The sequence below is a fragment of the Brassica napus genome, chromosome C1 (genome assembly GCF_020379485.1).
Source record: "Brassica napus cultivar Da-Ae chromosome C1, Da-Ae, whole genome shotgun sequence".
NCBI classification, from domain to species: domain Eukaryota; kingdom Viridiplantae; phylum Streptophyta; class Magnoliopsida; order Brassicales; family Brassicaceae; genus Brassica; species Brassica napus.
Genome location: NC_063444.1, coordinates 36,069,078 through 36,141,166, shown reverse-complemented (window position 1 = coordinate 36,141,166; position 72,089 = coordinate 36,069,078). Strand labels below are relative to the sequence as shown.

Below are 72,089 nucleotides of genomic sequence, written 5' to 3'. Positions count from 1 at the left end.
ACAATTGTCCCACATCGGGGAATACAAGAGTCAAAGAGCAGTATAAATATGGCATTGTGTCATATGGGTGTAAACGGCTCAGGTAGAGAGAGGATTCCCCACGCGTGCGCCGCCGCCGCCGTCCGGCCGGCTCGGCTCGGCTCGGCGTGGGCGTGGGCGTGGGCTTGGGTGGAGGGCCTCCGGCCCGATAAGAATATTCTTTTTGGACCAAGTTAAGCTTAACGTTTTGCCATTTAATTCTCGAAAAAACGACATGCATTTTATTTCAAATAACACGTAGTTCGTTTAAAAACAACATGCTGTATCTCTTCTTGACGATAAGTTTAAACGAGAAAAGATCTTGCGGAAAAAGTTTCGTAACGCCTCGCCTCCGAAATCCTCGCGAGATTTCTGCCAACGTGCGCACGTGCGGCATCAGTTACTGAAAGTGGCTCGTCTTCTCTTCTTTATAAACTCGTCTCCTCCTTCATTTCTCTTTAAGTTTTTACGCAACAAAAAATCACCAAATCCCTCAACGTAAGTCTAGAGAGTGTTTCGTAGATTTATAGTTCGATAGGGCGATTCACGAGTGAAGCGTGATCGTCTGCCATAGTTGTATCCTGGGACTCGATATTCGTACAGTACCATCTCACTAACGGAGCGAATATTTAGAGTTAAGGAAAGAGATTATATCTCGACTCCATGTTCATTTGCGAATACGATTTCTTATCGTTTTTGTATTCGCTCTTTACGATCGTTTATTTCCTTAACATATCGCTTTTATTATTTCGTTTATTCAGTCTGGTTATCCGGCTTCTACAGTTATATCTTTCTTTGTCTAAATATTTTATTACCAACTTGAACCACTACTAGAAAATCTGTATATAGCCACAAATTAGCTACGAAAAAATTATGACTAAAATTTGTAAGCAAGAGATAACAACAAAGTACCAAAAACTAAAATTTGTAGCTGTTTACAGAATTTTGTGGTTAAAAAGACACAAAATTCACTTTGTGGCTCCTTGAAACAAAAAGAACCCCGATTAGCCACAATTTTGTTTGTAGAAATCAATATCTACTATTAACTACGATAACAGTCGTGGAAATATGTAAATACAAAATGATTTGTGGCTATTTGTAGAAAACTGAAACCTATTGGCCACAAATATCGTTTGTGACCAAGTCGTAGAAGTACGGCAACAAATAACGACGTTGATTCAGTTTCCACAAGTTTATAATCAACCAATTTTTTTGTGGTGATTTGAGGCTAAATATTAAATAGCAATGAAAATAAGTCGATGACCACAAAAAATTTCATGGCTAAAAGTTTTTGTAGTGAACAATAATATGATACATTGACGATTATTAAAATGACAACATAACTCTAGAAACAAGAACCCACACAAGAGATAACAAAGTTCCATAACAAACGGAGATACGAAAATAAATCCGAAATTACAGAAACAAACTAACTGAAAACCTACAACACAGGGTTAATAAGATAAACTTATAGAGCGATGGCGACGACGACTTTTTTCTAGGGTTACGATGGATCTTCGAGGATGGGATCCAGGGGATCAAAGGGTCACAAGGGATAATCAGAGGGCAGATCTTCATCATTATGAAGGTTCCTGGAGAGGATCGAAACAAACTGGGGTCTCCACCAGGAGAGATCGTGTGGATCTCGGAGGGAATCTCCGGATAAATGGAAATATATGGAGGGCAAGATCCTTAGAATTGGTAAAAGCTTCGGGCTCCTTACGCTTAAGGAAATCATCGTCAAACATCATCCAAAGGCGAGATCTTTGTGGTACGGTTGTCGTTCTCATTAAAACGAAATCGCAAGATCTGGGTGTTTTGTTTCTTAAGGGTTGTCAAAAGGATACTCCTCAATCTTTTATTACTAGGAGATGGAAAGTATGGTTTGTGAATCTGCAAGTCTATTGGATAATTTGGCTGGTTAGAATCGTTGAGTGGATTCAAAATATTTGGTTGCTGACTTCTCGTATCAATCATAGAAGATTTTCTTTAATGGGAATCAAGCTAGGGTGTAGGGTCTTCGATTTACAGCACAGCTCAGTTCTCATTTCAATTATCGTTAAAGGTTTTTGTGGCTTTTTCTTTTCTTTGGTTTCAATGACTCAGAGTCAACTTATTGGGAGTGCGAGGAGTGTGGAGGGAAACCCCAAAAGACTGAAGATTTCGGGGCCACACTTTGACAACACGGGGCTCATTCAAGGCTATGCAAAGACTTTGATTGGTCGATGCATGAATCCTGATGAGCAGGATGTGAAGGCATTGGTGGTGACGCTCCCGAAAATTTGGAAATTGATTGGGACAGATTTGGGCTTGGGCAAGTTTCAGTTTGATTTTGAGGAAGAAGAAGATATTGACGAGGTCCTAAGGATGCAGCTGTTTCATCTCGACTACTGGATGCTATCATTGGTTCGCTGGCAATCGAGGAAAGAACGACCTTACCCTCCGGAAATCATTCTTTGGGTAAAGGTTCTGGGTTTTCCTCTAGAATTTTGGGCTGTCCCGACTTTCGAGAGAATCGGTGAGGCTCTTGGGGAGTGGTTTGAAGTGGATCTTGATCATGGGAGAATCAAAGTGAAGGTAGACGGCTACAAGGCATTATGTTTTGAAACTTCAGTTGATTTCAGGGGAGGAGAATTCCTTGATGGGGAAGAGGCTTTGTTTTTTCTACGATACAAGAAGCGTAGATTCAATACGTCATTATGTCGTATCTCTGTAAGTTTTTATCTCAAGTTTATTAATTGGAATAAAGATGGTTTAGTTGGTTTTTACATCTGTTGTGTGGTGGTTCTACTGCGAAGAAATTTCATGTGGACATCTGGTGGAATTTTAATATTGGTCTTAAACAAGGTTGGATTATGTGCGTTAATGAGATTATTTTTTTATTCTAGTGAGGCCTTCTATGGGGATACTGTGGTGTTGGTACGGGGTTTGAGGACATACTTTAACAATACGGGTGTTACTGGTTCACTGGTTGTAAGTTTTCCAGGTTTTTTATTATAGGCCATGGAAAATTGTAGCAGCCTCAGGAATTATAATAAGGGACTATGGAAATATGGGAAAAAAGAATTAAATTATATTGGACATGTCTGTGGGTTTATGGCCTCATGGATTCGACAAAGACGTTTCTCTTACAATCATTATATATGAAAATATTAAGCTGGAATTGCAGAGGACTTGGGAGTCATTAGACCATAAGTTATCTTCGAGAAACATGGCATAAATATAAACCAGAGTTTTTATTTTTATCCGAGACAAAACAGGATTTCGAATTCGTACAAAGGTTTCAGGACCATTTTGGATATGATAGTTTGGTTACGGTGGATCCAAATGGGAGGAGTGGTGGATTAGCTCTTTTTTATAATAATGAATTTCAAGTTAAAATTCTATATTCCAGCAAGATGATGATTGATATTGAGGCAATGGTTAAAGGGAAGAAAGTTTTCCTTACTTTTGTTTATGGGGAACCAGTACAAAAGCAGAGAACATGTATGGGAGAGATTAACTCGATTTGGATTAGCACGATCAGAACCTTGGTTTATTATTGGAGATTTAAACGAGATCACTGGGAATCATGAAAAGGATGGGGGCTCTCTACGATGTACAATGTCATTTATTCCCTTCAATAATATGATTCGGAATAGTGGCTTACTAGAATTCCCTGCTCGTGGTAATACACTATCGTGGCAAGGACGAAGGGGTAAAGGAAAAGGAACAGTGACGGTCAGATGTCGCTTGGATCGGGCTTTGGCAAATGAGGAATGGCATACACTTTTTCCATGTTCTTATACAGAGTATCTAAGAATGGTGGGCTCTGATCACCGGCCAGTGATTGCTTTCTTAGAGGATAATATTACAAAGAAAAAAAGAGGGCAATTTAGGTTTGATAAAAGATGGATTGGTCAAGAGGGACTCATGGATTCGATTGTAGCTGGCTGGACGGAGAATCAGGAAGGACATTTAGGAGATCTTGTTACAAAAATTACTAATTGTCGTCATGAAATATCTTCATGGCGTAAAGATAATCAACCATATGGGAAGGATAAAATCCAAGAACTCCAACAAGCACTGGAGGAAGTACAAATGGACAACAATAGATCACAAGATGAGATTATTGAGGTTTCTAGGAAATTGCAGGAGGCTTATAAGGATGAGGAGGAATATTGGCATCAGAAAAGTAGGAATATGTGGCATTCATCTGGAGATCTGAATACTAAATTTTATCATGCGTTGACAAAGCAACGTAGGGTTCGTAATAATATAGTGGGACTCCATGATGAAACATGTAATTGGATAACGGATGAGAAAGGAGTTGAGAAAGTGGCAGTTGATTATTTTGAGGGTTTGTTCACGACCACGGATCCAACGGAATTTGATAGTTTTTTGGACGGGATAGTACCATCTATTTCTCCCCAAATGAATCAGATATTACTGCGAGTGGCAACGGAGGAAGAGGTACGACAAGCTCTATTCATGATGCACCCGGAAAAAGCGTCAGGACCAGATGGGATGACAGCTCTTTTTTTCCAGCATTCCTGGCATATACTTAAGAGGGATGTGGTTGAGATGGTGAACAATTTCCTTCTTACGGGAAATATGGATACACGGTTAAATGTTACTAATATATGTATGATTCCGAAAGTAGAGAGACCCACAAAGATGACGGAATTACGGCCAATAAGTCTTTGTAATGTTGGGTATAAGATTATTTCGAAGGTTTTGTGTCAAAGATTGAAAATTTGTTTACCAAGGCTAATTTCGGAGACACAATCGGCTTTTGTGGCGGGAAGGTTAATATCAGATAATATCCTTATAGCACAGGAAATGTTTCATGGACTGAGGACTAATAAGTCCTGCCAGAATAAATTTATGGCGATCAAAACGGATATGAGTAAGGCATATGATAGGATCGAGTGGAACTTTATTGTGGCTCTTCTTCACAAAATGAGTTTTGATCCTCGTTGGATTGACTTGATACTGGAATGTATTTCTTCGGTTCAATATAGGGTACTTATCAATGGTCAGCCACAAGGTCTTATTATCCCTCAAAGGGGCCTGCGGCAAGGGGATCCTCTGTCTCCGTATTTATTTATTATGTGCACTGAGGCATTAATCGCGAATATTAAGAAGGCGGAGAGAATGAAAAATCTTACTGGTTTAAAGGTGGCAAGAGCGTGTCCAGCAATTTCTCATTTGTTATTTGCAGATGATAGTCTTTTCTTTTGTAAGGCAAATAAGGAAGAATGTCAAACCATTCTTAGGGTTTTAAAGGAATATGAGAATGTCTCGGGACAACAAATTAATTTCCAGAAATCTTCAATTCAATTTGGACATAAGATTGAGGAAGTTAATCGTCAAGAGTTGAGGGATGTTCTGGGAATACATAACATAGGCGGTATGGGATCCTACTTAGGTTTACCAGAAAGCCTTGGTGGATCAAAGGTACAAGTTTTTGGCTTTGTACAGGAACGGTTGAATAATAGGGTTAATGGATGGACTTTTAGATTTTTTACAAAAGGAGGAAAAGAGGTAATTATAAAATCGGTGGTTACGGCCCTGCCAAACCATGTCATGTCTGTTTATCGGTTACCGAAGGCTACAGTTAAAAATTTAACGAGCGCAGTAGCTCAGTTTTGGTGGAGTCCAGGAGGGAGTTCAAAAGGTATGCATTGGAAATCATGGGATAAATTGTGTGAAACCAAAGATAATGGTGGTTTGGGTTTTAAGGATCTCATGGATTTTAATACAGCAATGATTGGTAAGCAACTATGGAGGCTAATTGAGAAACCAAATACTCTTTTCTCAAGAGTTTTCAAAGGACGGTATTATAGGAATGCTTCGCCCCTAGAACCGATCCGATCTTACTCCCCGTCATATGGCTGGAGGAGTATTACTTTCGCTAGATCTCTGGTTTGTAAAGGACTAATTAAAAGGGTAGGAACAGGATCATCTATCTCTGTATGGAATGATCCTTGGATCCCAGCCACTCGCCCGTGACCAGCAAACAAAAATTCTCACAACATTTATCCGGACCTCACAGTGGATTCCCTCATCAATCAGGAATCTCGTTCATGGAATGTACAGGCAATCAGGGATCTAGTGGATCCGAAGGACGCAAGAATTATTGAAAATATTTCTTTAAGTAGGAACCAGATTGAGGATAGGAATGGATGGCATTTTACTAATAATGGAAAATATTTTGTCCAATCAGGTTATCAGGTTGAACGAGTTTACCCTGATAGGGTAAAACCTCCTGATTTTTATGGCCCCACAGTGGATATACTTAAAGCCTTCTGCTGGAAAGTGCAGTGCCCACCGAAGATAAAACATTTCTTGTGGCAACTGGTCTCATGATGTATATCGGTAATGAAAAATTTAAAGGCAAGAGGGATAAGAGGAGATATATGTTGTGCTCGTTGTGGAGATCCGGAAGAATCAATAAATCACATATTTTTTGAATGTCCCCCTGCACGTCAAGTGTGGGCACTATCCAAGATTCCGTCATCGCCCAATATATTTCCTATCATCTCTTTATTTGCTAATATGGATCATCTTTTTTGGAGGGTGCAACCGAAAATGGATGGCCATCAGTTTGCATGGATTCTATGGTATATATGGAAAGCCCGAAATAACAAAGTTTTTAGTAATTTGGATATTGATCCGCGTGACACTTTAAAATTAGCTGAAGTGGAATCATCACTCTGGGCAGAAGCACAGGTAGGAAATGAACCAACAAGGGGGCTCTCGGTACAAACCATTCCTCTCTTAGAGACACCAGGTCGATGGTGTTTTATTGATGGCTCATGGAAGGATAAGGATTTAATGTCAGGGCAAGGCTGGTATAGTACTTTACCGGGGTTTGATGGTCTTCTGGGGGCAAGGAATGTAAGGGCATGCCTCTCTCCCCTTCATTCGGAGGTAGAGGCTTGATTTGGGCAATGGAATGCATGAAGAATTTAAGACAGTTACAGGTTACGTTTGCAACGGATTGTTCTCAATTGTTGAAGATGGTTTCGGAACCAGAAGAATGACCAGCATTTGAAAGCTACTTGGAAGATATCAAGCTCCTCAAAGGAAGCTTCCTCAACTCAGACATCGTCCATGTACCTCGAACGGCGAATATTCGGGCGGATAGCTTAGCACGTAGTGCAAGAAAGCAACTGTCCTTTGTCGTTCACATGGATGCGGAGTTACCAATATGGTTTACAGAGTCAACATGAGTCTGTAAATTTCTTGCTGTCAAAAAAAAAAAAAAAAACTAACTGAAAACCTTGAAGAATAAATGAAATTCGAGAGAATACTAGCATAGTCGTAACAGAATACCAAGCGTGGACATAATAATAATAATAATAATAATGGATTAAAGTGCATGGAAGGCTGGTGTTCTTTAAAAAAGTTCATGGAAGGCCGATGGCTCTTCTTTTACGTCCGCTGATGGCTTTTCTCACTGGACGTGTAATACAATGTGCATCGCATGCGAAAAATGTTATGTATAAAAATAAATTTTATTATCCAGTATATCAGGAAACCAATGGACTAAACTAAGAAACGCCGCCATATAAAAGATTTTTTGTCTATTGGCGAAATATAAATAGTCCAACTGACAAGCGTCGAAAGATATGATTATGTAAATGGTTCATTTCATAATTTAGTACCGAAACTAGATCAGGCATTTTATCCAAACCTGAAAATTTAAACCGAAACAAACTCAAAACATTTTTACCAAAACCAAATTGAAATTTTACGGATATATATATATGGAGACTCGAAATTTACTACATGAAAGACCAATATCAAATAAGTATCATGAATCCTAATAAATCCTGACCCAAACAAATTTCTTGGACCAGATTCGGTTAGAAACAATTTCTTCTTTTTTTTTTGGTTAAAAATGATCTAAATCCGTCATGAAAATCTAAATACCCAAGACTATGATTCAATTTCTCTTTTCTAAACTTTATTTATGATTTAATTGTAATAAATGTTAGTTTTTGATCTTCTTTTAAAAGTAGTATAAACTTTAAATATCAAATTTGGAATAGAAATGTTTAATTTCAATTATTCCTAATTTATTTTTGATTATTTTGCAAAAATTAAGATGAATACAATGGCATAGAGTAAATTTTGACCGATATCAAATAAATAAAATGAACCGAATGGCACTCGATTTTGCATTCATAGGTATAAAAAATTTGGAACCAAACCAATCTACGAAGTAGAATCGATCTAAAACTGAACAAAAGATCTTCTACGGTTATTTCGCTGTATGATCATGATCACTGGCTCCTCCCACCTGCAAGATCAGAAAACCAGTTAGATCTTCAAGTTTACCTAACTACTGTCAATCTCAGCGATGAGCAAGACCAATACGAGTGGGAAGTGGCAGGCAAAACTAGTTCCCGTTATAGTACTGGTGAGGTCTACACTTACTTGAAAGGCCCCGCTCCTCTAGTTCCTTGGACGCAGCTGGTCTGGTTTTCTTATGGGATCCCACGGCATAGCTTCTTAACGTGGCTAGTCATGCTTAACCGTTGCCCTACACGCGACTGACTACTTCAGTGGGGACTTGATATTGATCCCAAATGTCTACTCTGCAACTCCAGTAATGAATCAAGGAATCACTTGTTCTTTGATTGCTCCTACAGTGGATTGGTTTGGAGACTGATATCAGATAGGTGTCAGCTGCAGTTCACTTCTTCTTGGGAGGACGTAATCCAGCAACTACATGGTTCTCCGCGCAATAAGGATCTTCGCCGCTTAACTCTGCTAGCGGTTCAGGGAACAATCTACTGGCTTTGGCATGAAAGGAACACAAGACTTCATCAACAAACCTTCAGAACTGCAGAAGCAATCTTCTCCACCATCGACAAACAGCTGTGGAACCGTGTCCAGAGCTTTCGCCACACAAACCCTCGAGCCTCTACCGCGATGATGCAACTTTGGTTTCTCAGATCATAGTTTCCATCGTCGGTTCCCTTACCCACCGTAACTCTCTCGGTATCCACTGGGCCCCTTTCATTGAAGTGGACCGGAAAAGTTCCATTGATATGTGTTTTAATTTAACTCCACTGGGCCTTGCCCTTTTAAACTATGGCCTTTAGGCATGTAAAACATTTTATTTCTCATGTCTTTAATATATAGTAGAACCTCTATAAATTAATACTCGATAAATTAATAATCTCAATAAATTAATAAATTTTGCTAGTCCCAATTTGGACCGGTTCAAAATTTAATATAAATCGATAAAATAATAAGATAATATTTTTTTAGGAAATTCTATGTAAATATATAGTCCCATTAAAATTATAAATTAATAATTTATATGTATACATATTTTATATAAGTAAGAACCTATTATTATATTGTTTGTTTTATATTCACAATGAAGTTATCTTTATATTTCCTTAACACTTAATATATTTTAATGAGATTTAGTAATATTATATGTAAAATATATATTATATACATCAAATAATATAATAAAATAATATAAATTTCAAATTTAAAAAATAACAATTAATGTTTATACACTAAAATCAAATATATTTTTTTTAACTTAGAATAAATATATTTTAAAATAAGAAATCTAAATAAGAAAACTTTTGTAAATTAATATCTCTATAAGTTAATACAATTTCAAAGTCCAAACATTATTAATTTATAGAGGTTCTACTGTAAATGCCTTTTGACAAAAAAAAAAAACTGAACAAAAGTTTCATGGGTGTCTAAATGGATTTAAAATTCCTTTACCTGAAATTTTTAATTTCAATTATTCTTAATTTAACATGAATGATATAAAACAGTATAAATAACAATTGATTGAAAACATGGATAGCAATGTAGAAATATATTTCTTTTTTATTTACACATTTATCCATTTATCCATTACATTTACAATAAATTAAGTACTTCCTTTTTGTATTTCTCTTTATTTACATATTATATCCCTGCATTTAAAATAAATTTAAATTAATTAATTACAATTCCAAAGTTTATCAAACCAAATCGATATTCATATATTGACCATTATTAATATTGTACGAATATTAATTAAATCACATGTACTAAAAAGATATAACACAAACTAAAATATATAGTATATATTATATAAAACAATTTTTAAATATACTATTACCTTATTTAGTTTATTGAAATATAAAAAATTCGAGAGTTCAATTTTCAAGAAAATAAAATATCATAAAATTAATAATAATTCATAGAAAACAAATGCAAAAAAATTAAAATTTTTAGTATGTTGTTTCATTTTAAAATAAATCAACAATAAAAACAACATATTAATTTATGAATAGTATAATTACATCAAATTGCATCAAGGTATAAATTTTTTAATATAATATTATGTACAAATAAAAATATATATTATCAAATATCTATATTATAATATAATATATTCTACTCTATATGTCAATTACAAAACATTGACATATACATGAATTTTTTTATAAGACTCGCGGTTTATGAGATTATGTTGAACACAAGTTAAATCATACATCCACGCGGGGGGCGGATCAAGTTCTAGTATAATATTAAAACTGAAGTACCTTTTGGTGTTGATAAAAAAAAGGTACCTTTTGGTATTGTTTGGAAACATGGATAGTAGTATAAATGAGAATTGTTAGGAAACATGAATAGCAGTATAAAAAAGAAGTACAATGTTTTTTTAGTAATTTCATTAATATAAATTATATTTTCATATTTCACGCAGTTTAACAATTTCATTAATTATATTTCCTCTATTCTGAAATGTAAGATTTTTTGGGTAGTACACACTTATTAAGAAAATTATTTTTTACCTAAAAAGTATCATTAAAATTATAAACTAAAAATTACTCAGCCAATTACAAAATAGACTATTAAATTTGATTGACAACACAGTTTTTGATAAACTTAAATTTACCTAGAAAGATGAGAACATCTTATATATTAGAACATAAAAATTATTCTAAAGATCTTACATTTCAGAACAGAGGGAGTATTACCTTAACAATACATCACTTCATTAACTATATTACCATAAAATAATAGTACATATCTTTATTTATTAGTTAATCAATATTAACTTTGTGAAAATTATAAAATCAAAAATTTAAAATAACTAGGTTTTGCATACGGTTAAACGTTTGGTTTACTTTGTTTTACTAATTTTTTCTTAATTTTAGTTTCAATCGGTGGAAAATTACGTAGCCAAAAAATATAATTCAAGGACATGTTTTTGCGAATAAAATAATAACATAAATCAAAATAATAAAAATGTAACAAACTTATTGTCAATAAATTTTTTACTCCATATAATTATTTTACTAAATAAAAAACTCTTTCTATTTTACTTTATTTAGCCAAACACAAAGAAAGAGTCCATTTTATTAGTTTATAAAAGCAGTTAAACATGAACAATGGCTATCCATTTAGGTACGAGTTGTTCATTTCGGGTATCGTTTTTTTTTAAATTCGGCCATGTTTGAATATTATAAATTTATACATGAGTTTTGAGTTGGGTATTTATGGGTCTGGATGACTTCAGTTCTAATGTATAGGAACCTAAAAATATCTAAACAACAAATGTATCTGAAACCGATTCGGATATTTGTACCGAAAATGACCATATTACCCGATTCGGTCCACGACTTTTGAATACAATTAGTTATATTACAACTCATTTTAAATATATAACACTAATTATGAAAAAAATATCAATGTATAAAAATGTAAAAACCAATATCTGTATGGATGCGCGGATCAATCTCTAGTTAAAAATTAAAAATCAAGATCATATTCAACAGGGGCAATTTATAAATATCCCAACACATTTAGTTGTGCTAAGCCCGAAATCTAGGCTAAAATTGAACGAACATGTCCTTGATTAAGGATTTATGTGATGATTTCCTCGCTTGTAGTTAGTATTACTCTAGTTTTTGGAATTTTCTTCAACTTTTTTTGAATCCTAAAAAACCCTTCAACTAATATTTTAACATTTAAACTCTCAACTTTCCAAATTTTTAACGTTAATCACCATCTATCTAAAATACCATCTATTTTAAATGGGTAACAATTATGTATTTTAGTTAAGGAGGTTTTATAAAATAATTTATAAAAAAAATTGTAAATTTGGTAAAAGTATAAAATCATTTAATGGATATAAGTTTATAAAATTATTTGTAAAATCTTCTAAAATTACTTATAAAATATAATAAAATCAGTTATAACCATTCAAAAATAAAGAATAGGTTTTTAAAAATTTATAATATTGTTTAAATATTTTAATCATTTATAAGAGCGCATAACTAATTATAAATAATTATTAACTATCGGTAAATTTACAGAACAATGTACAATGCTAACAAGAATAGACTTTAGAAAGTATCTCTTAACCAACTAGGAGACTATGAGTCTATGAAGACAACATATAGCATTTAACACGAGCACCGCGTACAAGATTATCCGCCATTTTATTCTGAGTACATGGTATATGAACGATCACGAAAGTGCCGAAGCTTTCCTTGATTCGTTGGATATCTTCAAAATAGGATGCAAACGCATGCCATTCCCCTGGTTCCGAAACCATCTTCACCAATTGAGAATAATTTATTGCAAACGTCATGTGAAATTGTCAAAGGTTTTTTAATACAGTCCATCGCCCAAATAAGAGATTTAAACTGCATCTTGTATTCCTTGCTCCCTTTAAACCATCAAAACATTCTAATGTGATGTACCAACCACTTCCAAGAGTATGGGTCTTTATCCTTCCAGATCCATCCATATAACACCATCTCCCTGACCTCTAATGTGTGGCACCTCCTCTATGGTTTGTGCCCATTTACCCCTTTTTAAATTGTGTATCTTTCCATAGTCTCGATTCTGTCTCAGCCAAGCTAACCGTATCTCTAGGATCCCTATCTAATCCATTGAAAATCTTTTCTTTCTACCCTTTACAAATATACCAAAGAATCTAAGCAAAACATGCATCTTCGGTATGCGACGAAATCCTCCAGAACAAATAATCCATGTTTGCAAAAACTGACTGCATGGAAAAACTACCTGGATTGGTTGGGATGCTTGATAAAACCCAAACTTGTATCGCTGGAGTGCACTCAAAGAGAACATGATTTATTGATTCCTCAATTCACAGTGTAAGTCGCGTTTTATCTCGAGTGCTTTTAGGTTTTTCTTTACTGGTAAACATCCTGAAATAATTTGCCAAAGAAAATGCTTCAATTTTGGTGAACATTTTATTTTCCAAGAGTAAGCTTGCAGAGCCTTAACGTCTGGACCAAGACATGGTGCCTGACATCCTCCATCAGGATAAGATTGTTCAAATTCTTATGCAGATTTAACCGTATATTTTCCTGATTGAGTAAAGTACCATCCATCTTTGTCCATCAATTGTGGCCGACATATTAGAATACTTCCAATGAGTGCTGCTTCGTTGGGTTCCACCAAAGTACTTATAACCTGCATATTCCACTTATGAGTCATAGGGTGGATGAGCTTATCTACCGTAAGATCTGGATCAAAAAGGTGATTTACTATTTGCTAGTATTTGGCGATTGGCTGGAATCCAAGATCATTCCAATTGAGATAGATGATCCATGTCCCACATTTTTTATTAGTCATTTTCTAACCAGAGATCTAGCTGAAACAATACTCTGCCAGCCGTATGGTGACGAGTATGAGCGAATAGATTCCAACGGGCTAGTATTCTTAAAATATTTTTCTTTAACACTATGTCAAATAAATAATTTAGCTTTTCAGTTAATCTCTAGGATTGTTTCCCAAACATCGCTGTGTTAAAATCGACAAGAGACATAAAACCTATACCTCCCTCATTTTTGGGATGACATAACATATCCTAGGATATCCAATGCATATCCTTTCCATTTCCTCCAGAGCTCCACCAAAATTGTGATATAATGCTTGTTAGCTTGGAAGTGATTGTCTTTGGAAGTCTGAAACATGACACAACATGATTTGGCATTGCCATTGCCACTGATTTATCATCACTTCTTTGCCTCCTTTGGTGAGATATTTGACCGTCCAACCATTAACTTTGCCATGCATACTCTCTTGCAAGAATCCAAAGATCTGATTTTTTAACTACCCAATTATTTTGGGATCCCAAATATGATTCCATACCTCATATATATTGTATCACTAATACATCATTCATCTCCTGTCGGACTGAGTCAACTACTTTGTGCCCAAGATGCAGTGAAGATTTTGCAAAATTAATTTGTTGTCCCGATTCCCGACCATATTCTCCTAGGATTTGCAGAATTGTTTGACATTCTTCTTTTTGTCTTTGCAGAAAAAAAGACTATCGTCTGAAAAGAGAAGATGTGAAATTGCTGGACTCACTCTTGTTATCTTTAAGCCCGTCAAACGTTTCTCTCGCTCTGCTTTTTGAATGTTGACTATTAGAGCTTCTGTTCGCATAATAAAAAGATATGGAAAGAACGGGTCCGCTTGTCTTAGGCCTTTATTTGGGATTATGTGGCTTCGAGGTTGGCCTTTTAGTTTAACTTTATATTGCACTGATATGATACATTCCATCATCAATAGAATCCATTTAGGATCAAAAGCCACTTTTATGAGAAGTTCCTGAACAAAATTCTATTCCACCCTATCATATGATTAACTCATGTCTGTTTTGGTCACAATATACTTATTTTGACATAACTTATTCGTCCGCAACCCATGAAACATTTCCTGTGCTATTAAAATATTATCTGGAATCAAATGTCCTGAGACAAAAGTCGATCATGTCTCTGAAATTAATTTGGAAGACAATTCCTTAGCCGCTGACACAAAACCTTTGAGATGATCTTGTATCCTACATTTCAGTGACTTATTGGACATAACTTCGTCATCTTGGTTGGTCGTTCCGTTTTGGGAATTAAACAGATGTTCATCATGTTTAATCTACTATCCAATCTCCCTGATCTTAAGAAAATCATTTTCTAGACCGATGATATCCGATTTGATTATATGCCAAGCATGCTGAAAGAAAAGAGCCGTCATTCCATCTGGCATGGGGCATTCTCTGGATAAATCATGAATAAAGCTTTTCGAATTTCCTCCTAGATGGCTTCTGCTGTTAGGCGGCCATTCATATGAGCGTTAGTGGTAATTGGAACATCTTGTAGGAAGCTATCAAAATCCGTAGGGTTTGTAAATGTAAAGGGTTCCACAAAGTAGTCTACGACTACTTTTTATACCTATTGTTCATCAGTTACCCATTGACCTTCTTCGTAGTGTAGACCAATTATTCTTATCGAATGTCTCTGTTTTGTCAAAGCATAGTAAATTTTGTATTCAAATCACCGGCTGAATACCACAAATTCATACTCTTTTTTTTTGAAAAAATAATACTCCTCATCTTTGTAAGTCTTCTGTAATTTCTTTGAAACTTCCAGAATATCATCTTGTGTTCTATTATTATTTTGTTGGACCTCCTCCAGTGCTTTCTGCAATTCGCTTATGTTTTGTTTTCCATAAGGCGGATTATTCTTCCGCCAGCGAACAGTTTCACGTCTACAATTTCTCAACTCAGATACAAAATCTTGTCTATTGCCCCTTGATGAGTCCCATCGACAAGTTATAGATTCAAGTAAACCCTCTTGACATATCCATCTTTTTCAAACCAAAATTATCTTTTTTTTTCCTTTGAACCTTGTTCTCAATTGTAGCTACAACCGGTCGGTGGTCCGACCCTACCATTCCCAAATACTTTGTGGAAGAATATGAGAACAACATGTGCCAATTTTTATTGGCCAAAGCCCTATCCAATCTACATCAAATCATTTGCTTCCCCCTTTTTCCTTGCCATGAAATCGTATTTCCTACAGCTGGAAACTCGATCAGTCCACAATTTCTAATCATGTTGTTGAAGGCCGTAAAGATCCTACAATTCTTTCAGTGCCTCCCTGTTTTTAATGATTTTCTCTGATCTCATTTAGATCTCCTATAGGCCATAAAGATCCTACAATTCTTTCAGTGCCTCCAAGGGTCTGATCTTTGTATGTCGTACCTTGTTAGTCTTTCCCAAACTTGATTTCTTCGCTTTGGAACTGGGTCCCCATATACAAATGTCTAAAACAACACTTCAATACCAATCTAACTATTACTGTTGTAAAGAATATTAAGGTGATAATCGTTATTGTAATATAACCCAGTCCTCCACTTGAACTCTGTGGATCAACTGTAGTCAACTTATCGTATCCAAAATGAAATTGGAAACTTTGAACAAAATTAAAATTTTGTTTGTTTTGACAAAAACAAGAATTCCGGTTCATACTTGTGTCATATTTCCCGAATATAGCTTATGGTCCACTTACTATCCATACTCCTATTATTCAAGCTGATGATCCTCGTATTAAAAAAATCATATGTTGATCCCCTGTTGGGCTTAAAAAGAAACTGATGCATTCCAAGTGCATGACGACTTCCCCCGTGCTTGATCCGTCTTGTATATTTCAAAAACATAGAGATCATAATACTGATGAATACCATAGTGAAAGAACTTTAATTTCCAGAGAGAGTATTCCAGTAGTATGTAATTCTTTCTCCGCCAACGAGAACTTTTCGAATAATAAGGTAAGTAGTAGTGTTCCCGACGGACCAGACCTCTTGACTCCACTAGATTCCAAGTTCGTTTGCGAAAACGAAAAAAAGCGCAAATGCTTTTCTGCCATCGCAGAAGTCCGATATTCAATAATCCAATATCTCGGGTCTAACGTATGTCTTATGTTTTGCCAACTACCAACTCCCAAGCTTCACAACAAAAGTCCACGAGCTGTTGAATAATCGAAAAATTTCTATATTTCTTGTTCCCTCCAAGTTGCACTTGATACTTCACTATTTTTTCTCCACTTGTAATGGGTTCTAGGAACCATTTTCTTTGAACCAGAGAATGAACGCTGATACAGTGAGTTAAGTAGCCCATCATCATGCTCCAAATTCTTTATGTGTTTCATGTCTATCTTTACTCCATTGCTGGTGTATAATGAGACACCTTTATTCATAATTATAGACATTTTTGTGGGACCAAAACCAACTATGTTCTGCCTTATTTGACCATCTTGAAACCCTACTTGTGACTAAAGTGTGAATTCGGTATACCTGACCTGAAATCATTACTCCTAGATAGAAGCCAAACCCATATACGTACCCGCCTACCAGTATTTGCTATAGACCATAACCATTGAAACCCTTTCCTCCTCCAGTATAGTCTACTGCGTCTTAAAGATGATGAGCAACCAACTAGAAAGGATGTTCATTCCAAAATACCAAAAAACACCAAAGCTCCAGAAAAGCATCATTTTTATTAAGTGTTGGCATACAATAAACGCGAACAACTCGTTCATCATAAAACTGGGACAAACCCCAGTACCAATGGAAAGAAAAGAAAGACTATAACTCCTAGTGCCACACTGAATACAATTCTATGCAGACACCAGCATATATGCTCAAAGGGCTTATTAATGAAAAACCAAATGAAAAGCAACAGAAAACCCACCAAACCTGCTCTCTTCTGCTTGCAAAAACCATGAATAAGTCATTTATAAAAGTTGATAAACAATAAAGAAGGAATTGTAAAGGCTTATAAAATCACTTAAAAGCCTTATTAATCATTTATAAAAAGTCTATTAATATATTTATAAATTTTAAAAAATCGTTTATATGACTGATAAAATAAAGTATAAGGATTTTAAAATTAATTTAAAGACTTTTAAATCGGTTATAAGAGTCTAAAATCAATGAATAAATGATCATAAAATATTTTTTTTGATGAAAATCATAAAATATTTAAATGATTGTAAAAGCTTTTATAAATTATTTTATAAAATTTTATTTTTTAAATGATTTTATAAAATATTCCAGTTTTCCAAAAAAAATTAAAATTATATTACAAGTATTTAGTGATAAAACTCATCAACTAAAATTGTTTGTGGTTTTCCATCTAAAATAAACGGTACTAGATACGAAAGTTGGCTTGTATTAATGATTTTTAAATTGAAGATTGAAAATATTAAAATATTAATTAGTTTAAAGATTATCTTTCGATTCAATAATAGCTAGATACTTTCTTTCTTTTTGTCATTAACTTAAAACAGATTCAAATAGCTAGATGCTTACTCACAAAAAAAAATCATGTAGTTTTCAATGCTAGATAACCACGACGATGACAATAATTATAATGGCGACCTTGGTGGTGGAAATTGTAGTGATGACTATGAATAATAATAATAATGATGTCATATTAACAGTATAATAACATATTTTCCATAACTGGAATGAAAACAAAAGAAAAATCAATTTGGGAGTTAATGATCTGAAGTCATAATTTGGCCAATATAACTATATAGGCACTGTTCGTTTATCTATAGCGCGGTATGCGATAGGTTGTTGTTCGTTTTAATGTCGCACGACTGATCGCGCGACCAGTCGCATGTTCCGATTCAAGTCGCCCAAGAAAAACGACTAAAAATTAAGAAAGTTTTGACCGCGTGACTGGTCGCAGGTCGCACGACACAGAAACGAACATAATTTTAATTGCAGGTCGCAGATTTAGTCACATATCGCACATAACAGTAATCTTAATCTGCTAAGGTAGCAAGTCTCAGCGACACGCAGACGAACAGGGTAATAAGTGATAAAACATAATGGAAAAGTAATATCAAAGACAATCATCGGTTACACCTTTTTTTTATCATCTAGTGATTATGAAAATGTATTTTTCAATATTTAAGTGGTGAGTGAGTAGTGTTTGTGTAGTGGACCTTTGCTTTGTAATGGGTCTTAGGTCGTATCTTCATTTTAAACTAACTCCTCGTAACTCCAGTCGACCATATGTTCGACGTTTTTGAAATAATCATTTTGTTTCCCTTTATTCCAGCACAAATCTCGTGGCTCTACTCATTGATTCATATAATTCTATATTTTCAAATTCATTAAAAACATTAGCCACATTAGTGGTTGGATTCATATCAATTCTCTATATATTACTGCCTATTAAACTTGTCATAATATGATGCTATGAATCTAATTAATCATCACACGAATATTTTTGTTTTGTTTTAAGGTATAACATTCAGGAAGAAATTGCGCATATAAAACTATACATTTATGTCGCTAATACGCTGCACTATCTATACACTTTTCTAGATCAAACTTTTATTAAACGTTTTCTTGCGACTTGTTTTCAAAGTTTTTTCTCCAAATTTACTAAAACAACTATTTAGTTGAAAGTTATATCATGCAAATTTATTATGAAGTTGCGGTATACAATGTTTGTCCGTGATTTTTTTGTTCATTTGACAACCGGGGTAGATTTGAAAATATGGTACTAATACCATTGTAAACACATAGGACACATAACAAACGAATTTGAACTATTTAACATGTAGCACCACATCACCATTATATTTCTCAGCCAACCATGATAGAGATTTTTATATAAAGATGCTTGTATTAACAAATCCAATGGTGGGAGTTATTGTTGAAACTTACCTTTTAAACCTACTTTTCTCTCCAGTCAAATATGGTCCAACAGATCGATTTATGAATGTGAAGGGATGTATGTATTTGTGTCTATAAATTTTGTTTTATTTAAAAGAGATATAAAATTTCTAGAAGATGCAAAAGGTTAAATCCTCCACTTCTCTTCACTGTGGTGATTATGCCTTTTATCATCCCTTTTGATTTGTGCTTACTACTATTTTTATTTCAATGCTCCCCACTTTGTTTCTAGAGGTCGCTATTAGCCTATTACCTTCTTATTCCACCTCCCATTTGCTTTGGTTCATAGTTGTATATGCTATAATATTGAATTCTAAAAAAGATTTCTTCGTAGTTAATTGCAAGTAAATTATTATTTTTTAAAAAAAATTATCTTGCCAGTGCTTTTTTATCATTTGCTTTCAGAAAAGGCAAAAATATCAAAAATGTTAAGTCATAAAATATAATTTTCTAAGATGAATAATTTTTGTAAGAGAAATTTCAGATCCAAGCGTCCTACTTTCACATAAAAATATAATATGACGGTGAACTTAGTCATGTTGTAAGAGTAACATGTCTTGGTTAGAACAATAAGAAATATGCTTGAGAAAATATGCTAAATTGTTAGGCTTTCATTCCTAGAAAGTTAAAAACACTCGGTTTAGTTCTCTCTAAAGTTATATACTCTGGCGAGTTTCAGTTGCATGAAAAGGAATGTGTTATTGATTTGGTGGCTATAATGATAATTTGATGGTGATCTGACAAAATTTGATTGGTTCGTCTATCCTTCTTTTTTTTTTTTTAATGAATGGTTCGTCTAAGCCTTCATATTGGTGTTGGTGAAGTGTTTTGAGTTGGTTCTTCATCTGGCCTAAACCCAAACCGATGTTTGCAATCTTCAGGTGAAGCTCAAAACTTGGAACAACGAGCACAATCGGGAGAAAACGTTGCAACGGTTAATAAGACCATCTCATAGTGATCGTCTGTACAGTTTGATTCTCTATAATATCAAAAGGGGGAAATGCTATTACAATGTACTTACTATTTTTAGTATTTGGACGTCAACATGGGATCTTGGATGTCTATGATTATGAAAATTTAATGATTGCCATTTACTAATAGAATGTTATGCTTAATTGGAGTCTACACAACAAGATGTTTCTTTGTCCACATTACATTTTGGTTTGCGTACCACACACGTCTGCAGAATATATATATATATATAGTAGTCTTCATGATCTTCAGTCTAGATCCAAGTCAATGCTTACTCATGAGGCCATGTAATGTCATTGTACATAGTAATTAAGCTTAATTAGCTACCTTAACCATCAATTACAAAATGACAAAACAATAAACACAAGTCTAATCATTTTTAATACTGACATGTTCAAAGATCATAAAGATTGAAAAGACTTATCAACACAAGTTTTTAAAACACGGCCGATTTGGACGTTTACTAGACGTTTAAACGCTAATCGGCAAGGAACCGTGGTGTTTTGCACTAAATCATCCAAGAAATCAGATTTCATACCAAAAATCAACCTTTTCCGAAGTTAGAAGCTTAAAATCATGTGCTAAGCTCAAGATCAAAACGGCCAAGAATCACTAAGCTCAAGATCAAAACGGCCAAGAATCACGTAAAAGTCAGATACGAAGAATTAAGGTTTCTGACCTAAAATGACAACATTATTTTCATGTTCATTAAAGAAAAAAGGAATAAATAGCAAAACCAACTGCTGCATAAGTCGAACCCATGGCCTCTAAAAGCATATACGCTTACTCAAACCCGCTAGACTATGCCATATCTTAATTTTCTCCATACAAATAATAATATATATATATAGTAAAACTGAATAAAATAAATCTCCGGTTAATCTTCAATTTTTTTTCAATTTGCTAAGTGCAGACCAGTCGCACGTGTTGCGCATAACGCAATTCTGAACATCTGGATCCATTTGGTAAGTTGGGCCGGGTTAACAACACTAGGGACATGTGTCCCGTTTTTTTTAACACACTTGCCACGTAAAAGTAGCTCTAGCGAGCCTTCTTCACTTCCCTGTTCTGCGGAGACGGCGAGTCCAGTGGCCAACTTCAGCCCATCAAGCATATAGTTTCCTGCCCAACATGGTCCTGCACGTGAGGAACTCGTGAGGCATGTAGCCGTCTGAGAGCCAGTTCGGTGTAGCCGGAGTAGTGGCTCTTGGATCAAAACCAAAATTACTCTATGTTGTCAGCTTGCGTTTTCTTGACGCGCCATGCGTTGGAAATATACGCGCATGGAAGTTTTGACTTATTTAGTGTTGTGTTTAGATTATACTATATGGTTTGTTGGATCAAGGATATAATGATCAATCCACAAAAGAAAGGTGTACAAACGTCAATTCAAACATTTAACCTGAGAAAAGCGTCAAATGCAGTTGCCGGAGGAAGGAGATAAATCTGTATGTAGTGGTGAGTCTGGTGATGGCATAAACACTACGCCGTAGAGGATCAGTGAATAGCTCGGGGTCCGCCAGTGCCGGTCACGAGATTTTAGAGTCCCCATACAAAAAAAAAAAATTAAATATAATAATATACATTAAATAATTATATTAAATTTTATTTATTATAATATTTACATTTCATAAAAACATAACCAATTGAAATGTATATATTTATACATTTAAATGTTACATTAATTAAGATGTTAGTTTTTCTTACATAAAAACTTTTAATTTAATGTATTAATATTTTTAATAAAAAAATAAAAAGTAAGCAAAAAAGAAACTTTTAATTGATTTTTTAAAATTATGGGCCTCACAAATTTGTGGACCTCATACCAATGTTATGCATACCCACATGTCTGGCACTGGGACCAGCGGTAGAAAAGATGTCACTGTCGGGATCGAGGGAGTAAGAAAAAAATATGCTTCATTGAAAAAAAAAGAAAAAAAATCTAATTAAATTTTATTTGGGCCTCATATTAAATTAACTTTTATGGGCCTTTAGTCATCTAAAGGATCTATAACGCTTTTTTAAGACTAATATATATATATATATATTATTTTATTTTGAATTATGTAAAAAATATATAATTTACAACGAAAATAAATGTTCTTTTGAGAGTTATTAGTTATATACTTCAAAAAAAAAAGTTTATATCTTATAAACATCCAATACGGATCCAAAATGTATGTAACATATTGATCACTTAACCTCAATAAATATGAAAATTGAGGGAAAACATATATATGGCAGAAGTAAAATTTTAAAATATTAACTGTACTTTTTAGATAACTGACGTCTTTTCTCTCTTATATATTTATGTTTTTCATCTTGCATTTTAGTTTCCAAATTCATTTTCAATGCTATGTTTATCTTAAGTTTTTGTCTATGAAAAAGCTACAAAATGTATGTTAATCCAAAAATAATATCACTAATATAAAAATAAGAAAGGCCCACCTGAAATTAGGTCTTGATATAAAAGTAGACATGAGTCCTTCTCGTTCTTCTACCACTCAAGTCTCAAATTGACCTCGGTCTTGTATGTGTGCGTCAGGTGAACTTCTTACTTTATTTACTTGAATTACCGCCACCACAAAATAATGGAAAAATTGGCAATACAGAACACCTAAACTAAAGTATTATCCCCTTAAAATAAAATTAACTTTTGTCACTTTTGGACATTTACTACTTTTTTGTATATAAAAATTTATATCAATTTTTTTAAAATGCAAAAAAAATTGAAAAATTGTATATTTGATGTAGATAATCAACTGCATATAAAAAAAATATATTTGGATTCAAAAAATATTTGATTAGTAATTTCAAAAATGGGGTAAAGGTGTTAGAAAATCAGATCTACCATCTACGGAGGTTTAGAATATATAATCTAACAAAGACATAGTGATCTACCAACCGTAGAATGCGCAATACACCAAAAACATTAACAACTACTAGGGAAGAATATAAAATCCTCATTCCCTCTATGCTCTACATAACTGGTAGATTTGATGCGCTACAAAAATTAATTAATCTACTATGGTAGAAAATGCATTATTCGAATTGTCTTTTTATCTACATTGATGGTATACAATATTCTGCTAGACCTTCTAATTTCTAAACAGATAGAATGCAAATTTTACCTAATAAAATTACAAAATCCGAAAATCTAGCCAAAAACGGTTAAAATATTCAGTAAATCTTTTAAATATTTTTTATTTCCTTTTTTAATTTTTTTTCCTAAAATCTAGTCTTCTTCTTCTTCAACATAGCACGATTTCTCAAATTAAACGTGAAAGTTCTTTTTCAATCGATGGTTCTCAAAGAGGAAAGACGACAGAAGGAGGAGGACGGAGAGACGTGACGACAATATCGTCGTCTCCGACCAACATAGACGGCCAAGAGAAAGAAAGTGTCGAAGGCGACGAAATGAAATCGCCTCTGCTTTTTAGAAACGGGAGTCGGAGACGAAGAAAGTTTTGTTTTTTTTACTGTTTATGTTTTGTGTTTACTTCTTACTATTAATTGTATTTTACTAAAAAGGACAAAACAGGTTTTTCATATTTTTTTTTCTAAGGGGACAAAGATTGGTTTTTACTTCTTTTGTTCCTTATCGGCAAAAATCCCAAAAATAATCATGTTCAGCAAATTGAAAACCAAATTAGTCCATTTTCGAAACATAATACCCTTTTTTAACACCCGAAACATAATACTTTTTACTGCAGAAAAGTACATAACATGTGCATTTTGATGGTCTTTAGTGTTATTGTGAACTGTGATAGGCATTGCGTAGTCTATCCTTTACAAAACAACAAAGGAAGATAAATTGGTTTAAAGAAAACAAAGGAAAATAAACGATCTATAAAAGAAAAAAAATTAAAAATGTCTTAAAACATTTGAGAAAAGAAAAAGAGAACAAAGAAAACGTAAATACCGTGTATGGTTGTATCTCCTTATCATTGACCAAGTAAACTTGCAATTTGATCTTGACCTCTGATGCAATGAACCTTAATTCATAAGACACTGTAATTGTACGAGGACCACTGATTATAATTTTGATGAGCATAGAAATACACACCTTTAATAGTTGACAACTGTTTCCGTGGAGGAATTTGAACGCATTTGAGGGCCTGAAAACATTTGGTAGAATGTTAAATGAGAGGAGCGTTAGACATTTGAGTCATAAAGAGTTCGAGTGTTTTGAGTAGTCTTACTGACAAGAAATTTAATTTTCATTTGTCAACTTCGTAGGAAGCTTTGCAGCAGAAATTTCGTTTTTCTTTTTCTTCTTGAGTGAAACAAAAATCTCACAGAGACTATTGTCATGCAACTGTTTACCAAGATAATAGAATTGTAGACTCCGGAGTGTTGATACGATCGTTACAGCTCAGAATTTATCGATCTATGTTAAAACTGAAATTTCATCAGACTTCCAGAAAGAGAGAATCAGTGGAACCATTTCAAATAATTTAGGAAAATGCATTAGAGATGAATTTTATAGCATCGTTGAGTAAACTCTCTTATATGAAAAAAAATAATTGTTTTAAGGACGTGCGGAGATCATGGTGTGTGAGAAATAGTGTGGATTTTAATTTATACCGAAAGGAAGAAAAGAAAAATTAGTGTTGCATTTAGGAGATGAAGAAAAGATATCAAAAATATATATAAACTAACGTAAATAATTCTAGTGTTGCATTAGTTTAGGATCTGCTGAAAATTTTAGGTTAAAATTAGGGATACGCTGAAGTCTCAACCAAAAAAAATTTAAGCTAAAATAGTCCATCCGGATACGAATGTAAGATGTTCTATATTTTTATCTTCTATACAAATGTATGATGTTTTGAGATATAATTAATGCATTTATTTTTTAAATTTAAACATAAATTGAAAAGTAAAATTATGAGTGGTGAAATTTTATTGATATAATAAAAAAGTAACAATTAAAATTATGTATTTATTGTTTCTTAATATGTGTATAAAACCTTAAACATCTTATATTTAAATCTAGAGCGAGTATGATTTAGGATCTGCTCAAGCTTCACCCCTAACATATTTTGACCCCAGAAAAAAAGGAAGATGAAAAGAAAAATTCAATTTTTTTTTTTTGCAAAATGATTGCTAAATGTCTAATTTTGATTTGCTAGACAACTTGCGCTTTATTATATAAGAGAATATTTTTATTTAACAATTGATTTGTTAATTAACTTACAGCCACTGTTGTTCATTACCTTTTTGTTATATTTTGTGTAGCTTCTTTACACTTGTTTTTTTTAATACCTTCTCCACACTAATATTAATAAAATTCATTTTGACGAAAAACAAATATTTAGTACATTTTTAAGTACTTAGTACTCCTTTTATTTCTAAAAGAATGTTATTTTAGTATTTTTTTCTTGTTATAAAAAATGTCATTTTAGGATTTTAATGCAACTTTCAGTTTAATATTAATTATAAATGCATTGGTTTTATAAATAATTTCATGTATATCAAATACTATTGGTTGAATATGTGTAATTAATAAAAACTTAAATATATTTCAACTACTTTTTTAATACGTGGAAAAAATGTATATCAAAGTGACATTTTCAATGAAACAGGAGGAATATTTTTTATAGCACCGCCATTTAATTGCTTTGGCCAACTAGTATTTATCGTTGAGCAGTTTTTTTCCCTAATTTTCAGCATTCTATTAATTACTCCCGCATCCAAGCGCTTACTTTTGTTTCATTCTCGATGGCACCGCCTTTTAATTGCATCTGGCCACTCCTTCTGTTTTTTAAAAATCCATATTCTAGATTTTTCACATATATTAAGAAAATTTATTAAATATGCATTGTTTTTTGCGAATAACAATTTTTCATAACTTTTAGCCAATAGAAATTCAATAAACACCTTTAATTTTTTTGAAACTTACAATTTTTCATAAAATTATACATTAAAAAAGTAAAAAAATTAATCTTTTTAAAACAATTTATTTTTTCCAGAACATACATCTTTTAAAAACGAAGGGAGTAGTATAAGCTTAACCAATTTTATGTATAGACAGAAAATAGTGAAGTAATTTAATGTTTTGAATATATGATGAATCATATTTTTTCAAACAAGAGTTACTTAATTAATCTTGAGATTGAAACGAGTAAACTACACATTGAGCATTTGTTATAAAAATAAAATATTTTTAATGATAAAAGAAAAATAATAAGCAAACAAAGAAAGAATGGAGAAAACCAATAGGACCCTAAAATACTCCGTAGTTATTAATAGACCCAAGAGATTGTCGGACATAAGAGAGTCACTAACAACCATGTTCTGGGATGACATGTAGCGATTTCTAATTGAAGGAGAAGTAAACATAACTAAAGCCAAAGTTCAAAAAAAAAGAGAAGTAAACATAACTGGTCTGTATTTATTAAATACTATTTGCGTTTAGGACGTCTAGGTTGGAAAATAAATGACGGCCATTTTTGTTCGAACCGCAATAAATTAATCATCTAACTCGCACATGGTTGGGTGTGGAAACCACACGTCTAAGTTATTAAACTACAGTAACTTAGCCAGGACTTAAGTTTCACAAGTGATTTGATTTTATTGTTTAATCGTTCATACAATTCAGTAGAGTTAAATTTAAGATTCTGACATACCTATTTCAATAAACTTAAAAATCTATAAGAGAAAAAAAGATAGATATTTCAGTAGTGTCAGTAAGTTTACTTGTTTACCAATTGTAAGGAAATTATCATTGCGTATGTAAGGTACAATGAGCGATTTTAACTTAATAGTGCCTCTTGAGTAGTCGGCAAGTTAATAGCTCATTACATAACAAAAGGTTAAGCAATAAGAACAAGACACGTATAATTAACTTTTACGTCAAAAAATGTATAACAACGTTTTTGTTCTGCAAGGCACCTATACTCCGGAACAAGCAGGAGTACGCATGTTTTGCTGTCATTTGTGATAAACAAATTTGGGACTTACGAAAAATATGATAATTATTACAGAACATTTGGCTCGTATATAAGTTAATTACTCTATTATTTCCAAACATGGATCACAAGTCAGTTAGCTTTCTGACTATAAGAATTATGTGGAATTTTTATTTAAAACACAAAATGAAAAGATTCTGACTATAAGTAGACATAAAATGACGTAATCATTTGAATTGTTTATTTGACACAAAAGAGGTAGAACTAACTAACTGTCACGAGATTGAGAAATCGTTAATGTCAGGAAGTCTATGGTAACTTGGGTGAAACGGTAAAGTCTACTTGGTAGATTTGAGTAAAATACTCGTGTTCTTAATATTTTCCACTGTATAAATCAAGGAGATAATATATGTATTATATGGTTTGTGAAACGGTAAAGTCTACTTGGTAGATTTGAGTAAAATACTCGTATTCTTAATATTTTCCACTGTATAAATCAAGGAGATAATATATGTATTATATGGTTTGCTAGGAGAAAACATGCGGAGAGGAAATCGTAGAAGGATTTAGGAATTGAATGCAGTTAGTAGTTGTTAGTGGTTGGAGTAAGTTTTTTTTTGTAACAAGTGGTTGGAGTAAGTTAATGCAAAGATTAAAGTAGATGATTAAGTGTTGCTATATAAGCGACCATAGTGCGGAAATGTTTTCGTCATCGGGCAGTGAACACTGCATAGAACAAGAAAACTAAAAAGCAGGAAGACATGGGGCGTCTAGTTAATGGAGCTACTCTATTGGCTTTATTATGTTTTCATGTTTTCGCTGTGAATGTTACTGCCAGAAATGGTGCGAGTTCTAGCAAAGATGAAGAGGAAAAAACGTTAATTGGAGGCGGCAAGGGTGGTGGCTTTGGCGGTGGATTTGGAGGAGGATCTGGCGGTGGAATAGGAGCAGGCGGTGGTTTTGGAGGCGGCGGTGGTGCTGGTGGAGGTGGAGGAGGTTTTGGTGGTGGACAGGGGGGAGGTGTCGGAGTCGGTGGTGCCTTTGGTAAGGGTGGTGGGGTTGGCGGTGGTTTTGGAGGTGGAGGTGGACACGGTGGAGGAGTTGGTGGTGGTGCTGGAGCAGGTGGTGGGTTTGGAAAAGGCGGAGGGATCGGAAAGGGTGGCGGAGCTGGTGGTGGAATAGGCAAAGGCGGTGGTCTTGGTGGTGGAATTGGCAAAGGTGGAGGAGTTGGCGGTGGAATAGGCAAAGGTGGAGGAGTTGGTGGCGGGATTGGAAAAGGTGGAGGTATTGGTGGCGGTATAGGCAAAGGTGGAGGAGTTGGCGGTGGTTATGGTAAAGGAGGAGGTATTGGTGGTGGTATCGGAAAAGGCGGAGGAGTTGGAGGTGGTATTGGCAAAGGCGGAGAAGTTGGGGGTGGTATTGGTAAAGGCGGAGGTATTGGCGGTGGTATCGGCAAAGGCGGTGGAGTTGGTGGTAGTATTGGCAAAGGTGGAGGAGTTGGCGGTGGAATTGGCAAAGGGGGAGGTATTGGCGCTGGCATTGGCAATGGCGGAGGTATCGGCGGCGGCATTGGAAAAGGTGGTGGAATTGGCAAAGGAGGAGGCATTGGAGGCGGAATTGGCAAAGGTGGAGGTGGTGGCGTCTTTGGGAAAGGGGGAGGTATAGGCAAAGGCGGAGGCATTGGTGGTGGTATTGGAAAAGGAGGAGGAATTGGTGACGGCATACGCAAAGGCGGAGGCATTGGAGGTGGAGGAGGCTTTGGCGGTGGAGGTGGATTTGGCAAAGGCGGGGGAATCGGTGGTGGAATAGGCAAAGGCAGAGGCATTGGAGGTGGAGGTGGATTTGGCAAAGGCGGGGGAATCGGTGGTGGAATAGGCAAAGGCGGAGGATTTGGTGGCGGGGGTGGATTTGGGAAAGGAGGGGGTTTTGGTGGAGGTGGTGGATTTGGTAAGGGCGGAGGATTTGGCGGTGGAGGCTTTGGAGGCGGAGGTGGGGGTGGAGGGGGTGGCGGAATCGGACATCACTAAGCTGAAACACATTACGTTGTATTGAATGCATGCCTCACGTACACTTGGTTTACAAGCCTTGAGCATTTCCAAATATACTAGCTTGATGTACTTTGAATTACGACGAGGAATGAGTTTCGTTCGACGCATTCTAATAATACAGATTGTATCATGTTGAACATTGGAAGTGTATCTGGTCGGAAGTAGTTTTTTTTTTTCCTTTAAAATCGTTGAAGAAACATTGAATTAAGAGCATCTCCAAAAAAAATCTTAATTTCAGTAAAACATCTATAAATTAATAATGTTGAGACTAAACCAAAACAATAATTTTTTTATTAAATTATAAAGATATTAATTTATCGATATACTAATTGAAGCAAGAACTCAATTTGGAACTATAAAATTATATTATTTTATAGAGATTTTTAGTTTATATTAATTTATAGAGTATTAATTTAAAGAGGTTATATATACTGTATATGAAGTTTCAAAGTGTATTTTTCCAAAACAAAACTTCAAAATTATTTGTAATTTACACCATAGTCTTTATATTTTTTATTATTAATATAAATCCATAAAACTTTTATAAACAACTAGCACATATATAAAAATATTACAGTAATATTAATTAACAAATTCTTACACCAAGATATAAAATTATAAATAGAAATACATAATTAAATATTAAAGTACAAGAAAAATATCACATCTTTATATATAAAAGAGAGTTTGCTCGATCCTTTCTACAGTGTTTATTGTATGTTATTGGTCCTGGAATCGTGCAAACATCCGGCCTGGAAAGAGAAAATAGAAACTCTCTCCCCCTAACCCTAATACGGCGTAAACTAACCCACGAAGATTGTCTCTCATCTTCATGCGGCGGGAGGCGGTGACGTTTGCGCTTCTTCTCATGACTGTAACAGACTGCTTTATGGATTTCTCTTTAATCCTGTTGATTTATTCTCGCATGATGTGTCTTCGATGCGTTGATTAGGTCTGAAAGGCGGTGTGTGTTCAGTATAAATATGTGAGCAATCCTCATCTTGGACTCATCTTCTCTTTCAATTCTCTGAAAGTATCTCAGGTTAAGCGAGGCGGCGAGGGTCGACACATCCTCATCTTGGACATACCTTGTATTTATGATTTGGGTATCGTTTATTGGGGTATCGTTTATTGATTAAGAAACCTTGAGTTTTGATGATCTTGATTTCGTTTTATGCTTTTTCTGTTTGTTGATGTAAGATGATTTGGTTTCGTTTATTAATTTAGAAAGCTTGAGTTGGCAGAAAAAAATTTAGAAAGCTTGATTTTATACGCTTTTGGTTTCGTTTGTTTATTTTGTTTTTGTTTGTTACTGTAAGATATTTTTGGTTTCGTTTATTGCTTCTTGAGTCCAGATACCGTGTGCAGATATGTGTTGTTGATGAGAGACCGACGAAGCTGTTTTGATTACCAGTATCCAGTTTCAAAGGCTCGGTTACACTAGAAGAAGAAGTTCCCACAACGCTTACAAATACATCGATTTGTGAGAATAATCTTACGTCCCAAGTTTTTTAAAACTATAAACTGGTAAGCTCTTATACAATTTCCCAAGGTTGTTCTTAAGTCTGTTAATTTTGATTGCTTAAATTAAATTCTTTGCGCAGATTCTTCCAATGGCGTTCTCACGAGACAAGCCAAGAAAGATGACTGTTAGTTAAATACTTGGCAAGTTTCTATCGAATTTTCTTATTCATTTTTTGTTTAATTCGTGAGTTGTTTTAAATTCAAATTTCTTACTTCATTTTGATTGCGTTGATTGTAAATTAAAAAACAAGCAAGATAGGATACTCGGGGAGGTCAGGAATGAGAAAGTTGAGCGATGATGAAGAGATGGATGAGATTGGGATTGAGGTTTCAAGGTTGAATTATGAGTCTGATGAGTTGAACAAGAGCAGTAAGACTACTAAGAGTGTTCAAAATGGAGGAGGTAATGTAAGAAGGGAATGCCTGCTAAGAATCCGATGGCTGAGAGGAGGAGGAGGAGGAGGGTGATAGGCTTTATATGCTTAGATCAGTTGGCCCCAAGATCAGCAAAATAAACAATTACTTCTCTCTTATCTCCTCAAGGGCTTCGTCTTCATCATTTACTTATCGCCGTTAGAGTTCGATAGATTCTGTGTTGTGTTTGTTGCGATGAAATTTCATTAACAACCACATACATTATGCATTAAACCTCAGACTTCGGTTCATGTCAATTTCAAAGATACCACATGCAGCTGTTTATTAGCTTTCCAAAAAGTGTTATTCACATACCCATCAATAGTGTCCAAAATAGTAGATTCAGTGATCCATTTCAGTTACGCAACTTGATATATAACAAACTCACTCAGTTGACAAAAAAATAACAAACACTCACGTGGATAGCTCACCAAACCTCCCGTACTGCATTTCCACAGGAATTTGAAGCCCAAAATAACAAGTCCCACATCATAAAGGATATCAATTAATAAATCAAAACCAATCCCTTTCTAGAGTTGGAGACTTGGAGGCCCGCTTAAATTATTGATCCAGAATACAAAACCAAATACACAAACACCATAAGATGCGACCTTAGATAACTGGATTTTGATAGTAAAACAGAGGCACCCTCACAGAAGGTGCGAACCATAATCTACAAAGTTAGTTATATTAAAGGAATATGGCAAAGCTGAATCGAATGGAGATACAAAAAAAAAGATGACAAAAATAGCCATATAAATTTGCAAAACCTCCAACATTGTATATGTAAATAAAAGATTAGTCTTTTTAATATATATATATTTATATAATATAACCAACAAATAATATTTGGTAAAAATTTAGTCAACAAATAATATTTTTTTGAAGATACATAATATAACCCAATACATAAATTTAACAGTACATAGAAAATTTCAACAATATATAAAAATTACAAAAAGGAAACCAAAACCACAACCCTGTCCATAACCAGACCGGGATAAACCAATTCCAAAGCTTAAAATGAAGGACAAGAAAGCTTTTCTACACCAAAAAGAAAACTACCGAAACCAATTGCCACGATATGTTTAATATGTGTGAGAAGGTTGGCAGATGAGCTATGTTACGTTTGGTTGAGCGTGTTCATATTTCACTTTCGTTGACAACTCAGTCGATGGTCTCATAAATACATGTGTGGATTTATTTTATTTTTATGTAACCACAAACTTCTTGATATACTATAGATTGTTTAAGGCTTCAAACAAAGAGATTGTGATTGAATATACCTTAGTTACTCCCTCAACTCTCTTCTCAACTCATGGTTCTGAGTATAAGTGAAACCTTACAATCAATAAGTGATGAGACTGTCCCATAAATTTCACTTTGATATAGTCTATGATTGTTTATCTGCGTTTGTGTTTCAATGTTATATCTTTTATTTTATCTTTTCCAATTTCGTTGATCAGAGCAACGAATACACAACTATAAAATAGTTTTTTGTAATTCCTACTTGATTTTCTGCCAGCTATTTATATTTTGTCAAATTGAATTATAAATAATATATATATATATATATATATATATATATATGTATATATTATTACATTTTCTGAATTATTTTTTTGTTAATTTTGTGTTTTCTAAAAAATAGATAATATGAAGGTTTTTGTAATTCCTACTGTCTGAATCTGTTTAAGTTGATGACAAAAAATAGGTCACTGCCATTTTAATCCTAACAAAAAATATTTATTAAAAACAACAATATGATCTCAGAATTTTTTCTATTATTTGTTTGTCTATAATATCGTTTTCAATGTATAATGATTTTAAATGCTTCATACAATTAATATAAATTCATATAAAATAGTTTTTATTATAACTTTCCGTTCGTAGGGCGGGCCAACCCTAGTTATTCCATAAAATTATTTCCTTACCATCTTCGGTTACACAAAATTTATTTGGACAACATTTTAGAGGTTCTAGAGCAGTTTTACTAGACTATTAGTGTTGCTGTAATATTTAAAGTTGTAAAATAATTATGCCTTCATGTATCTTTTTTTAGAAAAAAATTATTAAGTTTTTTTGTAATATTCTTGTTATCTAATTCTAATTTTAAAATATTATAATCTTATTTTAAATTTTAATTTAATTTTATGTGTAAAATTTGAATTTATAAATATAAATTTGAAATATTTATGATATACAAAAGTTTTAAAGATTAAAACAATAATGAAAACATACTTAAGAATCATAAATATGATGTGTAATTGATTATAAGGACCAAAATGCAAATAAAAATTAGAAACTTCAAATTTAGAGTTTTGAGAAGTGAAATTCTAAATTTGAAATTTTGAAATTTTGAAATTTTGAAATTCTTTTTTGGAGAACAAAAAACTCTATATTTGGAGTTATAGAGTTTCTTTCGAAGATGTTTTAAGCAGTTCAAAAAAAAAATATTAATCAACATGAAACGCATATTGTTGAAAAGTAGAAATAAACACGAAGGAATGAGTGTAATATACCCAAAGAAGACCCAATTTTGTGAAATGCCCATGGGTTTTTAAGTGGGTAAAGTGAGTATCCTTTTGGACTATGAAAGACAGAAATGCCCTCGCTTTATCGCTTCCAAAACGGAGCGAGAACGCAGCGGATGTGTCAGGCGCAGATAAACCGAGATTTCGTCGAGACGTGTTCAGATGGGTGTGACTGACACAGAAAGGCGCCGGCGAGGAGAAATTGGTGGGTAAAGAAGAGAACCGTACTTATGATGATAATTGCTTCGGTAAGTGTTACTCTGGTTGCATATTGGGCTGCGGGATTGGTATTAGGGTTTATAGATTATAATATATATACTTAGCGGGGAGGGGGGGGGGGTGAGGAATTGGTGAGAGAGTAAAAGTGAAAACGAAAACTGTAATTGAGAGTTTGGAGGTTAGAAACTCATTTGACAGTGTTCGTTCTCACAAACGGTGAAGGTATGAGCTTTTCTGAGAATAGTTCATAATTATACAACTCATTTTGTTTTTGTAGCGGCTGATTTTTTAGATTCTACTGTAAATGTGTCAATTTATCTGGAAAATTGTCTAAAACGGTATTTGATAATGGTTTATGTAGCAGGTAAGGACGAACTTTTTGGAGTTCAAGGTATGGGGCATATCGTGAGACTTGTTGTTGGTGACTGGCAAAGACTTGCGAAGGGGACATGGAAGTTCGACATCAACCACGTAGAAGTGAAATACGATGTCGTGGTGAAAGAGAATGAGACGTACGATGCCTTGGTTGAGATGGTGAGGGAAAAATTTCGCATATTACCTTTGGAGCCAGTTTCCTTGACCTATGACTTCCCCGACTGGATAAAAATACCTGGAGACTACACCACACCTCCCGTGGACATAGCAGAAGACGGGGATGTGGAGCTTTTAATGGCTGTGAGGATGGACTTCGTTAATTTGGCGATGTGCGTCGCTCACGGTAACGAGGCAGTTGGTCGTTACCGGATGGTACGTAGGGAGGAGTTCGGATTGACGGGAGACGGGACAGAAGTTGTTCCACCAAAGCCCATCCCTTGGAGAGGTATGATGTAGAACATATAGTTAAGGGTGTTTATTAAAGTGGTGATGTATATGCTAACGTGTGTAATATCCTCTACAGGTTTTCGTGCGGGTAGGTATCTGCAGATATGCGAGCATAAGCTAATGACCATTTGCAGCAGTGAGCAGATGGTTGAGATCAGGATGTGTGGTTGTCAGCTAAGACTTTTTCTTGACTGCAATCAGGGTGAGGTGAGGTATCTTTCTTTTCATGAAGGAAAACACCCACATGTTGGTTCAGATCACGCAACACTTCGTTGATGCGGCAATCGGTGACATCGTCCTGGGTGGTTACTGGTTCGGGAGGCCCAGTGGGGTCGGCCCCCAGAGAACTGTTGTCAGAGGAATGCACGGCAGCGGTGGACTCACCTCTAGTAAGATCCTCTACAGACATATTGAGGCTAATCCCATTCTTGGCAATAGCATCAATCACACCCTTGATTACAGCGCTCTCCATGATTTTTAGTTGGTCGAGAATAACCTTCCCGAGCTTCGTCTCAATGTTCTGAAGGCAAGTAGACACGGTTGTCTGGATGAGAGCTACCTGATGTGAGTCGTCACTTGAGGCAAGGAGATTGTCTATCTTGGCGCCAAGGACACGGACGATACGCCTTTCCAATGCTAATATCAGATCATTAAGATCCGTTGGGGGGGTCTCTCAATTGGTCGGGTGCCTCGGCGTGCGTAACCTCGGCTACTGGATCCTTATCGGTTTTTTCTTTGGGTTATTTTCCCTTCAGTTTCTTCCCTGTCCTCATTCTAACAAGATCGGCCGAGGTGAGACCACCTTTAAACATTTCCTTCCGGAAAGCAAACCCCTCCCCGATCAAACGAACCATGTTGTCTACCAAATCATCACCGGTTTCATCTGCCCACGTGAGGTCTAACCCAGTGGACCATTCTTCGTACGGCTCGTCTAGAATGCACTTCAAAGGCACCTACATATGAGGAACAAACACATAGGGGATGTATATCAGATTTAAAAAGTATATGTATTTCGAGATGTTATCGGATATCACAATGTTTAACGGTTAATTTCCAACGTAACAGATTCTAATGGTGTTAGCGGGAAAACTATGCCAGATCGCGATCAAGAAACACCAACATATATTTGTTAGGCGCTACTAAAAAATGTTACCAGTTAACGGGCCAAATTAGATGTTTTAGAAATTGTTACCTTGCATTCTGAATCCATAGTCTTGGCATGGCCAGGAATGAGACAATATTTGGTCGGCTGAGATGTTTTATCATTCGTTACCGCGGTGTCATCTTCTGATGGCAACACTTCTTCCGGAGACTCGCCGCACTTTCCAATTCTACTATAACCACCGGCTCGGTGTGAGATATTTCTTCTTTGAGCTGTGGAATTTCTGCAAGAAGGACTAGTTGAATTGCATCAACGTAACCGCGAACTGCAACAGAAGATTGCGCTAATGTGAGTTCATCCTTAGCAACAATGGAGGTAACAAGAGACTGGAACGAAGCCCTCCCCCACGGGAAATCTAGAAATTCATCAAGATCCCTGATAAGCTCCACATGCTCCGGTATGATGCGAGGTTGGTGTGAAGAAGGAAAGAGGATTGACGAAGTGATAGCGAGACATGCGAATTTGATCCTAGCCTCGCGGCTTTTGACTACCTTCTTCTTCAACATATCGATCACTATGTCTAAAGTACAGAACTTGAGAGACCCAAACAGTTCGTTCCAGTAAATCTTCTCTTTCAACGGGTTCTTCTTCTTTTTAGTGGGTTCTGGAAGCTTGGCACAGTTCAAGCCCGTGACAATGGCGAATTCGCGGAGAGACATTCTGATCGGATTTCCGGCAAATAGAAACCAAACCTCGTACTTTTTGTTAACTTTGAGTAATCTAACTACAACGTACTGACCAGAGGCGCCGGAAAAAGGAGGGTTCTCGTCAATGGCGATAATCTTCCCAAATGTGGAGTTCTGTAAAAACTCCAATTCTTCGGGTTCAAGCGCGTCAATAATCGCTTTGGTCTTCTTGATCTTGTGGTTAGAGTTAACACGCTCACCCACCGGTTCGTGGCAAGCAGCGAAGATCCTTGGGGGTAAATTTAAATTGTCCATCGTGAAGGATTCTAGAGGTGAAGTGACTGTGAATTAGGGATTTAGGGTTTGATGAACAGTAGAACGACGGAAGAAAGGGGGAAGATGGAAGGATGAATGTAAATTAGTTGGGAAAATGGAGTTAAAGAGACTCTTAGATGCTCGAAACCGACAAGGTCAGATCATGTCTCATCATTTTGGAGTCGCGAAAATCACGAACCTTCGTATTGTCCAATGGAAATAAGAGAGGCTTCTGACACGCAACAAAAAGCGAACCGGTGCTACGTTTCGTAGCCTCTGTGGCCGTGAAGGGTAAAATTGTCAAAGGAAAATGGAAAGAAGATATGGGGGCATAAGGCTTGTTATATGAATGTTGGGGTGTAATCCCGCCAATTTCTCAATAAACAAACGCCATAAGTATTAGAATGTTACAGAGTACGTCTCCATGGATGTGTATAGGCTTTTTACATTCATATCATTTGCTTGTACTTCCCTGGAGGTAAACCCTGCATATTTGGGTGTGGAATGATATGCTTTTGCTACTATGTACGCGGAACATCACAGTGATTTCTTAATAATTATATCCTATGATGTTCATTAGATAATATTGTATTCATTTAACGTGTTGGTCTCTAAGATGTGTCTTAGACTTTTAGATGTGCTGCTCTTCTTAGATATTTATAGTTTTAGACTTGGTGTTTTATTTGAACATTTATGTTTTTCCAGAATTCTTAGCCTTCTAGTAGTCTAGTGTTATTGTTAGTAGGAAGACTTCTTTGGAAATGTATCTTGAAGAGACTAATAGACATGATCAATTTTGAGAATCGAGATATTTAAAAATATCGGAAGATAACTTTCATATGCAGTGAATTGGTTGCTTTCAATGAGTTGTGATTTGTGAACTTCTTAATATTCCTATAGCAATGGTAGCTCTCCAAGCATATTAACATACCAATTAAAGGTAATTACAGAAGATGTTTTTCATTAGCTTATAACTCATAAGTTCATAACAAATGTTTTAGTTTGATGAATCTAAAAATTAAATAAAACCAAACACCAAATGAAAGTTGCCAATTCCAAAATAAATAAATAAAAAACACCAAATTTAAACACCACCGGAGCTCAAATCATCATCGTTGGAGCTCGAATCATCACCATCGGAGCTCGAAATCGTAATCGACGAAGCTCGAATCGTCATCGCCGTAGCTCCATTCATTTTCTCAGGAGGAAGTCACACGAATCACCTTCTTCTCACTCTCTCTCTCATTTTTTCAGGTAAACAAGAAATGAAGAAGAAAGAAAAACGTGAATCCTTGTAATCCCGCATGGCACACTTCAGCCTATCCCGAAAAAGTCCAGTCCCGCAACAACCCGTCCCGCGAGGTCCTCTAATTTGCGTGCATATAAAATTTCAGTCCAATACCGTCCCGCAACAGTTCTCTTATTTGCGGGCATATAAAATTTCAGTCTAATACCGTTCTACAACAGTCCTTTACGGGCCATGTCCGCGATCCAAACCTGTGCTCCAGGTCAGATGGTCTATGATTGTCATCTCTAGATTGACCTATTAATTTTTATCAATTTTGACACTTCTAGTTCTGTATGCTTTCCAATACATTTACATATAACATTAATTTCTTCTATTAATATGAGAAACTATAGCTCTCAGTTACGTATAATTGTTTTTCCGCATAATCGATTGAACTGGAGAATTCAGTAAAAATCGGCTTTACTGATTAAAACCAGTCACGTGGATTAAATCTTAAAATCGGCTTTTGCGGGAGTATCTTGTTAAGAGATTCATGATTAAATTAATAAGAGAAAATAAAAAGGCAACGAAAAGAGAATAAAATTTTCGAGAGTTTGAAAGACTATGATGTCAACGGTCATAATTAATTAATTATAATGGTTGATGTATTACAAATAATTAAATTAACTAAGTTTTGTTTTCTTAGAGACTCTTGTATCTCACCGATACAACTGTCCTTACTCTTCTCTATCCAATCATAGAATCAAAATATTATACGATAAGAATCTTGTTTGATAGTGAGAATAAAATTTGAACAAATAAAAAAAATAATAATCAACATTACAGTGAGCCACTAGACTTTCCAGCCCGCCACGTAAGATTTGTGGGACCCACCTCCCGAAGATTCCTATATATAGATTTCCACAGAGTAAGCTATCGTTTTCCTCGATACTTTTTCCTCCACTTTTTCAGATCCTTAAGTCTCTAAATCCGATACGAAAATGGCTTCATCCGCAGCTCCAGTCGCTAACGCCGCCGTCGTCGCCAAACCCACGTTTGACTCTCTTTGCCTCGGAAGATCCGCTCAGTCTGTTGTTGGTCGATTCCCGTAACATCAACAAGAATGGATAGTTTATGGGAATAACGATTCTCCTCCTCGATGAATTGGTGAGGATTGTTTCTAATCTATTTTTGTTATTTGTCCTTAAAATATAACACAGCTTCCCCTTTGTTCAGATATGAAACGTGTCTTCATGTTTATTAGTTTTTTCTATGACCTTTTTCATGAAATACTAATGATCTTCTTTTCTTTTCATGCAGGAAGCATCTACTGTTACCGCGGGTTCAGGACGTGCCCTTGGCTTTGGTTTCATCGTCTTTGCAAATCCTTCTGTTGCAGAGAGAATGGTCATGGAGAAACACATAATTGATGGCCGCAGGGTTAGTGATCTCGCTCTAAAATCTCATCAAATATCCTTCATAGATGTGTCCTTATTAGTGGATTGCTCTAAAAATCTCAATCTTTATGTAATTGTTATTCGCTTTACTATCAATAAAGTCTTGGGCTGAATATCTAAGATTGTTTTGATTTTAAAATTTAGGGTGATTGGCGAACTCTTTCAGCTCTTTTATGAGTTGTATTGTGGCTTTTAAATAGGGTCAACTACTGTAAACTCTGTCCCTCCGTAAAGACACATGAAGCTGATTTTCTGTGCAAAGCTCAGATTGTTGGGGTCCCTCAGCAAAATGGATGGTCATTCGTTTCTTGATGCAACATGAAGCTCCACAGATCCAGATACCCCTCCGGTGCAACAGAGGTGTTTCTCCAAACGGGTGAACAGGTACGAAGTGATCCTCATCTAAAGGAACAACCTAATTTAAATACATGTTCTCAGTTAACATACTCTTTCCATGTTCCGTGTTGAACTGACTGTTGACGACGGAAACGACAGTGTCACATTCGTGGTCTTCGACAGGGAGATGACAAAACTCACCAAGTAAGATGCAGCCACTCTAGCTCTTGAGGAGGTATGTTTCTACTCCAACCCTCCATATAGCTTCTGTTTAAAATTGTTTCGATTACTCTGTCTGACCTTCAAAACTCAAACCTATTACAGATTAGTGGCGATGGAGTGCCAGCGCTACCAAGTTGCCTTGAAGAGCTAGCTGGCAAGTAATGCGTTTTCCAGATTTGTGTCACTCCATACAGTTTCAACCCCAACCACCGTACCGTATCTTCACCATCTCTGCACACATACAATATCTCCTTCGGCACTCAGCCACAGGTGGGGTAATCTAAAATTTCAGTAACTATCCTTCATGCTGAACTTAAATAACACACATGTCCTACTGTGATCAGAGTGGTGGCAGCAACCAAGCTCCTTTTTGGATGTCCAAGCTGGAGAACCAACAGCAACTTCTAGCTACACCGTTGATGGGGGGGAAGCGAGCAATAGGAGTTGATGAAGCAAATACACTTGGCTCTGAAGACGCAGAAAAAACTGCAGACGCCCCCAATGAATAAGAGTTTCAAGTCCATCAAACCGGCATGCCCACTTAGCTTTCGTGTCAACTGAAATATATATTTTCCTATGTTTTAGTACTTCAAACTATGGTTGTGTCTTCATATTATCTGCAAACTATCTCTCAACTTTGAAATTAAATAAAGAGAAAGTTCACGTGGATTTGCATCTCTAGATAAAGTCATAAATAAGTCCAACGTTTTTCATTTGACTGATCAATGGGCCTACATATAACTCAGTTATATAACCAATGTTTAGGTTTATCTCAAACAACAGAATCTGCATTTAACTTTTAAAATTACGTTTTTTCATACCTATTACGGTTCAGCCAAACCTCTTATAAACCGTATGCAACTTTAAACAAAATGTTTTATACTTCAATGGGTACACAAAGAATGACATGATTTTTTTGTAAAATGAGACCAATGGTATGCGTACGAAGGTTAAAAAAAAACGTTCAACATGTTCTGATATAAAATGGAACCTACTAGGCTACTAATACATCCAAACTGCATCCAAAATTATAATATTTTTTTTTTTGAACGACTAATATTTCTTTTAAAAAGACCATTTCCAGCGACAAAAAAAAGCAATTCAATATGCCTTTCGGAATATGTAAATTTGCCGCTAATAAATACAACCTCAAAAACCACCCGCATCTCAATTCGTCTTCCTACACACAAGCATCCTCCACTAATACACCCTCGACATATCACAGCTTAACAACACAACTCCACAAGTTTAAAAACAACTTTACAAACATGGATTACTTCTTCATATATTTAACAACATCTATGTTCACGACCCCCGGGCTCCACCCCTAGGTTCGGCTCAAACGTCTCCCTTCCATACAATTTTGTCATTTTGGAAAAAAGCTTCGCTGTTATGAACCAAATTGTGGATGTCTCATAACCAAGAGATTATGATTTGTAATCTTTTCATTTATCTATGACGGTGTAATCTCCTATACAAGGAACCTCTATGTTATGAATAAATATAGACTTTTCCACTACTTTTATAACACGTTATCTGCACGAAACTCTAAATTCCTAAGCTAATACCCAAATCAAAAAATCCTAAAACCCTAACCCTAGCCGGCGATCCGACGAACCCTAAACCCCGATCGCGTCTCTTGTTCCCGCATCTGTTCTAGCTCGCATCCTCGATCAGCTTCAGCCCAAGGCGTTCCTGATCCTAGCTCAGACGTTCGCGACCCGAGAGCAGCTCCAGCACGCGACCCCTTCCTCGTTCTCGACAGCATCAGACAGCTCGCGTCCGACGATGAAGGCGTTCCCGATCAAGCAACAAAAGACGTCTGCGACCCGGTAGAAGCGATTCGATTCATTCCAGCTCGCGTCCCATTCGTGTCCAGCTCGCGGCTCAACTCCTTTGGTGGTCCGATTCAACAATCATCTAAGGTTAAAAGGTAATTCAAAACCTAAGAACCCATAATCGAACATGGATTGATTGATAAAGAATGAAACCCTAAAACCCTAATCTTTATGAATCAAAACTATAGGGTAATAGATCAAAAATCCTAATTGAGTAAATCGAAGCTCTAAAAGTTCGATACCCCAAACCCTAAATCATGTTCCTACATGATTAAAACCCCAAATCGGTTTTTACAAGTTAAAATCCGATAAACCCTAACCATATATCTATAAATCCTAAATAATATAAGTATCAGAATTAATTATACTATAATTATCAAATCACATATTAAAACCATAATCGAATAATTTTGAAATCAAAACTGTTTTTGGTTTTGATCATTGAGGTTTTAAATATGATTGAATCTGATGCTATGTTTCTAGAATTGTTTGACCGTTAAATTGATAGATTTATTTTCTCATCTTGCTTGGTTAATTGTTCATCTGATTTAAAATTGTTTAAACCGACCAGCCTGTTAAAACATTGATTGAATCCGATAGGTTGCTAGCTTGCTTTGCTTATATAATCCGATAGGTTGATAGATTGATTGAAGTTTACTTGTTTAAAATCTAAATGATCTGATTGCATGATTCTTGAGGTTTAATATCATCTACTAGGATTGATAGTTTTGTAATCTGATCTGTTTTAAATAGAAACCCTAAATAATCCGTATGATAGGTTATATTGATCTGATTTGAATGTCTTTGAGAATTGAGAATCCGTATGCTAGGTTGATAGATTCATGATAAAATCTAATGTCTTGAGGTTTAAGATTGTATGCTAAGTTCGATTAAATAGATTGATCTGATTATATGTTTTTGAGGTTTGATAAATTCGGATACTAGATAAATTATTTACACATGGTTTATGCTAAATACCAATCAGCCTTGAAACTGATTCATTGAAATTCATGCTTGAAATCTATATTCTAGTATTGCTAAAATCAGCCTTGAAACTGATTCATTGAAATTCATGCTTGAAATCTATATTCTAGTATTGCTAAAATCAGCCTTGAAACTGATTGAGTGATTAATAAATCTTTTTACTAGTCTTGCTAAAATCCATTGATTGTTAAACCCTAATTGCATGATTAATTGAATCCGTTTTTGCTAGTCTTGATAAACCATAATATTATGAGCACATAGAAATAGTATTGCTGAGACTTGCTAGAAATTGACTGATTGATTAAATGCTTTAAGATTGATAGTCTCATTGTCCTCACAAGATTGAAATCCGAATTGATTGTTTTTAAGAGTAAGGCCGCATGAAAATTATACCTAAATATTGAGTGATATATGATTTGAGATGTCGAAAATCAACCTGGATTTTGCTGCCCTAAATCTCTCTGGAGATAATTATTTACGGTGGGCATTGGATACAAAGATTATCCTAAAGTCAAAAAGACTTGGTGAATGTATCATAGAAGGCAATAATGCCAATGAGAAAGATTGATACATGGCAATATTAATTATTAGCCATCATCTTATTAAGAGTCTCAAAGATCAGTATCTGACTATAGAGAATCCTCTAGACCTTTGGACAGAGTTAAAAATCGAGATATGATCACCAAAGAACGGTGTTATTACCAAAGACCCTATTTGATTGGAGGAATCCCAGAATCCAGGACTATAAGTCCGTGGATGAGTCTATTGCTAGCTGGGCAAAATAATGGATTACTGATGAGAAACAGTGAATTGAGACCTCCTGGATTAACCCCATTACCTGATACCAATAAGGCCGCAGAAGAAAAAAAAAAGGTAACCACGTCCAGAATGATAGACCACACGGTCATGGCCGTGGAGGGTGGAAAGGACGTGGCCATGGCCACTATAACACATTTGGCCGTGGGAATCACTATGGCAGAGGCCGTGGGTATCAACCCAATTTGAGCCATGGTCAAGGCAGTGGCCGTGGTATATCCTTTAAACCACAAAGCTCGACCAAATCAGTGTGCCATAGATGTGGAATGGGGAACCATTGGGCTAAGATATGAAGGACTCCCAAACATTTTTGTGACCTCTATCAAAGAGAGTCTGAAAGGGAAGAATCCTGAAACCCACTTGGTCTATAAAGATGGTGAAAATAATTTCGAACATGATCAAGATGATCTTATGGAATATGAGACTTATGATTGCCTAAAAGAATCAAGTTGATAATCTGATTTCGACATCAAACTTGTGTGATTGCTTTGCTTGTATGCTTTCTCTGATTTTTATCTCCTTGAATTTATACTATTACATTGTCTGCTTAGATTAAATGAATGAATGATTTTTCTATATGAGTACGCTGAAAAACGCCAATATAAGTACTAAAGCAGGTATCGCCAGTCTGAAAGAAGACTATGGCTAGGCTAATATATTATTGCCTAAGGGTATGCATCTAGAAATCAGTGATGCCTTATATTCACCCAGCTCTAAGAGCAAGAGCAGCCTATTGAGTTTTAAAGATATAAGAATGAATGGTTTCCATACTGAAACAATGGGCGAAGGAAACAAAGAGTTCCTTCAAATATATGTATAAAATTGCCCAAGGCTGCGAAAATATACACTTTATGGCACGACCGGATTGGTCATCCTTGTCCAAACATGATGCAAAAATTGATATTCAAAAGGCACACATTAAAAGATAAGAAGAGTTATCCCAAAGAATCTCACGTGTGTAGCATGTACACAAGGGAAACTCATTAGGCCATCACCAGTATAACGGCTACGAGCCCCTTTTTCATAAATAATGACTATATGTCTAGATAATACTGGTGAATACATGTCCCAAGCGTTTAAATGATTATGGTATGTCCATGGGGGTAAGTGTGGACAATTCTGTGATACATGTCCATACCAAGAACGGCTTGGCCGAAATCTTTTAAAACGCAAATAGCTGATTGATAGACCATAACTTATGAGGTCAAAACTCTCATTCACAGCTTGGGCCACACGAACTTTACATGCACCTAAGTTAATACGCATCATGCCATTTAGTGAGCATAGATATCCCCTATCACAATTATTAACGGGTCAAGAGCCAGACATACCCCATCATAAGACATTTGGATGTGTTGTCTATGTACTAATTGCTCTACCACAGAGAACTAAGATGAGACTTCAAAAGGAGGATGGAGATATATGTTGGATATGATTCTCCCACAATAATAAAGTACTTTGAGCCAACTATGGGTGATTATATTTTAGGCCAGGTACACGGATTATTTTAAGACTAGGAGGAGAAAAAAATAATAAAGCTGGTAAAATAATGATAAAAGAAATAGAATGAAATCAACCATCAATGTCTTGGCAAGATCCTCGGACTAAAGAATGTGAAATAGACGTCCAAAGATTATACATTTACAAAGCTAGCTAATCAAATGCCAGACACATTTGCTGACCCGAAAAAGAATGACTGAGTCATATATAAACAAGCTTGTAAAGCACCAATGAATTTGATGTCCAAGAAGAGACACAGTCAAGTTGCTACAGAGTCTAGACAACGTATGAAACGTGGTAGACCAATAGGTTCCAAAAGATAAGAATCCTCGGAAACAAAAGAAAGGTGCAGAGAATGATAATCAAAATCCAAATCCGAGGTTACTAAGGAAACCATCCCAGACATGGAGATGAGGCCGGCTGGCTCTAAGGTACAGGTACCAAACAATGTAGCTTGGGACGCCAAGCTGCAAAGTATTAAAGGTCCTGATAATAATGAATCTCAATCGATTATATCATGTCTGGAACATAATGGAACCAATAAGGAATGTCGACATAAGATGATTTATTTGCATACAAGGTAGCACTTGAATTTATGAATATAAGCGAGGATCATGAACCCACGTCAATATAAGAGTGCACACTCGTAGAACAGATTGGATTGAATGGAAACGTGGGGTTAAATAGTTTAAGGAATAAAAGCGTATTTGGCCATATGATTAAGACTTCATATGATGTTAAAACCAGTGGATATAAATGGGTCTTGTGAGGAATAGAAATCGTGAGATATAAAGCTGATGTTGCACAAGGATTCTCACAAAGACCAGTAATAGATTATGAGGAGACATACTCCCATGTGGTGGATGCAACTACTTTTAGATTTTTCATAAGTCTGGCTATATAAGAGAGAAAATTAGACTTGCAGCAAGTTGATGTAGTGACTGCATATTTATATGGTCCACTGCATAATGAAAGTACTAGAGGGTATTGAGCTGAAAGTACAGCAAGTTCTCGAGAACAATATTGATAATCATCAAAGTATATGATCTGAATATCCTAGGAACCTCTGGATACAATTTCCCAAACAGTTGAATATCTCAAGAAAGAGTTTGAGATGAAAGATCTTGGAAAACAAAGTTTTGTTTGGGATTACAGCTTGAGTACATTAACAATGAAATCTTTGTGTATCAAATAGTATATACAAAAATGGTAATCAAGAGATTTAATATGGACCAGTCTCATCCATTATCTAGTACATGAGCGTGAGATCACTTGTTTGGGACACTGATCCATTCAGTCCAAAGGTGGACGATAAAGAAGTCTATTTAGTCCTGAGATGGAGGATGCAGAAGTCTTGTTTTAAACACTGATCTGATTGGTCCATAAGAAGGACGATGAAGAAGCCTTTGATTTTGGTTTATTTTATACTAACCAACCCAAAGAATGGTTATTTGGTTTTGTTGATTTGTTTTCAGACAGGTTATGTTTTACACATGGTGGTACACGCATATCACAGCAACATCATCCAAGATTTCGTGTGTGTATATTTGAGGTCGATGACTCAATATGTTCGATCAGATTGTGGCATGGCCGATGGTAAAGAAGAACCAACTATTATGTTCGAGGACGAAACATATTCTGCCCAAGATCTTCATCACCCACGGATTGCAGAAAATTGGAGAGGCCCAAGGGACTTTCAGTAATGTCCAAATCAGGAAGAGTAATGTGTGTTGTACTTTTTTTCCTTCACCATGGTTTTGTCTCAATTGGGTTTTCTTGGTAAGGTTTTAATGAGTCAACATTAAATCACATTACAAGCTCTAAATGGTTATGACATCCAAGGGGAGTGTTATGAACCAGACTGTGGATGACTCATAACCAAGAGATTATGATTTGTAATCTTTCCATTTATCTATGACGGTGTAATCTACTATATAAGGAATCTCTATGTTATGAATAAATATAAATTTTTCCATTACTTTTATAACATTCCCTGCATTTTTGACCAATTAAGACCCAATAACCACTCACACTTACTTTATGCAATTTTAACGCAAGTTACGACTAATTACAAAGAATATAACACAAATATCTACATAATTTGGAAATATGAACATTATTTAAATATAAATATAACAGAAAATGAATCCAACAATGTAAACTATTCTACGCTCATAACAAATACACAACACTAACCACAAAAAAGTAGCACAATTCATCACCCACCTCAACCCTTACAATATAAATTTTGGAGAATCAATGACAACACCAAAACACCAACACGACATCACGTCCACATTCTTAGATAGAGAAACAACAACATTCAAGACCAAGCCCTTGCGCGGGGGCTATACCTAGTCTTTATAATATTATTGAACAAAAAATTTATCGATGAAATATCAATGTGATTCTCGCCGTCAAGGTCCTCCACTATTTAAACTAAAGCTGTTGCTGTAAGAAAGAGTGACGGTCAAATGAATATTTCGAAGAACTACCTATCTTTTCTGCTTCAAAATATTATCAAATTATTTTCAACTTTCAATAGTATCAAAACTGACACATCTAACATCAATCCATGATATATATAACACAAGTAGAGCGTTAAATATCTGACAGTTGCTGTTATGAATTGGTTATAGACTATTTTCATTTAAGAAATAACCAGCTAAGACACTACATGAATGAACTTGTCATTTACTCTTGCTTAAATATATGCATATAGCAAATTTAATATCGTTTTAGGAACCAATGAACTGTGGCGGCGATCAAGCTTAAACCGGATCATGTGGTCTTGCTTCTTGCATTAAACAACAATGAACAACACGTTATCGATCTGAAATTATTTGTTAAAGACTTGATTTGTAGAAGTCATAAATAAAATGTTTCGTCCCACACGCTTTAGTTTCTAAGCTTATTTCTATATAAGTTAGCAGGATATGAGTGGATGTAATGTTGCTTCAACATATCCCCATCTTTAGATCAAAATTACTTTGTGCAAGAAACACGAAGGTATTTTTCTTGGTTACATGATTAATTCTTCATTGAATCATTCTATAGTCGGTTTTGTCCAAGACTAGGAAAAAGCATAAAATGAGAGTGGCGGTGATCGGAGGTGGGATAAGTGGGTTGGGAAGTGCCTACGTTCTTGCAAAAGAATATGGAATCGAGGAAGTGGTGTTGTTCGAAAAGGAGGAGTCTTTAGGAGGTCATGCTAAAACGGTGCGTTTTGATGGCGTTGACTTCGACATTGGATTCATAGTCTTCAATACTGTACGTACGCTTGTTAGCTCTGCCTTACTCCTCTTTGGAATTGTTATAAACGAAATCATTTTAGCCACCCAAAGTTTTCTTTTGTTTGTATGTTTCTTTGTTTTTTTGACGTTTAGCCACAAAAAGTTTTCTTTTTTGTTTTAAAAAGGCGATTCTATTATTCAAACTTGAGGTGGTCTGGGTAACCAGACCGGAATAGAACAACTAATAAAATGTAACTCACTATGGAAAGATCTAACAGTCTTAACTAAAAAATCTGAAATCTGATTTCGCGCTCGTGGAACATGAATGATGTTGAAATCCGGGAAGCATATCTGCAGCGTCTCTATCCTTTCCAATTCCGTCGCAAAGCTTGGCCAGGCATGAGAGGTTCCTTTATCATTGCTATCAGCTCATTACAGTCTGTCCCAAAACTCTGGCATGTTGAATGTTGAAGCATGTTCTCCATTGCCCACCGCAGTGCTTCTACTTCCGAATGCAAGGCTGATTCCCGTTAAGTGAAATTTCTTGTCCCAATAAGTTGAATGTTCCCTCCACTGTCCATCCAGACCCATCCACTGCCCATCCAAACTCATCCACATCCACTAAAGTGAGCAGATGTTGTCAAAGATCCATCTAACAAGAAAATATTACCCAAGCTTATGACTTGGGGTTCCTCAGTATTGTTATCTTGTACCACTGGTTGTACCACTTCGTTCGCATCAAACCAGGCTTGACATTCACTTTCTGCATGTCGTACTAGCTCCAAAGGATCTCTGTCTATCCCCCTGAAAAGTTTATCATTCCTAGCCTTCCAAATGTACCAGATTAGCCAGGGATAAGGATTCATGTCTTGTTCTTGTTAGATAATGGTGTTTTTCCTCCAGAATAGGTAATCCATATTTGTGTAGATGCTTGGTACTGGAAATATATCTGGGCTTGTTGGAGTCGTTGATAAGGACTAAACTTGTAGAGCTGACGGGCATTCAAATATAGCATGGGTTACAGATTCTTCTAGTTCTCCACATCTTGGACAGTAGTTATTACACCTCATATTGCGTCTTGCTAAGTTCCTTGTTACTGCCACATGACCAGTTAACAATTGCAATACAAGATGACATATCTTCTTTGGCGCCTTTAACTTCCAAGCACATGCTTGAAGCTTAGTGATACTCGGCTCCAAGACTTCCTTCTCCTCCTCTGTCTTTAATAATTCTGAGCCACCCAATATCCAGACTTGACCGTGTATTGGCCATTCCTTGTGTAGTTCCAGCAGAATGTGTCACGAGGATGAGTTGAGCTTATGGTCAAACTCCTTATAAGTGGTATGTCATCAAGGTTGACATATTTCTCCAATAGACCAACATCCCAATCCTTTGATCCCTGATTAATGAGTTCGCTAACTCTCATATTATGATGCATTACTGGCGCTACAAGGATAGCTGGTCTCGCAGGGGTCGTTGGAATCCACAGATCCTCCCACACCTTGACTTCATAACCTGAATGTATCTCCTGTCTGATTCCCAGTAATAACAACTTCCTTGCAGCAGAAATGCTAGTCCACACATACGATGGGCTGCTAGTAGAGTTTACTCTGAGTGGTGAACTCAATCTATAGTATCTTCCCCTCAAAACCCGGGTAACCAAATAGTCATGAAATTGAACTAGCCTCCATAGTTGTTTTGCCAATAGTGCCAAATTGAACTCATGGATCATACGAAAACCAATGCCACCCTCCTCTCTTGGTAAACAGACTTTTTCCCATTTCGCCCAGTGTATTCTTCTTTTAGGTGGATTTGAACTCCACCAGAATTGAGCAATAACACTTGCTAAGTTTTCACATATCTTCAAAAGGAGCAGGAAAGTAGACATAACGTAAGTCAGAAGAGCTAGCAGAATAGATTTAATCAACACTTCCTTTCCTCCTTTTGAGAGTCTTCTACATGTTCATCCATTCACTCTATGCATCAACTTATCCTTTAGAAATGCAAAAAGTTTGCACTTGGAGCCACTTATGTCTTCCGGGATACCTAGGTAAGTTTCCATTCCTCCTTCCTTTTTATTCCCAGTGCATCTTTAATCTCTTGTCTAATAGTTGCATTAGTTCACTTACCAAAGAGTAAGGATGATTTATCAAAGTTGATACATTGGCCTGATGCTTTACCATACTTTCCGACTACTTTCATTACTTCTTCACATTCACGGGGTTCCGCCTTACAGAAGAAAAGGCTACCATCAGCAAAGAAAAGGTGGGATACCAAAGGACATGCGCGTGTGACGCGCATCCCCGTTATCTTCCCTTGGCTCTCTGCATGATTGAGAAGGTAAGCGAGCGCCTCCTTGCATCGAATAAAAATGAAAGGAGACAAAGGATCTCCTTGGCGTATGCCTCTACCAGGAACAATATTTCCTCTTGGTTGTCCATTCATGAGTACCTTATAATTCACCGACGTAATGCATCACATTGTCCATGTGATCCATGTTTCTGAAAAACCCATCTTACGCAAGACAGCTTCAATAAACGACCATTCCTTCTTGTCATATGCTTTGCTCATGTCCGTCTTAATGGCCATCCTTTTATTGCGTCCACTTGTTTTAGTTCTCAGAACGTGGAACATTTCTTGAGCAATCATAATGTTGTCTGAAATCTGTCTTCCAGCAACAAAAGCTGACTAGGTTTCCCATATCAAGCCTGGTAGCACTTTCTTCAATCTCTGGCATAAGACCTTAGGGATTATCTTGTAGCTTACGTTACACAAGCTAATGGGTCTAAATTGAGCCATTTCATTAGGCTTTGTTGTCTTTGGGATGAGACATATATTCGTATCATTCAATCCATTCGCCACAGTCGCCTCAAAAATGAATTTATTAACCATAAGAGTTAAATCCTCCTTTACAATATCCCAAAATTTCTGATAGAAAAGCGCAGTCATCCCATCTGGACCTGGGGCCTTTTCTGGATTCATAGCAAAAAGCGTTAATTTGACCTCTCATTCAGTGACTGGAGCTGTAAGGTTGTCATTCAGTGACTGGAGCTGTAAGGTTGTCATTCATTGCCCCATTGATCGTCGTAGGAACTTGAGCCAGTGCCTCTTCAATGTCCTCTGGGTTAGATGATTCAAAGATCTGCCTAAAGTAGCTAATAGCAATGACTACTAATCCTTCTTCATCCTCAACTATATTTCCATTTGCATCCAGGAGCTGCGTGATTTTATTCCTTGCTCTTCTTTTCTTTGTTAAGGCATGAAATTTTTTTGTATTTCTGTCACCTTCTCTCAGCCAAAACACTCGACTCTTCTGTTTCCACAACATTTCTTCTGCTTTAAGAGCATCAGAGAGTTCCTTCAACGTTGCTGCAATTTCCTCAGTTGTAGCATTATCATCTACGTACAGACCCTCCACTTTTTATTTAAGCTCCTCCACTAATTTCGCCGAATTAACATTATGTTGTTTGTATGTTTGTTAAAAGGCATCTATATTCTATTAAAACAACAACATGACCTATTGACACAAGTGTGGTCCAACTATCTTAATATAATTATTAAAACCATTTATTAATCATTTAAGAGAAATATTATACAAAAAAACACAAATATAACTAGAAAAACACAAATATAAAAACTCAATTTCTAAAAAAATGTAAAACAAAAAATATATCCGCCCTTAAAAGGGCGGGTCAGAATCTAGTTTAAATTAAAAGTAACTTACAAAGAGAAATACATATATTAGAACTGAAATGGAAACAAGTTGGGGACAGGTCATCTTAAGCATAAGTGGGGAAGTTAGGAGCATGGTCGGCCCTGGACTATGTTAAGTGAAATATTAGCCACATGCCCTCAAATGTTTTTTTCAAAATATCACATAGACATATGCTTCTAAAAAAAACTTTTTAGGTCCCCAAATTTATATAAATTTTTTTTTAGCTAAAATCTTTGAAAATCGTCTATGGCCTCTTAAGTCTTAGAGCCAGCCTCGTCTAATATGAGGACACCAATTTTTGCAAGAGCAGAAAATGGGGGTGATGAGCGTAGATATAACTGCGAAGCTGGGTTGGAGAGACTGTTATGTATCTTGTGGCCACCCAAAGTTAATTTAAGTAAATACTAGATCTTTGATCCGCGCAACCGTGTGTGTGATTATTTTCATTTTAGTACATATAAATATATAAATATTTGATTACATGATTAGTGGTATTTAATTTTAAAATTTATCATATTACTAATAGTATAATAGAATATTTTCAAACACAACAATTTTATAGTTTACATGCAGTAATTAATTTATTGTTTCAAATAATTAGTGATATCTCTCTTATTAAAACATGAACATTAACTAAAACTTTACATTATGTAATATTTACGATAAATTCTGTTCAATTTAATACTAACTTAGATATTAATTTTATTACAATTGTACATGTATTTTAGATTTAGGCCATACATATAAGTTAATCAAATTATTTGTATGAATTAAATCTTTGACTGAATAACCTATATTAGGTGCAATTTATAAACGTCTGCTTCATTTAAATTATTAAACAAGAAAGTGTAATGCATTGTGTTTGTTTTTGTCCTTTTAAACCTGAATTTTCTCTTTATTATCTATGTTTTTTTTAGGCTTCTTATGTTGTCTATTGGTGACTTAGACTTTTCTATCCTAAAATTCTTGGATTATTTACAATGAATCTTTCAATGTTAAACTTTTATTTGCAATTCTTCGTCTATCATACATCATGTTATATAATTAATACTTAAAACTACAACTACATTTGATAATAACAATACTGAAAACAAAAATATTCATATGAAATGTATTTTTTCAACCATTCATCTGTTATTGATGTTAATGACATAAATTGGTACAATACCAATTGCACATTCAAAATTGCAAAAGATAAAAGAAACAAAAACAATTACAGTAATAAATACTATATGAATATCGTCTATATAAAAAGCTTGATTATCTTTTTGTAACCAAAGGAGCCATATACTTATTATTAAATAAAACTAAACCGGCCACTATATTTAATAAGAGAAACTGAATGCACATTCAAAATAGTATTTGTAGACCGAACATTCATATTGATAGCATATTTTCAAAAGTATGCTACAAAATTCTAAATTAACAAAAAATAAATGTTAGAGATGAAAGATTTAATTCAAATATATTATTTTAAATTAATATCACAAATTTAATACAAAATTGTACATGAGTTTAATATAATTACAAAATTAATTAGATACTTAAAAGGTTTATTTTAATAAAAATGAAATATACATTTATATTTTAATAATTATGAAATTAATTAGATATTTAAAAGGTTTGTTTAAGTCAAAAACGAAATATACTTTATATTATAAATAATAACAAAAGAAATTAAATATTTTAAAATGTTTGCTTTATTAAAAGTATAATATATATTTATATTGTGAGAAAAAGATATGAAAATATTTTATTTAGATGTAATTCAGAGAAAATATAAGAATATCTATTTAAATTTTTAGAACTAGTTAAAATAATTCAAATATGTATACAAAAATTTATTTAAATAATTTTCTAAGGGTTGGTCCAACTTAAAAAATCACACATGAAATGAGGTTTAATTTTTATTTTAATAGAGTAGGTATATATAGAGTATTTGCCTAGCAATGAAATAGATTAATATAGTATTTGAGTAAATTAAATAGCTGGTATCGAACAAAATGGAGAAGAATGTTTTTTGGAGGTTTTTTTTGATTAAATTTTATATTTGATTAATAAAAGAATGAAATGGACATTTACAAGGATATTTAGTAGAATGCTATAGAAGAAACTATGAAAAAAAAACTATGGTTCTAAAACCCCCAAAAGCAAGTTGGCATCTTGCATAAATTTCCAGCCAGCGACGAAACAGCGCCGTCAGTTTGTGTCTGACGGTGTACTTCAGTAAGGAAATTCGGTTACATATTGATTTATCAATAAGCTATGATACCAAAATTGAGACACCCATCATTTTTGAAATACAATAATTAAATAATGGCGGAAATAAAATAATAGTAAAATAATGGTACATCTGAAATAATAATAATCTCTATGTCATAATACAAAAGTCAATACATCATCATAAAGTCAACCGCAAATACTCATGACAACATAAGTCCAAAATATAAAAAATAATATAAATCCGATAGTCTGAAATAAGAAATAACATAAAAGATAAAAGCTCAAAGGCATAAAAGCCCAATAACGATAAAAAGCCCAATAGCACCGGTCCGATATAATCACTCCTGTCGTCGGTTTCACCTAAGCAATGAAGAGAAGTGGTATCTATGAACTTCATATGCTCAAATAGACTCCAAATCTGAAACCATGGCAAAAAATCGAGTCGGAAAGCCCTTCGAACAGTTAAAAAGGGTCTGATCAAGGTTTACGGAAAAGTCAACCCGCTGGTCAAAGGTCAACCCGGTTAACCCTTGATCAGAAATCAATTTGATTTAACCGACCGGTTAACCCTAACCGATTTCGAATTCAATTGAACCAGATCCTAATTAATTGCAAACCGGTTTAATCCCTAACAAAAAATCAATTTCCAATAACCGATCAGTTTAATCCCTAACCGCTGTTAAATCAATTTAATCAAGCCGAACCAGCTGACTGGTCAACGGCTTGACTCGCTGAGTCGACTCAGCTGAGTCACCGAGTTACCGGCGAGTCAGTCAACCGGCGGAGACCGGTCGCCGGCAGCAACAAAAGACGGTGGTGGCTTACCTGAAAATCACCTGCGGCGTAGGAGAGGTTTCCCGGCGATTGACGGACGACAGCCGGGACTTAGCCAATCTCCATGATGCCTTCTCGAGTTCCTTTCCTGTCAAGTGAGGTACATGGTGGCGTGAAACACCAACTTCAAAATAATTTCATCCAGCTTATTGCGACGCACTTGCAGCAAGGATTGCACCGTGGTAGACCAGTCCAGTGATGCTGAAGAACCCAGCAAGTTGACGTTAGACTAGTCCAGATGGTGAACGTGATAGCACATGCAAAGAAAAGATGGTCCCTACTCTCTTCCCTCTCCCTACATAGCATGCCACCTTGAGTGATCTCCCATTTCCTCATACGGACACCCGTAGATAGTCTGTTTTTAAAAGCCAGCCATACAATGAAAGCCTGTCGTGGGACTCCCTGTGGAAAACACACTAGTCGATGCCAAGAAACCTTCGGTGCCTTGACCTTAATTTGGTCCCATGTTCGCAGAGTAGAGAAGTGGTCCTTGTAATCATCTTCATTGTGTCTCCAAAGAATGGTATCTCTCCCTGTATCTGGCATTGGCCTACCCACAATCTCAATCTCATCATAGATAGGATCAAAAACTCTCCTACCCCTCCTCCTCATGTTCTAAGCCTCATCAGTACAAGCATCTGAGAGCATCGCCTGTCGTTCAATACCAAAGTAAGTCGGACCCAAATCTCATGTTTTATCAATAAGCCGACCTGTTCCAAGCCAATTATCGAACCAGAAATAAGTCGACTCACCACTTCGAACCTCACATTTCATAGACATAGAGACCATAGGTCTAAGTGTCAACAGCTTGTGCCACAACCACGAACCCCTATGAGAATATTTTACATCCCAAAAGAATCCCATCTTCATCAGCTCCATGCGAGCCCAAACACCGATGGAGAACCAGACAAGGAGAAAACTTTCCATACAAAACCCATTCCAAAAACTTTAGATGTTTCTCTAAGTTTACGAATACCCAGCCCACCATTACTCTTAGGTATCATTCCAAGAGACTTTAGCCTTATGATGAACATTTGGCAATCCAGACCATAAGAATGCACTGCAAAGACTCTCAATTTCTTCCAAGCAAGCTTTTGGCAGGATAAAGGCAGTGCACTAGAAATTTATTATGCTGGAGATGACAGATTTTATCAGGTGGAGTTGATATCACTCAAATTACCCTAAGGAGTGATTTACTCTCTCAAATAAGAGGTCAACTTGTAGCACTTAGGGATAGAATTCACAGAGAGCTAAGGCACACAAAAGATTTATAGTTATGTGATTAAGCTAGGTCGAATGGTTTAAATGTAAATAGCAGTGGTGAGCAAGGTAGTTGCTCGGTTGATTGATTGAGGGTTGTAAACAATTATGAAAGGCGTTAGACTTAAGGTTTCTACTTAGACAATCATGATTATAATAGTATAGAGACTAAGGTTGGATATTCTAGAACTCAAACATAACAATGATCCATCAACTTTCGTTTGTTTGGACCATCTATTTGTCTAGATCTAAGACCTCAGCTGTCACTTGTTGGTCTTGAGAAAGTGTGGATCGATACCGATTAAGGATTGTCGATCGATACACCTTTCAGACCGTCGATCGATGCAACTACTGAGTTGTCGATCGACGTTCCTTCTAGTAAGCTTTACCGCGTGGGTTTGACTTGTTCATGATCTCACTCAAATTACCCTAAGGAGTGAATTACTCTCTCAAATAAGAGGTTGAATTGTAGTACTTAGGGATCGAATCCACAAGGAGGTAGGGAACCTAATAAATCTAATCAGAGTGATTAAGCTAGGTTGATTATGTTTAAATGTAAATAAGCAGGTTGTGAGCAAGGTAATTGCTCGGTTGATTTGATTAGGTTTTGTCAATTAAATAAAGTAGCTAGACTTTGGATTTATATTCAGGAAATCAGAATTATAATCCTATAGCTGCTTAACAGTTGTATGCATGATATTATAGAGCTCAAGCTCTTAATAACAAACCGACCGACATTCACTTTCTAGGTTTGTCTATTGACCATATGAAGTGTCGATCGATGATTCTAGAGGAATATTGATCGATACACCTTTCGCACCGTCGATCGATTATTCTATAGGAATATCGATCGACGAGCGTTAGTCAAGCTTTACGCACGGGTTGAATAATGCTCACTAGGCGTTCTATATCAACTTTCGCCTTACTCAAAGCAATCCTAGCTCAATTAGGACGGATTCAGGGAGAGATGCAAGTGATAACTTGAGTCTACAACTTCTAGGTCAAGTTCTAGCTAGCTAAACTAGAAACATACATTAATGACAATCCTAATGATGAATATCACAACTAGCAATCTATAGTTGGGGTTAATCTCTCATAACCTATTTAAACCCTAAACCTTACAATAGAACTACTCATACATAACTAAGCAATTTATAAGAACAATGATAAGGTAAGAAAACTGCATAGATAGATAGATATATAATAATGGAGTTTCAATCACAAATCTCTTTGGATCTTCTCTCCAACTCTACTTAAATCCTAGAAAACCTTTGTTGTGTAACTAAGAAAACAAGAAAGTACACTTTGCCTCTAACATGTTGGCAAGCTATAAATATTAGGTTAAAACTCGTCAGGGGTAATCTTGTAAATTGGTGAAGTCTTGGGCTCTAAGTCGGCTTGGACCAAAACAGGCTTCTGCGTGGTTCACTGTCGATCGATGTCACAGGGTGTGCATCGATCGGTTATTTCTTCTAAATGTCGACCGCTGGTCTTGCTCGACGGTCATCTCATATGCTTTCTCCTTTTATCTCCAAAATGCTGCAAAATCATCCTTTTCTTCCAATACACTTCTGAACCTATAAATATACTAGACTCTAAAATATAGTAATTATTTATTAAAACACTTATAAACCATGGCTAAAAGTGGGTAAAATCCATGGTCTATCAGTTCACTAGGTTAAACTAAATCAGCTTCCGCTTGTTTCTAGCAATCCTAGCACAATATGAATTAGATCAGATAAAGAACCATGCTTTCACTTACGCCCTATTATCTAAGAACAAGGTCCTAGTTAGCTATTCTAGAACATAGACATTAAAGAACAATTCAATTGATTCATATCTTAACAACTTAACAACTCTATTTTGGGCTAATCATTCATGACTATCTGAACCCTAAATCTAACAAAATGAATCTATTCAAGCATGATAGTTGTCACATAAAATCATAGATGAACAGATGCAATAGAATAAATATAAAAACCAAAAGAGTTCCAGGAGGACTCTCAAGGATTTCCTCCCTTCTCTCCTAACATAAATTAAGAATAATGAAATAAATAAAGCATAGCGGTCAACAATGGCTTAAAAAACACATAAATAGGGTTTTAGGTCGTCCATGGGTATTCTGGTAATTTGTGGTTGCTTCTGGGCTTAAGTCGGTCTAGAAATATACTTGGCCCGTGTTCTGGAATCGCCGTCGATCGACGTTCCTTCATCTCCTCGACAGCTCTCTCTCGCGAGACAGACTGACCACTCTTCAGTAAAACGGGCATAACTTCTGATCTAACCGTTGGATTGACCTCAAACCGGTGTCATTGGAAATTTAACTCAAAGATCAATCCTGTTTCAAAGTATCAGCTCAATTTCACCATGGTAAGGTCTCCATCCATATCTAAACACCTGACACGTCTGTGCAGCTCTGCACCTCAAAAGGCTCCAAAAGATCCCAAAATCACTATATTTCTCCAAAACGTACCTAAACCTGAAAACACTCTAAAAAGACTCCAAATCGTAATAAATATATTTTAAAACACTCATATATCATGGCTAAAAGTGGGTAAAATTTATAGTATATAAGGAATCTACCTGCAAAAAAGAGAGACCAATGGGACCAAGCAAGAAGTCTACTCGGAATCTTGTCTATGAGAGGCTTGTAATCCAATAAGGACATTTTCTTCTCATGAAATGAACTTCCATCATATGAACTTGCATGCTATCTATGATGTTACTATTTTAACCTGTAATTTAAGGGATTATTCGTTTCTTCATCAAAATGGATCATTTAGATGTATCATCTAAATGAATTTATAATTGTTTTTCCATCTTTGTTTCTATCTAAATAAATTTAGTAAATAAATGACTTATATACCGTTGTTTTGATTTAATCATATTTTAAATTTTATGTTTAACTATATTAATTTTTTTTAAGTATAGTTTTGGTGGAAAAATATGAATTTGCGGTTATGGAAGGAAAATGTATTTGTGTGATTTTTACGGAAAATATAATTTTATGCACTAAATGCAATTTTGCAGTTTTGTCGGAAAACTGCGTTTTTTTGGTTTTGGCATGATTTTACGGTTTACGAAAAATATAATTTGTGGCTTTGACGAGAAATGAGTTTTTCTGATTTTTGCTAAAAGTGTGATTCTTTGGTTATGGTAGGAAAATGTTTTGACTGTTTTTGTGAAAAATGCGATTTTTGCTGTTTTGACGAATAGCCCCTAACATGTTTGAATAAGTAAACCTTTTTCTGGAAACTAAGCATCTTGAAACCTATATAAAGTGTTTCTAACGATCCAATCGGTCAGATCACGAGATAAGTTTAATGGCTAGATTTTTGTTGGCATATTTTTGTTATTTGTTAATAGCAACTTAACAAAGCTGCCATTTAAATAAAAAAAAAATATAGTACTGTATATAGGCGAATTTCATAAACCCAATGATAAAAATAAATGATGTATATGTGTGGGCTAATTTGGTAAAATCTCTTGTAGCTTGATTGTGGTGTATATGTTCTCCCTGAGCCGGTTCGATCTAGGTTATGATAGGTCGTAGGTCGTAACTCGTAAGTAATAAACTAATTGTATATGTGATTAGGTTACGTATCCGAACATGATAGAATTCTTCAAGAACCTAGGAGTAGACATGGAGGTTTCAGACATGTCTTTCTCAGTAAGCCTTGACAGTGGCCGAGGTTGCGAGTGGGGATGCCGCAGCCTTTCCAGCTTGTTTGCTCAGAAGAGAAACATTTTCAGTCCGTATTTTTGGAAAATGATCACAGAAATAAAGAAGTTTAAGGAAGACGTACTAAAATATTTAGAAGATCGGGAGCGTAACCTTGACATGGACCGAACCAAAACCCTAGGAGGGTTTCTCAAGTCTCGTGGTTACTCTGACTTATTTCAAAAGGCTTACTTGGTGGGTTATTATGTTTTTGCGAGTTTCTTGGACAACAGATAAAATCCTAAACAATGTTTAAAATAAAAATCCACTCAAAGCTCAAGTTATGTTATTGGACAGGTGCCGGTATGTAGTTTGATATGGTCATGTCCAGCAGACAGTGTCCTTAACTTTTCGGCGTACTCTGTTCTTTCATTTTGTCGCAATCACCATTTGCTTCAGGTTAATACATAAATTTGTTTTAAGTGTTTTCTAAGTGTTTACCCAAAATGAAGTGTTTTCTTAACTTCGTTTATCATTTCTTTCTCAGATCTTTGGGAGGCCACAATGGCTAACTGTTGCTGGACGTTCTCAGACATATGTGGCAAAGGTTCTATTTCTCAGTATAATTGTGTGTATATATTATATACTTTGTTTCGTTACTTATATTACGTGCGGATCAGGTAAGGGCAGAACTGGAGCAACGAGGATGTAAAATCAGAACAAGTTGCAAAGTAGAATCTGTTGCGACATCTGAGGATGGTTGTGTCATAGTAACTACTGAAGAAGGATCTCAAGAAGTATACGATAAATGCATATTAGCTGTGCATGCACCAGATGCTCTGAAATTGCTTGGAGAGCAAGTTACACATGATGAAACTAGGGTTCTCGGTGCTTTCCAGTATGCTTACAGGTAACCTCATATCTGTAATACTCTGCTTAACCTAAATTCATTAATACGTTTCAGTTTCGTACATATGTAGCGATCTTTATCTCCACGGTGACACTGATCTGATGCCACGGAACACTTCTGCTTGGAGCGCTTGGAATTTCCTAGGAGATTCTGAAAATAAAGCGAGCCTCACATATTGGCTCAATATAATTCAGGTAAACTGGCTCAATTGGATAACTATTAGCATACCATAAAATGATATTGAAAGCGTGTGTGTCTGTTGCAGAATCTTGGAGAAGAACGTGATCCATTCTTTCTCACCATTAATCCTGAACATACCCCGAAGGAAACATTTTTCAAATGGACCACTGGTCACCCTCTGCCCTCTGTTTCCACTTGGAAAGCTTCTCAAGAGCTGCACAATATTCAAGGGAAGCGTGGTATATGGTTCTGTGGTGCATATCAAGGTAACGAGTTGATTTTGTATTGCTACTCAAATTTGTTTTAAGAAAAAAATTACTTATTGTACCTTCTCTTAGAAAAGCCTAACGGACACAAAATTTGACTAGAAATTGCCATTTGTTGTTTCTTATTCATAAAATGACTAACCCATTTGTACATGTGATCCACAAGAACTTTCAATAAAATGGCTAACCATTCGTTTAATCCCTGTCAATATTCATTTGATTTATTTTACCCTTTTGCAGGATATGGTTTCCATGAAGACGGACTAAAGGCATTGCTCAGTTACATAATTAATACAGTTCAGTGTTCCTCTTGATGAGTTTTTTTTGGGTAACTTTGGAAGTTTGATAATATTATGTCAGGCTGGTATGGCGGCTGCACAAGGTTTGCTAGGGAAACAGATGGTGACTCCCCTGAGCAACCCGAAACACATGGTCCCGTCTCTAACCGAGAAAGGGGCTAGGTTTTTCTTTACTAGATTCTTGAGAAATTTTATATCGACGGGTTGTGTAACGTGAGTCCTCTCCTCTGTCTGAAATGGCTAGCTTCATATTTTATTTCTGTCATTAGCTTCTCCAGTGTTACATTTACTAATTAGTTGGGCCTTAGTAGAATACTTGAAGAAGGAGGATCCGTGTACACTTTCGCCAGCAAGAATTCAAGATGTCAATTAAAATCGGTCCTAGTGATTCACAGTCCTCAGTTTTACTGGAAGGTTAGCGCTTAGGACACAGATTCTAGAAGAGCTCTTTGAATCAGTGAATGATTATTTTTTTTGTCTCAAGAGCTTGATTCTTAATTATTTTTTCACACAGGTTATGACACAAGCAGATTTAGGTCTTGCTGATGCTTATATCAATGGAGATTTTTCGTTTGTTGATAAAGAAAGAGGGCTTTTGGATCTGCTCATGGTATGGTAAAAACACAAATTAATGAAGCATAAAGACTGAGTTAAAAAAAACTTATGACATCTATCTTCTTGATCACAATAAACTTGCAGATACTCATTGCTAACAAAGAATTAAACTCAAACAACTCAAATCATGCTAAGAGAAGGTAAAGAAAGACCTAAATTTATTAAGCTATTGAGTAGGCTTTCACTTGCTTACAAAAAGTTTTGTTTGGTCTCACAGGGGATGGTGGACACCAATGTTTCTGACTGCCAGTTTGGCATCTGCAAAGCATTTTCTAAAGCATGTCTCTAGGCAGAACACATTAACTCAAGCTCGAAGGAACATTTCTCGTCACTATGACCTTGTAAGTTTTCCTTATGCCCACATTGACTCTGTCTCAAACAAACATTCACACGCCAAGCTTGTGATTAATTTGCTTCATGGATTGGGTATTGTTGTAGAGTAATGAGCTTTTTGCTTTGTTCTTGGATGATACCATGACTTATTCCTCTGCTGTATTCAAGGTGACACTATTTTTTGTTTGCTTTTTAGTTACTATCCCATAAATCTAACTAAAATTTGTCCATTTTCATGTACTAGTCGAATGATGAGGATCTGAGAACAGCACAAATGAGAAAAATATCTCTTCTGATTGATAAGGTAACATACATGGAATATCATTTTTTGATTTAGAACAAGAACCAGGATTTTTTCTTCTCTTTTCTTTGATGGCCAGAGTGGGAAATTTCAGGCAAGAATAGAGAAGAACCATGAGGTTTTAGAAATTGGGTGCGGGTGGGGAACTTTGGCCATAGAAGTTGTGAGAAGAACTGGATGCAAATACACTGGCGTTACTCTATCTATTGAACAACTTAAATATGCAGAGCAAAAAGTGAAAGAAGCTGGACTTGAGGTTTGCTGAATCCATCTCTGGATCTTGTTTCTGATGTCTAAGGCTATGACTAACAATAAAACTTCTGGATCACCAGGATCGGATTAAGTTTGAGCTCTACGATTATCGCCAACTATCTGATGCTCACAAATATGACAGGATTATATCTTGGTAATATGGTTTTCTCTTCTCTGCTATATATAACTTTTTAATCTCTGTTTATGGCATAACATTGTTGGATACTTCAGCGAGATGCTTGAAGCTGTTGGCCACGAGTTCATGGAGACATTTTTCACTCATTGTGAAGCTGCACTTGCAGAAGACGGCATTTTTGTATTGCAGGTAACAATTTTTTTTTTCACTTAAGATTTCTACTATCATGTTATCACAACCATAAAAGTTTTATAATGTTTTGACCATAAAAGTTCATATCAATACCGGAGGAGCGTTACGATGAGTACAGACTAAGTTCAGATTTCATTAAAGAATACATATTCCCTGGTGGATGCCTTCCTTCTTTAGGCAGAGTTACTTCAGCCATGGCATCTTCCTCTAGGTTATGGTAAAAAAATTTATATTATCAGATGTTAAATTCAAGCCTTCAAGTGAAATTTGCTGTGCTTTCTCTTCCTTTGACCTATCTAATGCTGAAGAAACTACAGTGTTGAAAACGTGGAGAACATTGGGATTCATTACTACCAGACACTGAGATGCTGGAGGAAGAATTTCTTGGAAAGACAAAAGTAAGCCAAAGCAAATCCTCGGATTACTGTTATGGAATCATAAATGCTTGCTCATACGTCCAACTATTATCTTTGCAGACAAATCATTGATCTTGGATTTGATGATAAGTTCATTAGGACATGGGAATATTATTTTGACTATTGTGCAGCTGGATTCAAGACACTTACCCTTGGAAACTACCAGGTAACACATATGAACATGAACCATATATATATGTTTCTTTCCTCAGTGTCACTCGATTAAGACTTTATATGAGTACTTGATCATCCGTATCAACAACATTACAGGTAGTGTTTTCACGTCCGGGAAATGTAGCTGCACTCGGCGATCCATTTCATTGCTTCCCTTCTGCTCAGAGTTAATCAAGAGTAGATGAATCATTTTTAATCTTTATGCACTACTCTCATTATTTGGGTTGTTTCCAATAAAAGATTCAAAGTTTGCGTGTGAAAGTAGATATGTAAATTTAAAAAAAAAAAAACAAAATCGTTGCATGATTGATTATGCGCTCTTTACCAACAATATTGTACTGTCCAGACCATGTATCAATTCATTCTACATCAAAAGTTCATAACCATCTCAACAGTGTCACCCACCAATCTTGTACGAGTACAAGAGGAAGGGCCCGCAAGCTTAAAGACCGCGTAAGGAATCTGCATGTGGTCCAAATGAATGTTGGTACTATAAGGCAATAAAGCTTTAGAAGAGCTGAAGAATAAGGGATCTGACTTGGCAAAGATCTGTTGTACATGTACTGTTAGGATTACACTTGAAAGGTGTAAGTTAGACACATATGAAATGTTGGGGTCACGCAGTCCATACACTCTGGTGAAAGAGAGAATTATTTACACCCGTAGTTCATACACTAAATGGTGTAAAATAAGTAGGATAGAAATGAGTCGTTGCACCAAAAAAAATTCAATATAAAATTGATTATGAAGAGATATAGTCTCATGTGGTAGAAGCAACTACTTTCAAGATTTTAGTCTGGTAATAAAGCAAGACTTAAATTATACGATCCACTGAAAAATGATAATTTTCAAAAGATAAAATCCATGAAGGATTGATTATATCAAAACTATGTTCCCCATGAAACAAAATATTTTCTAGGATATATAAAATATTATGAGGTTAACTAATGTATTCATTTGTATTTATCAAGAGATTATGAATCAATAGAATCATTAATTTGAATATAATCCAAACTCTTGAAGTAACAAACTGTTTGTTTAGAAGAAAGATCTTGAAACGACTACAATGTTATGTATTCCAAACTGGACATTTATAATAAGAGATGTTTTGGGTTATCTTAGAAGATCTTTAAATTTTTTGAAATGATCATAAATTAGTGATCTTGAAGTACCATAATTAAAGTGTTATTTTGAGCAAGTTACTAATCTTTGTGTGATTAGTAAAGATCACAATCGTGAGAATATAGGGGTATCACTTAGTTGGTCAATCATGTTCATCTGTGAGAGAGAATCATGTTGATTCTCTAGGTGTAAGATTTACCAAACAATACAACATATCTCGTTTCTGATTTCATTTTTTACAAGAACAAAGTACAAAATCATGATAAAGTGGTATTAGAGCAGTTCTGATTCCGACGATACTATGCCTCCGAAGAAAGAACATGAAAACAAAGATCTTTTGCACATGGCTATGGCAGCGTTTTTTTACTAGTGAGGGAATAAAGCTTTTAGATGTGGCTTAGAAAAGATCTGTTGCACATGTATTGTTGGGATCATGCAAGAAAGGTGTGACTTGGATGCATATGGAATGTTGGGGCCATGAGAAAATGTGTGACATGTGAACAGTGGCGGAGTAAGAAATATTCTTTATTGGAGGAAAAATAATTAAATTATTTACTAATAATTAATATTTATATATAAATATTTATTTATATATAAATATTTATTTATTATTATATAAAGTGATAACTACTGGTATTTAAAACAAAATATTTTATTATTATATATATAGTTTATAACATATAACTTTAATATTTTTTATAAAAATATAAATAGTATTTATTTGTTAAGATTAACTAAAAAAACCAAAACATGGAAATTTTTTTTTAAAAACTAGTTATAGCATCAAACTAGTTAACCAACTGAAAAAAAAAAAAATTTAAACAACTTCTTTAAATAAAATATAGAAGATGTCAAAAAAAATGGAAAGAAAAAAATGCATTAAATATTCTGTCATAGATGAAGAGGATTTTAGTGTCGAACCACGGTTTGGTGGGGGCGGGGAAATTTTTTTACTGGGGCCTGGGGGCAACACCAACTGATCTAATGATAATTTGGTTATGTTAGTAACAATGTTTATAAATACTGAAAGTTTCTGGGGGCAGCTGCCCCCTCTCCATTCCGCCACTGCATGTGAAGGCTTGTATATCAAGATCACGATCGTAAGAATAGAGGGATATCATTTAGTTGGTCAATCATGTTCATGTGAGAGAAAGAATCATGTTTATTCTCTACGTGTAACAGTTTGATCAATTTTCTGAAATTCATTAGTTACAAGAACAAAGTAAAAAAAACGTATATCAGGCCTGCACTACAAGAATTGTTTAATATAGCTAAGGACGAGCGACGACAATTTCGTAGCCATATTCATTAGCTACGTAAATAGCAACAGATAGCAACAAAAGTAGAAATTTATAAATTTGTAGCTAAATCTGTTGCGATCTCTAGCTAAGTAGCTACAACTGTGATTTGTAGTTATTCCATAACTAACTTGCTACTGATTAGCTAAAGAATAAGTTATCGCAAAAGCAATTTTAACAAACAAATGATTATGAATACTTTGGCATCATATGATATGATAGATAGTATCACCAGTATTTTAAAATTCGATTAAAGAAATGTATTCCACTACGCATTTAGGCAATTTTGATCTGAGATTTATGTATTTAGTGATAAGTGATCATATAGATTATAGAGACTGAGACGAACAATTTTTTGTAAAAGTGTTTAATTGAGGGTGTAAAAATCACATTTATGTAATATTTTTATGTATCGAATTGAAAAAAATGTAAACATTGAACCTAATCTTAAACTTAAACCTTACATCTTACACCATAAACCATAAAATCTGCTTAGTAAACTCTAAACCCTGTAAATCTTCATTTTTTTTTGAAAAGAAAACCCTAAAAAATCTATACCCTAAACAATAAACCCTAAATATGTATACCCTAAACCATGAACATAATATCCATAGTTGTATATTGGGAATTTAGATGTTTATTATTGTTATTAAAATATAATAACACTAGTTGCATATTTGATTTTAGCAGGCATCGATATAATTTAGAAAGTATTTATTAGAATGAGTATATAATTTATCTCATTTCGTCACTTACCAAAAAAAATTTACAAATCAGCGCCAGCCGCCAGATTTATTTCATGGCCGCGAAATATTTTCCAAAAACTTTCAGTATCCCCCCCCCCCCCCCCCAAAAAAAATATTTTCCCAAATCTCCGCCAAAATTTTCTAATTATAACTTTAATTCTTGTTCTCCATCTTTCCCAGTCTCTCTCCAAATCTCTTTTCCCCTTCACGGTGATGATATACACAGCCTTTTTCAATATTTATCTTTTCGTTTTCTAATAGCTTCAAGACAGATTCTTCTTTAATTTTGTAATTCGGATTTGGGTAGTGGGTGTTTACAATCCGTAATTGAGTTGGGTTAATTTCTTCATTCAGCCTCTTCCTTATTTACTGTGAAATTATATTGTTTAGATTTGTGTAGTGGAAGTGTTTTATGACGAACCGATTTAGGGTTCTCATCGGGAAGTACGCGGCCGAGTGAAGGGAGACAAATTCAAAGCGAGCAAAGAAAGATACTTCAGCTTCGTCCTTCCCACAGGGGGAAGCAAACCATATGTTATTGCTCTCTTAAATCGACTTGTCGACGTTTATTCTCCTGAAGATTGCAGCTCTCTCTATATGTGTTTCTAGATTTCGAGTTAACCGCCCTCATTCAAGAAGAGAAGTTCCTCAGCTTAGTTTCAGGTACCAGTTCCGTGCTTGATTTCTGATGTCTGTCTGCCTTAGAAGGAACTCAGATTTCTTCAAACACCAGATTCGCCGTGTTTGATTTCACATTTAAGTTTGTTGAAGTCTGTGTTTGTTTTCTAATCGCAGGCTTCGATTCGGACTGCGACGTTGATCCTGACCCGAGCTTTAGGGAGATTATGAAAGATGTTGAGATCTTTGGTAACACAGTCCTCTCGGTCCTTACTCTCGTGCTACACACAAGTCGTACAGCTTTGGGATGGTAAGACTTTATCTGCACAGCAAGTGTTTTGTTCATGATTTTTTTTTGTGAAAGTTACATCTTGACGCCTGTTCTGTGCTTCAAGTAGTTAAATCCTTTATGTTGCTTTTGCAGCACCAACAGGAACGGAGGCTATCCTGCCATATACATACATTTTGCATTGATTTTTTCAGAGGTAAATCCTCATTGACCTTGTTAAGTTTCCTTTTAATTCTCCTAAAGATTTTATCCCTTAGTGAATTTTTGTTCTTCTAAACTACAGCTCTATGATTTCTAACGGAACACCATATGACGGACAAGATGACCAATTTAAAGCTTTGGAGAAGCTGGGTTTTCAACAAAAATTTCATTAGTTTTAGATCTTTTTGTATTTGGTTTTACAATGTTAACATTATGGTATCAAACAAGTTACTTTTTGTTGGATTATGTTCGAAAATTAAAATTGACACTTTTTCATTTTGAGAATTAACTATAATTTTAAATAAATAATTATATTTAAATTTCAATTAAAGTTTTAAAATTATAATGTGGCTACAAAATATTTGTAGCTATACTTGTCACTAGTTAGCAATAAAATAAGTTGTAGCAATGTTGTTGCTGGTGGCTACAGAAAAAGCTCTTGCTAATTCATTGCTAAATGGCTACAAAATGGCTAGAGATTTTGTTTAGCGTGGGAGCTGAGGCCAGGGATTTAATTTGTTGCCATCTGTAGCTAAACTGATTTTAGCTATAGATTGTATGTGATAGCTACAAAATAATCAGTAGCTATTTAAGTAAATTCTTGTAGTGCTGTACAAAGTTATACCATATAAAATGCAAATGCTTGCATAATATAAATTTGTGTTTGAAACAACGGACACCATCGGTACAATACATACTGCATGAAGAGTGCCCTATTCATTTCATAAACAAAGCCAAACATAAAGGTTGCCACAGTCACCTGTCGCCTTTCCATGCCCTTGCTCCAATCTCAACCCATCTCCTGCTACTTGTGTCATTTCCCTATTGAAACTAATAATGAATCAAGGTGAAAAGAAAAGTGGTGACGATGAAATCTTTGGAGATTACTTCAATGATGGTGGACTCCGGAGAATCAAATCAAATCAATGATAAAAGGGAGATGACATAGAAAAAGCGTGTTAGAGATCTGCTCTCACCGACCTTCCCTCTTCCACTGTGTTGACTCCCTCAACACTATCAAGTAGACACTCTTCCAGATCCAAGCTGGGTGCTCAGCAACAACGAAACCTCCATGGGCTCTGGTTTACATCGACGAGTCCCACCGGACGTGGTGGGGTAATTCCGTCATTGTTCTCTGGAGTATTTATACGGCCACCACCCGATGCTCTCCTCCTATCAACCAATGAAGACTCAAGCACTTTCAGTTTGATTGGATTTGTGGATTGTTTGGTCAGATGTATTTTGGTAATACCTTGCTGGTCCCGACACGGTAATGTCGAGGTCCGAAGCGTAGGACTGAGTTCAATGTCCACTCCACCACAAAAGTTCAGTAGTTTCAGAGTCTCCATGAAGGTGAAGATGTCTCCTTTATCAGATTGTTCAACCGGTACGACCAGGGTTCACCTAGCCCAAAGCAGTGATGTTGTGCTTAAGTTAAGGACCCTATTTGTTCAGCCATCACAGGTCAGTAAAGTGTGTAGTAGCTCTCTTGTCACTAGCACTATTCGGTTTCATGGTCTAGCCATTTTGTTCATCAGCGCCAAATCCAGGATTTTTAAATGCTATGTTACTGTTGAGATTCACCTAGTCTCTTCGGGGAGCCTCGTCGTCAGAACTAGAGCTGGTCGTGCTCGTTCCGCTTCATTCCAAACTTTGCTGTTTGGTTTATTCAACGTCGATTCCGACTATTCCGTGCTCATGGTTGTAACCTATTCAGGGATGCATCTGATGATTTCTCATGGTTCTCCTATTGTCGAGCAAGTACTTGTTATGTTGTTTTGTTTCTGCATTATGTTATTCATCAAACCGTCGAGAATTCCTTCGGGTATTATCTTGTTACCGTTGAGCATAGCTCCGGATGTAATCGTTTATACCTTTTCATTTTAATATAATCGTTGACAAAAAAAAAAGAAAAGATTAATTGCTTACACATGACTTGTGTCTACAAAGGTTATTAATCTTGGAAAATGTTTTGGGTTGCCTTTCAAAATCGACAGTTCGATTTAGCTAATTTATTACCACTCATGCTCTGATTCAGATCAACAAAGCCCAACCAAAGAACAAAGATGCTGGCTCATATCTAGAATTTTTTTAGCTGGGAGCAAACTATATTATAATATATACTATACATATGTTTCATATTAAATGTTATTTTAATATTTTTATGGAGATTGAAAAAATTTATGTAATAGACTAATATATTCTTATTTAATGTATGATTAATTAAATAAAAACGATTTAGACAAAAGCTTATTGGTTATTCAAAAAGATAAAAAATGAATCTCGGGGAACTAAATTATCATCACTTGGCTAGTTTGGACTTGGGTTTCGGCTCAAGTGGCTTACATGGTGGATCGTAACAGATGATCAGTTCACCCACTGGCATTAGGCAGAAGGTATTCCAAACTCGGGTCAAGCAGTGTGGTAGCCAGTCCATTATGTACACTAAGTGCATTCATTCCAAGGCCGATCGGATCAGCCGATAGGATTTATCAAAAAAGAGTAAAAAATAAATCTAATGTACAAAGTTACAATGGAAGTGTTGAAAGACACTTATTTTAAAACAAAAAAATAAACCTAAAGTGACACGTATTATGAAAAAGAGAGAATAATATTTAATAATAAAATAATAATTTATTTTCATATGCTTTTTAGTTTACAAAATATAAAAATATTTTTTTTATAATTCAAAAACTTCATAAAATATAAACATTATCAAAACTTGAATTTTATGATGATTCTCACATTTATATATTTTTTAAAAATATTACCAAAAAACCTAAACACCACGAACTCCAACCTTTTAAAGGTTTAGAAAAAATAATAAATTATGCATGAAATCTTAACCACAATTATGACATTTTTGAAATATTTTTAAAAATTGTGCTTTATAGACTTTTAATAATAGTAGATTATTGTAATATTTAATATTTATATGCGAAATGGAAATGGCTATAATTTATTTATTATGTAAGCAGCTTGTTTTGTATTTAAAAGTATTTTTTTGGTGTCAAAAACAATGATAAGTTGATAATGATATTTAAAATTAGATTAAGATCCGCGCTTTACGCGGGATAAGCATTCTATAAACAATTATTTTTATGTATACTGTTATTTATTTTGTTGTTTTTACATATTATGAATAATTGAAAAATCTGTAACTATTACATATATAATTAAATTGGTACAAACACATAAATCAAAAAATAATTTTTTTTTACAATCATATTATGATAAATAATTCAAAACACTCATTTTATCTATTTTCTATGGTGTATAGTTAAATTTAATTAATATTAATATATATTTTAAATATATTTTCAATATAGCTATCTC

General features: G+C 35.2%; 2 protein-coding genes and 3 long non-coding RNA genes across 6 annotated transcripts; all 5 read left to right on the top strand.

The window, feature by feature from the left end:
• The first annotated feature begins 26,903 nt into the window (after positions 1-26,903).
• LOC111198080 (glycine-rich cell wall structural protein-like) lies at positions 26,904-29,621 on the top strand. Of its 2 annotated transcripts, XM_048744964.1 has the most exons (2): positions 26,905-29,198; positions 29,265-29,621. In XM_048744964.1, the coding sequence occupies exons 1-2, from the start codon at positions 28,196-28,198 to the stop codon at positions 29,459-29,461; spliced, it is 1,200 nt and encodes a 399-aa protein (XP_048600921.1). In that variant the 5' UTR covers positions 26,905-28,195; the 3' UTR covers positions 29,462-29,621. The 2 variants fall into 2 exon arrangements, with proteins under 2 accessions (XP_048600920.1, XP_048600921.1); XM_048744963.1 differs by having other exon boundaries at positions 26,904-29,621.
• A 562-nt stretch (positions 29,622-30,183) lies between these two features.
• On the top strand, positions 30,184-31,738 carry LOC106376874. The gene is made up of 4 exons (XR_007318201.1): positions 30,184-30,356; positions 30,435-30,588; positions 30,851-31,009; positions 31,087-31,738. It is a non-coding gene; the product is annotated as an uncharacterized LOC106376874 (long non-coding RNA).
• A 7,849-nt stretch (positions 31,739-39,587) lies between these two features.
• LOC106375146 lies at positions 39,588-41,410 on the top strand. The gene is made up of 5 exons (XR_001275215.3): positions 39,588-39,766; positions 39,928-40,167; positions 40,279-40,354; positions 40,444-40,611; positions 40,686-41,410. It is a non-coding gene; the product is annotated as an uncharacterized LOC106375146 (long non-coding RNA).
• A 6,939-nt stretch (positions 41,411-48,349) lies between these two features.
• LOC106373789 lies at positions 48,350-66,186 on the top strand. Its single transcript, XM_048746301.1, has 22 exons — positions 48,350-48,749; positions 60,340-60,660; positions 60,763-60,864; positions 60,953-61,012; positions 61,086-61,315; positions 61,386-61,509; positions 61,581-61,761; positions 62,002-62,030; positions 62,122-62,273; positions 62,372-62,474; positions 62,575-62,670; positions 62,760-62,815; positions 62,893-63,016; positions 63,114-63,176; positions 63,253-63,312; positions 63,404-63,565; positions 63,642-63,715; positions 63,793-63,886; positions 63,970-64,106; positions 64,207-64,287; positions 64,366-64,471; positions 64,576-66,186. Exons 1-22 carry the CDS (start codon positions 48,570-48,572, stop codon positions 64,648-64,650), a joined length of 2,610 nt encoding a protein of 869 aa, XP_048602258.1. The 5' UTR covers positions 48,350-48,569; the 3' UTR covers positions 64,651-66,186.
• A 1,474-nt stretch (positions 66,187-67,660) lies between these two features.
• On the top strand, positions 67,661-69,029 carry LOC125580945. The gene is made up of 4 exons (XR_007318663.1): positions 67,661-68,308; positions 68,441-68,573; positions 68,688-68,748; positions 68,836-69,029. It is a non-coding gene; the product is annotated as an uncharacterized LOC125580945 (long non-coding RNA).
• Positions 69,030-72,089: the final 3,060 nt, after the last annotated feature.

Excerpts from the sequence above, each read along its gene's own strand:
- LOC111198080 (XM_048744963.1), top strand. The coding sequence starts at position 28,196 with ATGGGGCGTCTAGTTAATGGAGCTACTCTATTGGCTTTATTATGTTTT.
- LOC106373789 (XM_048746301.1), top strand. The coding sequence starts at position 48,570 with ATGAGAGTGGCGGTGATCGGAGGTGGGATAAGTGGGTTGGGAAGTGCC. Across the intron at positions 48,750-60,339 it reads GATTCATAGTCTTCAATACT|GTTACGTATCCGAACATGAT; the intron begins GTACGTACGCTT and ends ATATGTGATTAG. Across the intron at positions 62,031-62,121 it reads TCCATGAAGACGGACTAAAG|GCTGGTATGGCGGCTGCACA; the intron begins GCATTGCTCAGT and ends ATATTATGTCAG.